This window comes from Patiria miniata, unplaced genomic scaffold (genome assembly GCF_015706575.1).
Source record: "Patiria miniata isolate m_02_andy unplaced genomic scaffold, ASM1570657v1 HiC_scaffold_6, whole genome shotgun sequence".
In the NCBI taxonomy this organism is placed as follows: domain Eukaryota; kingdom Metazoa; phylum Echinodermata; class Asteroidea; order Valvatida; family Asterinidae; genus Patiria; species Patiria miniata.
The window spans coordinates 15,622,004-15,694,092 of record NW_024037073.1 but is presented as its reverse complement, the minus strand read 5'-3'; the positions used below and the strand labels follow the sequence as shown (position 1 = coordinate 15,694,092).

The 72,089-nt window shown below is 38.5% G+C and overlaps 5 long non-coding RNA genes across 5 annotated transcripts; 1 reads left to right on the top strand and 4 right to left on the bottom strand.

The window, feature by feature from the left end:
- Positions 1–24,323: 24,323 nt before the first annotated feature.
- LOC119743413 lies at positions 24,324–28,552 on the bottom strand. Its single transcript, XR_005273023.1, has 4 exons — positions 28,483–28,552; positions 28,018–28,080; positions 25,208–25,338; positions 24,324–25,025 (listed from the first exon to the last, which is right to left on the bottom strand). It is a non-coding gene; the product is annotated as an uncharacterized LOC119743413 (long non-coding RNA).
- A 931-nt stretch (positions 28,553–29,483) lies between these two features.
- On the top strand, positions 29,484–30,090 carry LOC119743407. Its single transcript, XR_005273020.1, has 2 exons — positions 29,484–29,596; positions 29,979–30,090. It is a non-coding gene; the product is annotated as an uncharacterized LOC119743407 (long non-coding RNA).
- A 6,983-nt stretch (positions 30,091–37,073) lies between these two features.
- On the bottom strand, positions 37,074–41,912 carry LOC119743390. Its single transcript, XR_005273017.1, has 5 exons — positions 41,796–41,912; positions 41,410–41,483; positions 40,907–40,969; positions 38,494–38,633; positions 37,074–38,319 (listed from the first exon to the last, which is right to left on the bottom strand). It is a non-coding gene; the product is annotated as an uncharacterized LOC119743390 (long non-coding RNA).
- An 8,897-nt stretch (positions 41,913–50,809) lies between these two features.
- On the bottom strand, positions 50,810–54,739 carry LOC119743428. Its single transcript, XR_005273027.1, has 4 exons — positions 54,670–54,739; positions 54,167–54,229; positions 51,537–51,667; positions 50,810–51,356 (listed from the first exon to the last, which is right to left on the bottom strand). It is a non-coding gene; the product is annotated as an uncharacterized LOC119743428 (long non-coding RNA).
- Positions 54,740–64,459: 9,720 nt separating this feature from the next.
- Positions 64,460–69,575, bottom strand: LOC119742576. Its single transcript, XR_005272874.1, has 5 exons — positions 69,459–69,575; positions 69,064–69,143; positions 68,456–68,512; positions 66,911–67,011; positions 64,460–65,212 (listed from the first exon to the last, which is right to left on the bottom strand). It is a non-coding gene; the product is annotated as an uncharacterized LOC119742576 (long non-coding RNA).
- Positions 69,576–72,089: the final 2,514 nt, after the last annotated feature.

The window sequence follows — 72,089 nt, the reverse complement described above, 5'->3', positions numbered from 1 at the left end:
CGCCCCCTTTGATCTCAGACTTGACCTTCTTCGTGGCATAGCGTATGCACAGAATTGGGTCCAAGCAACATTTTGGATTTTTTTTTTTTAATTTAACAAGTGCGACTGCACAATAAGCTTAATTAGGCCGTCTAGCTTGCACGAAAGTCTTGCATGAAATCGATCAAAACGATCCCTGCCAGAGCTGAAAAGTGCAACGCCAAACAAATGCGACGCCGATGGCACACATGCACATTCTTTAAACTTGCACCTAAAAACTAGAACTTAAACTTACAGCTAAAAACTAGATTTATAGCGATTTGTGGTACACGTGACTTTAATAACAATGCACATATTTTGCCTCCAATTACCAACTTTTCATAATATCTTACTACAAACAATTTTGGTTACTATACATTTTATTAGTTTGCTTTTTTTTTAACAATACAAATTTGGTCCTTATATTTTGTGGGAAACTTATGGGCCTTATTTTGGTCAATTTTCCGGGGACAGACAGACCGACCACAAAGTGACATGAAGAAGCTCATGTAAGAGCTTAAACATGAATCCTCTCTTGGGTATTGCTAGGGGTGCCCTTTCGAATGTATGACGTCATCATGACTTGTTTTGTGTTAAGCGTCCCCCACTGAAAGTCTTATTATTATTGTTTTTATTATAGTAAAAATGCTTCAGTTGGTAGGTTATAATTATTCATTAGTACTCTTTGGAAATCCTGCAAGTATGTCAAAGGCAATATTAGCAGGTAGCCCCATAAATGTGGCCAATTTACTGGACTACCTCCGTAAACATAGGCCACACGTCCACCATGTACAAAAAATGTGGAACTTTGTCAAATTTTGATTTTCACTTTTAGGCTTAATTTGTAGTTTCACGAAAATTAGACATCTGAAAAAAGGCAGCACTTTATGATTAGCCTATAAAGAGGGTGAGTATGCTTCTAAAGCAAACATGACAACAAACTAAGCCTAACTTGTGAAAATCAAAATTTGACAAAGTTCAACATGTTTTTGTACATGGTGGAAGTGTGGCTTTTATTTACGGAGGTAGTCCAGTAAATTGGCCACATTTATGGGGCTAATAAGCAGGGTACTCTATTCAGCTCAAAAGTCGTTGATTACCGTAGCCTGTCAATTTTTGTCCTTCAATCTCTTGAAATTTAGTACATGTAGATGATGACGCACAACAATGTCCACATTTTGGACAAGGGTAACTGTTCGGAGGAAATTCCGTTTGTTCTAATTGTAAAGAGTGTTGGACTGTATTCCTAAGAATAAATGGTTGAACACTACACGGTTTCGGACTCGACTCCTGTGTTTTATTCTGACATGATATACACCGTCTCTTTTCGAGAAGCGAAATGCTAGGTTATAGTTATGGAGGGCGCCATCTGTTGGCGGAACATGTGTACATATTCAATGAGGATATGTTACGCTAATATTGACGCTTCTTTCCATATTTAATTCGCCTAACTTTGACCTTCCGGTAACACCGCGCCGGAAGTGATAGGTCAAAGTAGCACGAACATGTTAAACAAAGGTTTGAATCACAAAAGTGTGAACATGATTCATCTTTTAGTACATGAACTATAATTGAAACAACTCAAATTGTTTGTGTTGAAATCTTATGATACATGGTGACTTTATTATAATACAATACACATTGTATGTGCATTGTTGTATCAAGTGTGTGCGATTAAACTAACGAACACTGTGAACGGGCGACACATCTTGCTTATCTCGTCTACATTAGGGCGACACGTACGCCTTATCGGGGCGACATATTGGTGTCGCCCTATTGTTGAAATATCCCCAAGGAGAAGGAATTTTATAACCGCTAACCATCTAGATCGGTCCAAAACATAATTAAACGGAAGGGTTACGTGTGACCCAGTTTGACCGAGTTAATGGCGGACACGCCTATAGCAACAGTTGTTTAGTCACCTGACCATGGGCGTCAGCAGGCCTTTTTCTAGAGGGGGGCATTTGCCCGCTCCCAACCCATTAAATTAACAAAAATATGACTTCGCACCTCTTTTTCCCCCCTTTTTTCCCTTCTCTTTTATCTATTTGTTTTGCTTGTCCGGGGGGGGGGGGGTCCCCTCGTGATGCCCATGCACCTGACCCAAAGTCGTTATCTCATTGGTCAGTACTCACCTTTGGATTGACAGGCCGGTTCGCAGTTCGTTTGACTCTTGCCACTGCAGACTAGTCTGCCACAGACCTCAGTGATTATTACGCGCACTTCCCAAAATTAGGAAAAAAACTCACAACTCTCCAAGGTGTTTGAGACACACAAAAAATTATAGCCTATTTCATCATCTTTCATTTTCTGTTCAATTTTTTTGGAGGTTAAGCGACTTTTCGGAGAGAATTTCATCAAAAGTTGATTATCGTTTAAAGCAACCCTCAAGCCCATCGCCATTTTGGAAATGGACGCTTATATGTTCCATGGCACAATAGAGCCATTTTTAGGGCCTAATTCCTCCGAATTTCACAGAAATACGAGCTCGCAGTCCTTTACACGGCTTCCTCCAAGTTCTTCTATTATTTTTGTTAAACAAATTATCAAGTTCATGGCCCTCCTAATGCTCTTATACCGGAGAAATATGAGGACATTAAAATTGTGGTTGGGCCGGCGAAGGCAGTTCCGGGCCTTTTTACAGGCCGGCATCCCTAATGGCTTTGGAGTTTATGCAACATGCTCATCTAAACATGGCTTTTTTGTCTTTCCATGGGCAAAAAAAAAGGTCTCCTCTGAGGTTACAAACAAAAATTATCAAGATGTGAGCTTTTAATGTTCGTGTTATTTTTTAGTTTCCCACCGAAACAAAATATAGGCCTATACATTATTTGCTATTTTTCTTGCCATGCAAGGGGCATTGCTCTTATACCCGTGGCCGTGTCGGTGGCGTCACTTTCACCTCTGGAAGCCTCCTGGGGGCAGGCGGCGCGATTCACGGCTGGGAAGGGCCCACATCCCGCTCTTCGTACTTTGAGATTCTTGGAGTCCGACCCACCGTCCAACTCATCGCTACATCACCGTCCTCTGACCTCCGACCCCGCAGCCTCATCCTATCTTTGGCATTCGCTACCGTATCGTCTCACATTGGGCCAGTGTAAAACCAAAGTGCACTTTCATGCGATTCTCTTAGTTTCAATTTCTTATACAATGTTCATGTTGCCAATACCATGTGCGACTATGTTATTAATAAATCCGGAGAAAATCGCGATAAAAGATGATGATAAGCTGTGTAGCGCAAGCGCGCCTTAATTGCTAGTGTGAAAGTTACTATAAGCTTTCAGCTGGCGGAAATTATTTCGAATGCAATTTATATCAATTTTATGATCATAACTACGCAGACAAGAGGCAATAATTCATAGTATACGTTGTAAAATCTTGCGCAACAGACGGGCATGGTATGTATTTACCAAATGTGTGTGTGGGTATGTATTTTTGTATTCGATAGGGGACGTTGAACGTCCACAATTCCTGAAGGTCCACAATTGACGATCGTGCACAAAACATACGGGAAGTCTTCCTAAAAAGAAAGGTACAGACACACTTGGGCCAAGTCCTCTGGAGTTTTTGTGTACAAACCTTACGGGACGTGTTGAGAAAAAGTACAAACAATAGGAACAAAAGAAGGGAACAAAAGCAGGTCCTGAGGATAAAACATGGGTGTACAAGCATTACATTCCCTTCCGAACAAAAGAGGTCCACATAAACCACGTAGCAGCGATGGTTTCCCTCTGTCTGCAAAACAGGCTTAGCGGCATTTGTGGGCTAGGTTTATCAGTGGCAAAATGAAGAGAAACACTGAAAGGAATCAAGGCAAAAAAATGAGTTGAAATAGTGTTCACAGTGTGAGTAAAATGAGGTTTTTTTGCACAAGGGTTTTTCATACACGGAAACAAAGGAATCCCCACACTTCGTATATAACGTAATTAAACATGTGTGCTGTGCGTGTGAGTTTGTATCTGCATTCAGTAGGAACAATAGGTTGAACAATAGAGGACAATAGGGTCCACAATTGACGATCGTGTACTAAACCTATATGGGGTGTCTTCCTAAAAAGTACAAACAAAAGAGTCACAATTAATAGGGGGTCTTATTGCAGGTAAATGCAGACCTGATAGAGTGAAAGTTTGTTCCTACATTCAATAGGGGACGTTGAACAAAAGAGGACTATAGGGTCCCGAATTTCCAAGAGGTCCCCAATTTGGATTCGTGTACAAAACATATGGGTGGTCTTCCTAAAAAGTTTGAAGTACAAACAAAAGAGATATATACAGGGGGTCCCCGTTGCAGGCAAATACTTATATCCTTATGGAGACATTTCTTTGTTCTCGTGTACTAAAGATTTCGAGTTTGAAAGTTCAGTTTCAAAATGCTCTTATTTTAACCAGAATTAATTTCCTTGGCTGAAATTTGGAATTAATATCCCTGTACTAAAACTCAGTACCATTTGCGACGGAGCAACGTACCTTGGAAATTTATTTTTGAGTAAATCCATATACAGTCGAGTCTTGTTAATACAAACTCGTTCGGACCTAGCCAAATTGTTTGTTATATCAGTATTTTGTATTAAGAGGAACATCAGTCCCATTCATTGTGCACATAAATGCACAGTCGGGACTAAGGCTTGTTTGTTATAACCAGAATGTTGTATTAAGAGAGTTTGTACTAACGAGATTCGACTGGTATCTGTTTCGTGAAAACCGTATGGAGACGTATTCATCTATAGAAATGGCCCCGTGGAGACGTATACAATATTTTGTTCCCTATTGTGTGCATGTCTCCAGAGGGCACGGTGTATCAGATCAGACTTGTGTGTGCGTGTGTTTGTAACCTGGGGGGGGGGGTTAAAATCCTTAATTTGAAAGCATATCCTGTCCAGTCTGACAATCAGTCCTGGGTTATAAATTATGATGTGGCCCCGGACGATTTGTACGGAGGACAAAAAATCCGGTCACACCAGCCAGCTCCTGCATGGGCCGTATTCGACTGCTTGCCCTCATGCTCAGAACAAGAGCCCGAGTTTGGTTCGGCCTCGCTTTTTCCGCAAGGCCTCGGTGGTGTCGGTTCGCGATTCCCCTGACAATTATTTTGCTAGATATAGCAGGGAAAGTAGAAGTCTCTTAAATCAGCTCTTGTCCGTTACCATGACTGTGGTTTAGCACGTTGCAAGTAAAGTTTTAACATCGCTTCCATAAACGTGATATTTTCTTTTGTTTGTAGGGAATGTGTTCTCATTATCTCAAAGCATGGCTTGTTATTCTCTAGAGCAGACACACGGTACTGATCAAGAATTCACTCTTTGAGGCTTCATTACAGCTTCCCATTGCTTTCATAGCCCAAGGGAACACCAAAATATTATATCTAGGATGTGAACCGGTATAATGACGGCAAAGGTTTGCATATCCTCAAATCCAGACGGACTTCTACTGTACTTGGTGGGGTCCACTGTGCCCCCCCCCCCCCGAAAAAAAGAAATCCCATTCCCAGTGCCCCCATGTCCCCCCCCCCCCACATAAAACAAATCAGCCATATCCCGCTTGCCGAGGAAGCGTCGTTTTAAAGTATTTGTTTGAGCTATTTTGACTTTCCTGAATCTCACGGCTGTATGAAATGTGAATACATTGATACGAAGACAGAGCGCCCTTTAGCGTCACCCCGCTTTTCGAATTAGAAGCTCTTGCGGTGGCCTGAAAGTTTGGGGGAAATGTTGTTGTTGGGTCCACCCTTGGTGCCCCTCATGACATGCTGGTGCCCCCCCCCCCCAGCCCTCCGATGAAAAAAAACCTGGCTAATCCGCTGGGGGCGAATGATAAAAGGAAAATAACGCCAAGAGGGTAGTCGTGATGACGAAATACCGACTTATACAGACGGGCTTCACTACTGGCCTATCAGTATCACAGAACCGTTTGCAAGTTTTGTTGAAACACGTACATCTATAAATTATATACAGACGCTTTAATTAAAGACTACGTGGCTCTAGGGGCGTTGTTTATGTTTGTACCAATTACGCACATCGTAATTGCACCCCCCCCCCTTCCAAGTTCGCCCGTGGACCATAACTTATAAATTAGAATTAATACACGCATGCGCATATGCGATTATCAGATGCAGGCAATTTGAAGGATGTCAAAGCGGATGAAAAAAAGTGACAAATTAGAAGTAATTTCCTATGTTCCTATGTTCCTCAGTACCGATGTTCCCCGAACAAACATGAAAACAGCACATTGGTTAGCTGCAGAAATGCTAATTATAAAAAAGGAGTGATTTATCATCCTTTGCAAAGGGGCTTCAAACAGTGAAACTTGTTACTGTAAGTCTACTGTGCAATTGTCTTTGTCACAAAGTGTGATTTATATTTTTAAATAATGTTTCAATTTTTGTATTTATCATTGTGTTTATTCAAGTAATTAATTATGGGATTTTCACTTATACATTTATTTTAGCACAAGTTAATTTAATTCTCCTCCATCCAGAATTGAGGCTACCCAGAGTGTACAGCAGAGCTAAATCTTTCTTATGCAAATGACAGTATGCAAATTAATGCTTTGGTTGAGTAATTTTGTTAGGTCTTGGATACCATGTGCATTCCCCAGGGCACTGCCATTCTAGACTTCACTGTGTACAGTCCTGTGGGAGTACATGTACATGTACCTGTACATACAGTGGTACTGTGTGTACCAGGGCGTGGCCCATGATTTAAAATCCAGTTTATCCTGCAAACTGGCTTTTTCCCTGTGGGGAACTTCATGAGGTCAAGGTCAGAGGTCCTTAGTGGACAACTGAGTTCACGAATCCTGTGTGGATTGAACTCACGATTGCCGAATTGATTCCTGTGTGGGGCGAGTCGGCTAGAGTCGACTAACCGATTCCTGTGTGGACTGTCGGTGCACGACGCTTACCTACCTACCTGCTGACAAGGTGATCTGAACCTATAGCAGCCAGGCTGACCGGATCCCATCGACTTCCAAGTACATGTGGGATTGGGGAGACACGGAGCCAAGAACAGACCAACTGTTGGAACTGATCTTCTGTGGACAATTGCACGCGACCACAGCTAAGTATTCAATGCATTGACACGGACCTTTTGAACACCTGGTGTGGTACTTCTGAGGTACTTCAAAAGCAGTCACCTTAATACCGGTATTTGGAGGGTTAAAAAGATCAGTCTCGTGATCTCAAGATTAAGTATATTTTTTTTTTGTAAATATTTTTTCTTTTTTATTAAGTAGGTAGTTATTAACTTATTGGTGTAACTGTTGGCTTAAAATAAATCAAATATTAATTATTATTTTGATCATACAAATTCTGCCTTCCTGCGTTTGATTTTCTGTCCTGCTAATTTGTCAAGTACATCCACTTCTGTCCTCCATGGGAAAAACAGACTCATGGTGTGACAGTCTTTCATTTGAGTATCTCTCATTTTAACAATTTGTGATGCTCATAAAGGTTTACAATAGAACTAACATGGATAAAATACCTGTTCATGTTGAATATAAAAGGTATTTCCATCCAATTCATTTGTACTCTTGTATATCTAGTACAGTGCTTTCGCGATTGAAAGGGTGGGACCTAAGTGAGAGAATTCTTAGCTCGCCCGGATTTGCCTCTCTGTGGCCCGCCAAAAAATGTCGGGGTTTAATAAATATGCGAAGATTCCACTTTTGATAACTGTGGTATTCATGGCCATCAATTTTGTATGTTATATATCATGGAAGATTATTTTTTGTGTTAGGTTGTGTGACAAGGCGATCCATACATAATGCAAGGTCATTTGTAATGAAAAATAAGGCATGCTTTGCACTATGCATCACATGCGTGTATTGTCTAGCTTTCTAGTTATCAAAGTTATTCGCTTCCAATCTTAAAATAACGTTTCGTCATGCACGCATCCCGCCATGAATGAGAAACCTTGAGCCCGTTAAAATGGCAGTAATGCATACAAGTGCATCTGCCTGAATAAACCACAATTTAAGAGCGTTTACATTTCTTAAAATGTAAATTTGGCATCATGCCATATCGTCAATACACGGGAATATGCAGGGAGATACGCGTGTTTGTGGGAGCATGTGCCACAGCTTTATACGAAACAACGGGGTCTCCTCGATGTTCCCCAATACCTATTTTCCCTAGTACCGATGTTCCCCGAAATTCTTAGGATTAAGGTTATGGTTAGTGTCGGGGTTAGGGTAAGGGTTAGGGTTAGGGTTTCGGGTAAGGATTGCAGGTAAGGATTTTGGGGAACATCGGTATTGGGGAACATAGGTATGCACCCGGAAACACCAAGTACTGAGAATGTATCCTGATAATCCTGGACCGCCGGCTGCAGCGATTGAAAGGGTGGGACCTCCGTGAGAGAATTCTTAGCTCGCCCGGAATTGCCTCTCTGTGGCCCGCCAAAAAAAGCTTCAGGCAGGGACTTAATAAATATGCCAAGATTCCACTTTTCATAATTATAGTATTCATGGCCATCAATTTTGTATCCATAGGGTTATGTATCATGCAAGATTATTTTTGTGTTATGTTGTGCGACAAGGCGATCCATACATATGCAAGGTCATTTATAATGAAAAATAAAGCATGCTTTGCACTATATGCATCACATGCGTGTTCATTTGTCTAGCTTTCTAACTATCAAAGTGATTCACTTCAAATCTTACAATAACGTTTCGTCATGCACGCATCCCGCCACGAATGAGCAACCTGGGAAGGTAACAAACTCGCTGTGGAGGAGGTGTGGCGTCCCCCCCCCCCCCCCCCCCCCACAGCAGCATACGAGTCTGGCCCAATCGCTGAAGAAAGAGAACAGGCACTCTGTTCCTGTTAACACAGGTTCGTCCCTTTACTTTGAAGGTGCAGTGAAACTAATTTGAAACATTCTAATTCGTCCTAATTTCGATAAATTCGCCTCATATTGTGGCGATCGGCTTTTAATTGCCGGACTAAAGCAATTTCGTTTATTGTCAATCATTCTTTTAATGTTTTGGTCTTTCAATTCAGACAGTACCCTCTTTGCATTTTCCAGCCCACTTAAGGCCTGTACATTTTTGGGTATTTCAGAGTTCTCTTGTCGCTCGTCTGTGAGACTTGATCCTGGGAAATATGGCTGTCAACACTTGAGTTCAGAGTGGCCGAGACATTAAGGTATCAAACTCGACGGATGCCATTATCATTGTGGCCTTTGAAGGAGAACAATTCGATTATCTGGCTGTTGCCGACATCCGCGCGTCGAAGCGCCCTACTGCTAGTGGCATCATACTTACATTCATGAGAACAGAAGAAATTCTGCATTGCCGAGAGGATAGAGAAGATATTCAAAAACTATAAAGAAATGATGCAAACCAATCTATATTCTAAGGATCAAACATTCTTGTGTACAGAGCCACGGTCGAACGTCTGATATTGTCCTTAAATGGAAATTGTATGCAACCCCGCGCGGCAGCCAATCGGAGTCGACTTTCAAAACTGGGACGTCACTTCGGTCAGATGTGTGGACTAAGATGTTGATTGGTAAATTTGGATGCCAGAATTTTGTAACACAAGAACGAGTTACCGATCGAAGACCCGATATTTACTAATATTTCTTTTCTATTTATAACAAAATATTGATGCTAGATGAAAAGATCAGCAAAAGCTGTTTTACATCATCCACACAAGGTTTTCTCCTCTCTGTAAAAACCGGTTTAGAGGCATTTTCGGGTTAGGTTTATCCTTCGCAAAATGAAGAGAAACACTCAAGGGATTCATTGTTAAAATATGGGTTTAAAGAGGTCAAAGTGTGAGTATGATGAGTATTTCTTCTTAGGTTTTTCTTAACTACACGAAAACAAAGGAATGTCTTCACTAGCTATTTAACGTAAACACGTAAGCGTTTGCCTAATTTTGATTCATACTCATGCGAGTACTTGGTAGTAAATGCAAATGCCAGTTTTTATTCATGCAAACTATGGTATCATTTGTACTTTCTGAACTTCGTTAATATTAATTTCCGCGATTAACATTTATAAATGCAGTCATTTTTGCGCATAATGTGCTTGTATATTTTCAAGGTAGCCCCAACCAAGCCTTGTAATATGACAAGTAAATATTTGAAATCTGAAGCATTTGCTCCTTTTTATTCATATGAAAAAAGTAAACGCTAATAGTGAGGCAACAGCTAAAATGTAAAAAGTAATTATTTTCAGCTTTCAGCAAATGCTTTTTAGTAAAAGCGTTTGCCTAATTTTCATGCATACAGATGCGAGTAATTTATGCTTAAAACTTGGTAGTACCAGCAAATGCCGTGATATATTCATACGAACATGGTATCATTTGTACTATATGAACTTTGTTAATATCAATTTTTGAAAATTAACATAAATAAATGCAATACTTTTTTTTGCGCAGATTTATTTGCTTTTTAATTTCAAGGTTGCCCCAACCCAGCCTTGACAGCAAAGTGCATATTTGAAATCTGAAGCATTTATCCTGTTCTTATATTCATACGAAATGAAGTAAATGATTGTTAAAATTATTTCTTTCTTTCTGGTAAGGAAACCAAGGATTCCTCAAAGTGCATGTCCCAGGCACTGAAGCTTGCAAGCCTGCAGAAACTTGTAGAGAGGAGACAATGAGAAAAAATAACAGTTTTAACTTGTCAGACCCAGAGGGATAGGCCAGGGAAACGGAATCAAGTAGGGACAATGGGTGGCACGTTTCTTGGTGGAACAATAATATTGCCATCGTACGCAAAATTAAGGGCACACAATGACAAAACATACACTCGTTACAAAAAGGGCACTCGTTACAAAATATCAAGGCGGGGGAAATACCACCTTACCCCCCCACCCCCCCCCCCCCCCAGCCGCTTGCTATGCCACTGTATAGCCCATCAGATTCAAAAGCATAATCAGAATAGATGAACATCAAAATATAGTCCAATATTACGTCGTTGGAATCCGGGCATTTTAACAATATAAAGTGCGCCACCAAGAGTTTGCCACAGAGAGTCCATTTGTTAGTGTACGGTCGACAAAACAAGGCTCATTTGAACGAGTGTCACAACTTGAGCTAATTTGTTATAGATTGGGGCATAGTGCGCTGCTGCGTTAAAAAAAATACCAAATTGATAATAAGAAAAGAAAACAAAAGGACAAACAGATACTCGAATCATATACGTTAACGAACTGAACTGCTGACTGGATAAACTTATAATGTCAAATATCCCGCACTGCAACCTCGTCCCCAGAGCTTACTTTATTCCAACCATGGGATGAGACCTTGATTCCTGTATTCTAATTCTATAGCCACATTAGCAGCAATATTTCTATCGTGTACATGGTGTTGTTAATTCCATCGTTTATTACGTGTTTTAACCTTCAATTGTGACATTTTAACTTGAGAAACAACAAATGCTGATTTAACGCACAGCCAGGCACCAGACTATTCCTAATTACCATATGTGTGCACGATTTTGGAACATGCAAATGATCCAGTGATAGGTAATGGTAGGGGCGTACTGCTCGACTCCCTTGGCAGCCTGCGCTGCCAATTTGTCGAGCATAATTCTCCCCAAATTAGTGCACTGGGAAAAATGAATTATCCGTGGCAAACTCTAGGCGGCGCACTGCATTGTGAATCGCCCGAATTCATGCAACATATGTTTTTCTAAAAATACATGTTTTATTGCTTTTCTGTATTTGCATCATTGCATGCATGGGGAAAATAAAATGTTTTACTGCGCCATAGAACGATGGCTACACTGTTCGGAGCATTACTTTTCGGGCATTAAAATATGAGAGGAAAACTGAATGGACTGGGACATGGCTTCACGTGAATTGTTATGATAAACGCGATATATATTTTTTTCTGTAAGAAACGTGTTCTCATTCTCTCAAAGCATGGCCTGCTATTGGTTGAGCTTCCCATTGCTTTCATAGCCCAAGGGAACATCATAATATTATATCTAGGATTTTAACCGGTATAATGGCGGCAAAGGCTCGCACATCCTCAAAATCAGACGCACTTCTTTACTAGGTGGGAGTCATGATACAATGACAAATAATGCACACAGGCCTCCACACACGGATTGTGTACAAAGAGGGCGTCCCTTTTACTTGTTCATGACCAATTTTGTTTCTACTTTGTTTCAAGTATGGAAGAAATGAGGCAGGGGTTTGAAAACACAATCAAATAACATGGATGACTATGACAGACAGACGTCTAGAGAATTCATTCATGGACACTGATAAATTATTTTGCGTGCAAGAGTCAATTTATTTTGCCAAGAAGCTGTATCATTCACAGTACGTTTACGAAAGAGAAAGCATCGAAGGATGAAAAAGGATAAGAGATAACATACGTTCAATTAATAACGAATGATTTCAAAGTCCTGTTTGAAGAATTGGATCTTCTTTTACAGTGAACAAACACCTGTTATGAGAATAAATTCCATCAAGGACAGCCTATCTGCGTTTTGTAACAAAGATGTACATAATTAATGGCTGAGTATTTTACACAACAAAATGGCAGGTTTTAATAGATAAGGCAACAATCATTTTTAAAGGAATAGTATAACTTTATATTAGTCAACAGCGAGAAAAATAAGATCGCGTGTGAACATCTTCCTGTATTATAGAACCAGTATAGCTTTTGTGCACCCTTGAACTTTACGGTAATGGCCCCATCTAGAGTTGTGACAGTTGGGGCGTAAAATAAAAGTGGATTTTACCCATTATCACGGATAATGATAACCATGCACCAATGAAATACCCAAAATACCAAGCAGACCAAAAACATTACAAAAACAAGTATTCCAATCTAACCTTAAAGCTGAAACATTTGTGGCTAACCCTCAATGTCTTTTTGATTTGAAATCACGACGAAAAAGTGTGCCAATTTAGAAAGTAGCCTTCTCATGTTTTGTCGGGTCTTGTGTTCCGCCCTTTCAAAAAAAATGTACCCATCACCACAGATAATGACAACCACGCACCCAAAAAGAACAAAAACATTACAGACATGAACAAATTAAGATTACAAACATATATTTTTTTTTAACACATCACATGGAGATAATTATTAAGTCCGTGCTCGAGCTCATAATTTGTGTCATTTAAATGACGAGAAGAATTTAGATTTTTATAAGTTCTGTGAACAATTCAAATGTGCCGATCGGTTAACATATGTCTTTAATGACTGATCGAATATAGATACTTTTTGTTTCATTTTGATTTCAGTATCACTCTTTAAATTCACATTGAGCAGACTTCAGACGTGAACACCACTGTCACGAAATCGATGGGGGAAAACTGGCTTGAACACGGACCCAGTATTGTTAACAAAAATGAGACAATCTTACCAGGAAAGACGAAAAATGAATTAATGTCAAATCTTTTTTATTGAAATCTAAAAATTAATGTGGCCTGACGTTGCGAACTTAGCAAGTTCTTTTTTATTGAATCAGAATAAAGCCTTGCTGTCGGTTAACCACTGACAATCTGCATGGAGATAATAAAAGAAAGAACACCATGATTTCTTCAAGGACTGACGATGGACTAACGAGGATCAAACGTTTAGACACTAGCATTTAAATGTCGTAAAGAGAGAGGTTTTGCAACGCTAGACCTACTTTAGAGAAAAGATGGGAAAAGTTCATCAATTGATAATTATGGGCTTACCATGGTATATTTCATTCATGTTGATTGTCAGAATTCCTAGCGTCCTAATCCCGCCCTCCAGCAATAGCCAAGAGTGTAACCCTCAGGTAGATTACAATACCTTGAATGACATTCGGCATCAGTTGTGCAAGCTGAAACAGAAACCAACATGGAAGTGAATGACTCGTAGAGAAATATTTGTGTAGATGATCTGTTGAAGGAAGCTTTAAAGAGACTGTCCATGTTTAACGTTTACAGGCATCCAGGATAAATTACCATAAAGTAAAAGACTGAAACCATTTCTTTTTATACCACAAAGAAGTGGGAGGTGCCATTCAAGATATTGAGATGCTGTGATAACCTTTCACGGAAAGAGGACATCCTACACGTATTTTTTTGTCAACGTCCTGAGATGTTTTATCACGAGATGATGACAACGTAAAAATAGGATGTCGACATCCTCAGATAATGTATCTAGGGATAAAGACATCCCAAAAAGAATAGGATGTCGAGAACCTAGGAATATTTATCACGAGATGACGACATCCTGAAAGTAGGATTGCTTCCCATTACTCCACTAAACAGCATCGGAAGGTATCTGGAGAGGTCGACAACCTATACTTTCAGGATGTCGTCATCCTGTGATATTATTGTCTCACGATGTCGGGATCCTACTTTCAGGATTGTGCTACCCGTAAGAGATCTATCCGACGATGTTGACATCTCTCTTAAAACATGTCGTCATAGACGTCATCCCGTGATCCCGATCTCAGGATGTCGACGTTTTACGTGTACGATGTTGTCATCCCGTGATAAATTATGACAGGATCTCAACATCTAGGATGGCACCTCTGGAGTTCGGTAGGGACTAGTTCCGAATTACATATATCGCTATTTCTCAGAATTATGATCTTGGAAAGATATAACTATGCAATATCGGATTTCGTCAAATTTTAACCCCCCTTCCCCCCCCCTCCAAAAAAAGAGGTCGTTCAATTTAAAGCCCGTCTTTTTTAACCAGTTTTATTTGAAAATAAATGCATTTAGTCTCCAACAACCCCCCCCCAAAAAAAAGATCGTTCAGTTTAAAACCCGACTTTTTTAACCAGTTTTATTTGAAAATTAATACATTTAGTCCCCAACAAACTCTTCCTTAAGTTTCGCAACAGCGTTGGCATGACAAATAATTTGGTTCAACTTCAAATGGTATTCATTTATTCAAATTCGTCGAATGCAGCTTTAATATCACAAGGTTTACCACGAATTTAATTTCCTCAATGGACACACATGATTGATTCACATATTTGCATTCTTTTTTTCCTGTGCTATTTGCTTTCAGATTTCAACATGTTCCGAGTGAACAGAAATTAACCAAAACTAGGCTGAATTAAACATGTACAAAGGCTATGGGATTGGGGGAAAACTAAAAGTTTTTTTTCAGCGGAAAAGCCAATAATAAACGGGCCCGTTTTAAGATTAACAACGCAAATAAACAACAAAACGTCTTGTTTTCATTTCCATTGAAGATTCATTAGATTCACTTTTCGATTTTCAGATTTTTTGTTTTATTACTATCTTCCGATTCAAAACAATGCAAACGATTGTTTATTTTTTAAATTAAGGCAAACAACAAAATAAAACTGATCTAACAAGCAGCAAACGCCAAGAACAACACCAAGAACAACGCACAGTGAAAGGAGAATTGTACATTCAGTGTGTGAATAATCAATATTGATATTTATAAATGAACCATTTGACGGTAACATTTGATTGCCTATAAACGAAGTAGAACCACGGATCCTACACACAAGGATAAACGACTGTTCTGAGCTCTAGTACAAAATGCACAGAGCGGACTTGCCTTAATTGGTTAGACGCGTGATAACAGGCATTAACAGGCATTGGCTTGTAATCGCGAAATGCCCAGGTGTGCCATTTTGTCGGTTATTTTGCATGACATCTAAAATGTTAATAGCCATAAAACTGTAAGCAAAACTACTCCTTAAGATATATTTGTGGCAAAATTGTTAAAAAATAAATACTTCAGGATATAACAGATGGTATTGTGCAGTTTTTGTCGTCATAGATGAAGTATTAACCCGGAAAAAACCCGTCAAATTTTGAGGAGAATACCGTTTACCCAAATTCCGTTTTTAATGAGGCTTTCATTTAAAACGTTTTTTAAGGGATATGGTCCCAACCCGATGAAATAAAAGCGATATTTCATAGTTCATTTTAAAGCTAAAGATATTGTTGCTCGGCGTTAACATGGTTATGTTATCACTTATCAGAATTCAATAATAAAGACCAAAAACGTATGAATATTCAAAAATATAATGAGCTGGCTTGACAGACTTCGACACCAAATCGGGCGCAGAGCCCTGCAAATCTGAGAGCCGCCGCGCGCAGGGGTCTTTGTTGACAAGTATTCATGGTATTTTCCACCTGTACGGGCCGTTATCACGCGTCTAACCAGGCGTTTGGCAGAGTCGTTTATCGTTGTGTGTAGGGTCCGTGATAGAACAAACACAAAATGTTCGTGTTCTTAATTCGATGATTGTCAGATATTTCATTGGAAGTAGACGGTACAGAGTGGAAATGTCGCCTTGAATGCATTTTGGAATTTTTTTTTGAATACTGTGTGCACTGTGCACAAAACGACATTTAATGTTTCAATGCAATTAGAGAACCCTTTTGATTTAGCAGGGAAATTGTCGTGAATATGAGAGCTTCTGACAAAAACAACGGCATTCTCCGGGACAGCATGCAATTGCAACCCAAACGCGTGTGAGCAATAATATTGTGCCTATGTTTTGATTCATGTCGTATAGTGCCAACCTGCGTCAAGTTATTATTACAAACTTATTATGAAAGACCACAGAACTTACGCTTCTTCTTCACTATCCCGCGAGATTCTTGCATCAATTTCTCGGCAAGAAAGTCTGCATGACATAAAAAAGGTTTGAAGTGTCATATAGCAGTTGAAGTGTCATATAGCGTTGAACATTTGTAAAAGAAATTGAACATTTTTTTACACTAATAAGTAAGCCTTGGAACATGCAAGTTTCGTGCGTTTAGGGGAAAAATCCACAACAGTCAAACGTGTTTTCTCCTCTACCATGGAAACTCAAACGTTCATTTTAATGTGCGTATAGACTATACAAATTATCAAATCTCGAATCAAAATATATTTACTCCAAGCATGACATATGTACGACAGGCCCAAAGGGCTGTGCGAACGTGGATATAGCTTATAAGAATACTTCTATGTCGGAACGGTAGGGATAATGGAACATTGAACAAATTTACCGGGATATTCTCGAACATGGAACAAATTTACGGCACTTACTCTCTGCAAAACACAAGGCACATCCAACGACCATCAGGAGAAGCAGGCACATGTAAACCTTCATTCTGGCTGATCTACAAAGTGAGGGAGAAAATGAATGACAGTAAGATACTTGCAATGATATGGTTGTACCCCCCCCCCCCCCCCCCCACCCACACACACACACACACACACACACGCAGATTAATTCGGCTGTTGCGCGATTTGTACTTTTCATGAAATTAACACATTGTCATATCAACGTGTATATTCGTGAAAAATGATCGTTAACAATGAAAACATTCAATTACCAGGACGTTTTTACTTTCAAAGCAACTGACATATCAAATCTGGCCCCGTTTATCCAAAGCTTACATTTTAGGTTGAAACAAAACTTGAAACCAAAGCAAAGTCAGGAGGCGGAAATGCACTGGATGCTTTCAACTTGATGTCTACTGAACGAATGCGCCACAACAACGCCGAGAACACTTCTTTGTATATAGTAGCTGGGTTCAACTGTCAGAGAAGAGTCATCTACAGCTATGCTGAAACACGTACATCTATACAGACGTTTAAATTAAAGACCATGTAACTCTAGTGGCGTTTCTCATGTTTGAACACATCATGCACATCATAAACGCAAAGAAGGGGAAAACAAACACCCCCCCCCCCCTCAGAAAAAGAAGTTCGCTCGTGGAGCCATAAAATAGAACTAACACACGCATGCGCACAGGCGATTATGGGATGTAAGAAATAAATATCATTGGTAAAACATGACAGAACGGGGGGAAAGGGGGGTGCGTGAGGTCCTATTTTTAAATTCGGTCTTTTTTCTGGCAGTTTGAAGGATGTAAACCTTGCAACAGGTGTCGATAAACTGTCAAAATGGATGAAAAAAATGTGAAGCAAATAATAGAAGTAAATGGTGGACGCTTTCGGTCAGGAGTTTATGTTTATGCCAGGTTTTATCTACATCTCAGCCTTGACCCGTTTCGGATAAAATGGGGTTTGTTTTAATTTGAAGGGTTCTGTCTGCATTTTGAATACACCCTACTATAGCTTAACATTCTGATATCAACCCGGAATTTCAAGGAAAGCTCACGCAACTTGATCTTATCAAGGTATGGTCTATCAGACATAATGTACGAAGGTGATTGCTAATTGTGTTCAAAGTTGAAACATGGCCATTTTTTAACTAAAATTACTTGTAACTTGATACTGTTCATGTCGTCGTGTATTTTGTTAATATGCACACTACTGTAAAGTCTGTTATCAGGGTTGATGCTTCAAGTTCAAGCAACTGTGAATATTTTGAAGAGAATTATTTTAAGGAAAAGGAAAGAAAGAAATTAAAACTCGAACAATTCTAAAACGGTGAGCAGGTGGTGACCAGTCACGCAGCTGAAAAATGTCCTACTTTTGATCCTAAATAACTATGTTGTTTACCAATGAAAATAAACCAAAATTTTGGAATATTAAAAAAAAGTATGACAAATGTAGTTATGCGAATTTCATCAGCTCTGTGCAAGAGGATGAGATTTAAACGCCATACGAAAACATATACTCATTTTCAGAATCTGCCACTTTCGACTTGGCCACCTCCTATGTCGACACAGCGCTTGGGACGGTGGCCGAAGACGCGTGCTGCGGCCGGAAGCTTTTGAAGGAAAGCAGGATCATTCCTGATGTCATTGAAAACCTCCTCGATTGTTGGCGCAACACACGATCGAGGAGATGTGCAATGACATTAGGGTTGACCCTGCATTCCTCCATAAGCTTCCGGCCGCTTCACGCGCTCTCCCGAATCAGCCACCGTCTCCAGCACTGTATCGTCATTCTGAAAGTGAGGGGTTTTTTTTAGTACGGCGTTTAAATCTCACCCTCTTGCACAAACCTGATGAAACTCGCTTCATAATTTGTCATGCCATAATCTGGAATTGTGGTTTAAATCCATTGGTAAACAACAGAGTTATTCAGGATCAAATTTATGAAATTTTGTTGACACGTAGGTAGCTGTTTGCTCTATTTGAACTTTGTTACTGCCTTAACCAATGGAGGTTTATACGTGGCAGACATGGTCCAACGTTTCGAAGCGCATTCTTGTGCTGCAAATAGCTATATAAAAATAAAATCGGTATCGATAGACTTCAATATGGAAATTGACGGAGCCTCTAACGTCCTTTGAGTTTATGAAACATATGCTTGTCTAAGAATAAATGTTTTACGAATTTTTGTCTCTGCAGGGGCATAATAAAATTCTGCTCTCAGCTAACTAAAGAATGGTTCTTGGTTCTTGGCCAGACTGTACAAAATATGGTTTTTGTTTTTGCATTATGATGTCAGAGGCAGAAAGGCAGAAGTAAAATATTTTATTTCGAATAATTCTTGTATCTAAAGTAACGATGACTGAACCTATCCCTTTAGACACGAACAGTTTGATGATGTTGCATTGTGTACCTTGCGGCATGGATAAGCTAAATATCTGCTCTGCTTGAGGTCCAAGCCTCAGTATCGAAATATTGGAATAACCATAGACGACAAAATCTCCGTCACAGACACAGCCGGATCTGAACAACTGTGTTCCGAAATGGAAAAAAAAATGACGCATAGCTTTTTTGTCAATGCATGGGCATAATAAATTCTGTTCCTAACTAACGAAAGAATGGTTCTTGGTTAGCCTGTATAATTAGAAAACTAGATATTCTGCTTATTTTCTAGAGAAAGCTGATTAATAAAACAAAATAGACATTCAGATATCCCAGTTCAGGCATATATTTTCATATGAGCAAAGGCAGTAGAACAAGGGGGAAAGGGGAAAAAATATTACACCAACATTTTGTTTATATTTTGACATTTATCTTCACAATTGATGATGTGATAGCATTGTGAAAAGCATTGCAGTTGCACCAGTTTAGATGACTAAATTAAATGGTGCCAAGTGCGTTTTGTCTATTTCGTTGATTGCAATGAGAATATCGTGAGCTCCTCCTGAAACCGTCTTTGGCAAAATATATAGCTCTGTATATATTAACTTGCATATCAGCAGCATGCAGCTCACTGACGTTTTGGCTGTTGCATAACACAAAAGGTAAACTATAGATGCCTGATATGAGACACAACACCCTCGCATCTTCTTCTGGGATTACATTGATTGCTGCACGCCGTGTTTCTAGTCGAATTCGGATAATTATATCAATCTTCCATGGATTTCGAATAACAGAGAACTTGGTTGTCTGAATGTTATGTCCAGTTTTTTTTTCTTTAATTTTTTTTTTTGTAAGTGGGGTTCCAGACAGCGCTCGTAGGCGGTAATAAACCAAAATGCGGGTTTTTTTCCTCAAGTCGCGAGCCCAAAATAGGGTCTTTCAGAAATGAGAACAAAAGAATAGAAAAGAAAAGAATCCTCTATCAGGCGAACGAAAAAAAGATGATCTTTTTCGAATTCCAAAAAAGTTACTTCCGTTCTGAGGAACTCTTCATCTAGAACATTTTAATGTTTTGTGTGTATGTGCAAAAAATGTTTCTGGGCAATCAGAACGAAATTTTGGGAAATGCGGCTTTTCAAATTCAAAAAGCACGTTTCTTTTGCTTGTCACTAGGGGCGTCATAACGAATGATGACGTCATCATGATTTCGTTTGTGTAAAAGCGGCCAAATTGTTTTTTATTATAGAACATGCTCCCCTTCCCTAGTTCAATTCATTTATCCTAGCAGTTCCAAAAACCCCGAAAGTAAAGGTCGCACTTGTAGTATGTTCATTTTGGAATCAGGGTTCATGTTCACACCGAGTTTCAGTTCATGTGTTTTCCTATTGAAAAAACAGTTGCGGATAATTATTATCTAGAACGAAAACGATAGACAAAGATCGCAGAAAGAAGAACTGGCACCAAATCTTGCTGATATCTAAGGAGCCAAGAGGTTCCGTCCGAGGGTTGGTCAACCGTGTAAGAATCACAAACGGCGCAGTTTAATTGCTCTTCGCAAATGTAAGTAGGCCTACACAATAGTAAAAGAACGTAGTCATTCTTTAACTAAAATCGCTTGTAATTTGATACTGATGATGTCATCGCAGGCATCATTGTAATATGCATATAAACCTCAGTATATGAAGAAGATTGACGGTGAATTTAATACTGTCCAGATAAGAATCAAAGAGAGAAAACTCGAACAATTCTTAATGGTGAGCAGGTGGTGACCGGTTAAGCGAAAACACGTATTTGGTAGCTTTTAACTTTATTTGAACCTTGTTGCAGCCTCTACCAATGGAGGTTTACACGTGGCAGACATGGTCTAACGTGTTGAAGCGCAATTCAGGCGCTGCACATGCCTACTCGAAAATAGAATCAGTATCGGTAGACTTCAATATGGCTTTTGACGGAGCCTCTGACGTGCCTGGAGTTTATGCAACATATGCTTAGATACTATCTAAAAATAAATGATTTGATGGCTCTTTTGTTTTTGCCTGGGAATTATAAAATTCTGCTCTTTAGCTATAACGAAAGAGTAGTTCATGGCTGGACTGTAGAAAATACGATTTTTGTTCTTGCATCGGATGTGAAAGGAAAATTGGTGAGGTATGATTTCAATCAATTAAGACAGGAAAAGAAATATAGAAAGAAGATAATGGATTTGGAATGTCAGAGAATATTTTGTGTGATTTCATACGAAACGAGGTGATCCCATTATGATTGGGCTTCTATTTCGGAAAATTGAACGCACCCTGAAAAGGAGTACCCCATGTCGAAACAGTATGCTTTTTTTATAACGCCTCACCGGATATTCTGCCTATTTTCTAGAGATATCTGATTAATAAAAACAAATCAAAGTTAGATGTCCCATGGCCCACTTCCGGCATTTATTTTCATATGAGCCAAGGCAGTAAAAGTAAAAAAAAAAAAAAAAAAAAAATGAAATATATATATATTTAAAACAAAAGGTAATTTGATACTGATGATGTCACCGTGTATCAGTGTAATATGCACACCTCGGTATATCAGGGTTGAAGTTTCACGTTCAAGCAGCTGTGACAACTTTTGAAGAATCTTCGCATTGAATTATTGTCCAGAAAAGGAAAGAAAGAAAGAAAGAAATTAAAATTCGAACAATTCTAGAACGGTGAGCTGGTGGTGACCAGTCACGTGAAAACATGTGTTTGGTAGCTGTTTACTGTATTTGAACTTGTTGCTGCGTCGGCCATAGCGCCGATGGAATTTTATACGTGACTAACATGGTCTAACTTTTTGAAGCGCATTTCTGGTGTTGCACTATAGCTTCTCACAAAAACAATTAATCAGTAGTTACATGTATAGACTTCAGTATGGAGTTTGACGGAGCCTCTAACGTCCATACAGTCTATGCAACATATGCTAAACATTCTAACATAATACACACAGCACTAGTACGCAAATATTGTTTGGACGCCATCTCCTTTCGCGGGCGCTGTTCAAAGCGGACGATCATGGGCGCAATTGGACAATAGGTGGCGCTTTTCGTGATGGAACAATTGCCGTCTTTCAAAAAATTATAGGCACTCACTGAAAAAAAAGGCGCTCGTGAAAGAAAACCCGGCACTCGTGAAAAAGAGGCACCCGTTACAAAATATTGGGGGCGTGGGATACCCCCTTACCCTCCCCCTATCGCTTGCTATGCCACTATATAGCTCAGACTCAAAAACGTTATCATGAGAATCGATGGACATCAGAAGAGACATCAACATGTGTTTATAAATCGAAAAATAAATGTTTGATTGCTTTTCTGTCTTAACATGGGGAAAATAAAATGCTGCACTGAGCTAAGGAAAGAATGATGGCTACACTGTTCGGAGCATTACTTTTCTGCATTAAAATATGAGAGGACAAACTGAGGTACGATTACCATCAATCAGAAAATGGACTGGGACGTTGCTTCACGTGAATTTGTTATGATAAACGTGATATATATTTTTTTTCTGTAGGAAACGTGTTCTCATTCTCTCAAAGCATGGCCTGCTATTGGTTGAGCTTCCCATTGCTTTCCCAACCCAATGGAACACCATACTATTATATCCAGGCTTTGAACCGGTATAATGACGGCAAAGGCTTGCACATCCTCACAATCAGACGCACTTCTTTACTAGGTGAAAGTCATGATACAATGACAAATAATGCACACATTCCTCCACACACGGATTGTGTACAAAGAGGGCGTCCCTTTTACTTGTTCATGACCAATTTTGTTTCTATTTGTTTTCAAGTATGGAAGAAACGAGGCAGGATTTTGAAAACACAATCAAATAACATGGATGACTATGACAGACAGACGTCTAGAGAATTCATTCATGGACACTGATAAATTATTTTGCGTGCAAGAGTCAATTTATTTTGCCAAGAAGTTGTATCATTCACAGTACGTTTACGAAAGAGAAAGCATCGAAGGATGAAAAAGGATGAGAGATAGCCTACGTTCAATTAATAACGAATGATTTCAAAGTCCTGTTTGAAGAATTGGATCTTCTTTTACAGTGAACAAACACCTGTTATGAGAATAAATTCCATCAAGGACAGCCTATCTGTGTTTTGTAACAAAGATGTACATAATTTATGGCTGAGTATTTTACACAACAAAATGGCAGGTTTTAAAAGATAAGGCAACAATCATTTTTAAAGGAATAGTATGACTTTATATTAGTCAACAGCGAGAAAAATAAGATCGCATGTGAACATCTTCCTGTATTATAGAACCAGTTTAGCTTGTGTGCACCCTTGAACTTTACGGTAATGGCCCCATCTAGAGTTGTGACAGTTGGGGCGTAAAATAAAATTGGATTTTACCCATTATCACGGATAATGATAACCATGCACCAATGTAATACCCAAAATACCAAGAAGACCAAAAACATTACATAAACGAGTATTCCAATCTAACCTTAAAGCTGAAACATTTGTGGCTAACCCTCAGTGTCTTTTTGATTTGAAATCACGACAAAGAAGTGTGCCAATTTAGAAAGTAACCTTCTCATGTTTTTTCTCGGCTTGTGTTCCGCCCTTTCCACAAAAAAAAAAATCCTTGGATGCAAACGTTTCCATATCCCAGCGCTGCTTACACGATACAAGCAGGAAGAATATTAATGGATATTTTAAAAGTGGATTTTACCCATCATCACGGATAATGATAACCACGCAACACCGATACCCCAAAAGCCCAAGAACAAAAACATTACAGACAGGAACAAACGTATATTGTTTTAAGACACAAAACAGTGGAAATAATAATTAAGTCCGTATTCGAGCTCACTTTTCGTGCCATTTACAGAACGCATACAAATCTCAAAGAATGTATCTTTAAGATTTGTATGCGTTCTGTAAAAAAAAATCAAATGTGCCGATCGTTTAATATATGTCGGTATTCACGGATCGATTATATATATTTTCGTTTCATTTTGATATCAAAAGTGCTCTTTAAATTCAGAGTGAGCAGCCTTTACACACAAACAAAATATCCTAGGATGCATAAAATGTTCCCATATCCAAGCGCTGCTTCAACGATACATGCAGGATTAATATTCATGGATATTTTAAAAGTGGATTTTACCTATCATCACAGATAATGACAACCACGCACCCCAAAAGAACAAAAACATTACAGACATGAACAAACTAAGATAACGAACATAGATTTTTTTTAAAACACATCACATGAAAATAATTATTAAGTCCGTGCTCGAGCTCATAATTTGTGTCATTTAAATGACGAGAAGAGTGTAGACTTTTATAAGTTCTGTAAACAATTCAAATGTGCCGATCGGTTAATATATGTCTGTATTGACGGATCGAATAAAGATATTTTTTGTTTCATTTTGATTTCAGTATCACTCTTTAAATTCACATTGAGCAGACTTCAGACGTGAACAGCACTGTCACGGAATCAATGGAAAAAAACTGGCTGGAACACGGACCCAGTATTGTTAACAAAAATGAGACAATCTTACCAGGAAAGAAGAAAAATGAATTAATGTCAAATCTTTTTATTGAATCAGAATAAAGCCTTGCTGTCGGTTAACCACTGACGATCTGCATGGAGATAATAAAAGAAAAAAAACACCATGATTTCTTCAAGGACTAACGATGGACTTACGAGGACCAAACGTTTAGACACTAGCATTTAAATGTCGTAAAGAGAGAGGTTTTGCAACGCTAGACCTACTTTAGAGAAAAGATGGGAAAAGTTCATCAATTGATAACGATGGGCTTACCATGGTTTAATTCATTCATGTTGATTGTCAGAATTCCTAGCGTCCTTTTCCCACCCACCAGCAAAAGCCCTGATCGTGACCGGGAGGTTTAGAACAATACATTGGATCACATTCGGCATCAGTTGTGCAAGCTGAAACAGAAACCAACATGGAAGTGAATGACTCGTAGAGAAATATTTGTGTGGATAATCTGTTGAAGGAAGCTTTAAAGAGACTGTCCATGTTTAACGTTTACAGGCATCCAGGATAAATTACCATAAAGTAAAAGCCTGCAACTATTTCGTTTTATACCACAAAGAAAAGGGACTTACATGGCTCAGGAGGTGCCATTCAAGATATTGAGATGCTGTGATAACCTTTCACGGGATGACAACATCCTACACGTATTTTTTTGTCAACGTCCTGGGATGTTTTATCACGAGATGATGACATCGTAAAAATAGGATGTTGACATCCTCAGATAATGTATCTAGGGATAAAGACATCCCAAAAGAATAGGATGTCGAGAACCTGAGAACATTTATCACGAGATGACAACATCCTGAAAGTAGGATTGCTTCCCATAACTCCACTAAACAGCATTGGAAGGTATCTGGGGATGTCGACACCCTACTTTCAGGATGTCGTCATCCCGTGATATTATTGTCTCACGATGTCGGGATCCTACTTTCAGGATTGTGCTACCCGTGATAGATCTATCCGAGGATGTTGGCATCCCTCTTAAAACATGTCGTTATAGACGTCATCCCGTGATAAACTATCTCAGGATGTCGACGTTTTACGTGTACGATGTTGTCATCCCGTGATAAATTATGACAGGATCTCAACATCTAGGATGGCACCTCTGGAGTTCGGTAGGGACTAGTTCCGAATTTCAGATATCGCTATTTCTCAGAAATATGATCTTGGAAAGATATAACTATGGAATATCGGATTTCGGCAAATTTCAAACCCCCCTCCCCCCTAAAAGGTCGTTCAATTTAAAACCCATCTTTTTCAACCAGTTTTATTTGAAAATTAATACATTTAGTCCCCAACAACTCTTCCATAAGTTTAGCAATAGCGTTGGCATGACAAATAATTTGGTTCAACTTCAAATGGTATTCATTTATTCAAAATCGTCGAAGACAGCTTTAATATCACAAGGTTTACCACGAATTTAATTTCCTCAATGGACTCACATGATTGATTCACATATTTGCATTCTTTTTTCTGTGCTATTTGCTTTCAGATTTCAACATATTCCGAGTGAACAGAAATTAACCAAAACTAGGCTGAATTAAACATGTGCAAAGTCTATGGGATTGGGGGAAATCTAAAAGCTTTTTTTAAGCGGAAAAGCCAATAATAAACGGGCCCATTCCAAGTTTAACAACGCAAATAAACAACAAAACATCTTGTTTTCATTTCCAATGAAGATTTATTTAGATTCACTTTTCGATTTTCAGATTTTTTGTTTTACTGTCTTCCGATTCAAAACAATGCAAACGATTGTTTAGTTTTTAAATTAAGGCAAACAACAGAATAAAACTGATCTAACAAGCAGCAAACGCCAAGAACAACGCCCAGTGAAAGGAGAATTGTACACTCAGTGTGTGAATAATCAATGTTGATATTTATAAATGAACCATTTGACGGTAACAATTGATTGCCTATAAACGAAGTAGAACCACGGATCCTACACACAAGGATAAACGACTGTTCTGAGCTCTAGTACAAAATGCACTGAGCGGACATGCCTTATTGGTTAGACGCGTGATAACAGGCATTAACAGTCATTGGCTTGTAATCGCGAAATGCCCAGGTGTGCCATTTTGTCGGTTATTTTGCATGACATCTAAAACGGAAATATTCATACAACTGTAAGCAAAACTACTCCTTAAGATATATTTGTTGCAAAATTGTTAAAAAATAAATACTTCAGGATATAACAGATGGTATTGTGCAGTTTTTGTCGTCATAGATGAAGTATTTACCCGGAAAAAAAAACCCGTCAAATTTCGAGGAGAACACCGTTTATCCAAATTCTGTTTTTAATGAGGCTTTCATTTAAATTTTTTTTTTAAGGGATGTGGTCCCGACCCGATGAAATAAAAGCGACATTTCATAGTTCATTTTAAAGCTAAAGATATTGTTGCTCGGCGTAAACATGGTTACGTTATCACTTATCAGAATTCAATAATAAAGACCAAAAACGCAGACTCATGAATATTCAAAAATATATAATTAGCTGGCTTGACAGACTTCGACACCAAATCGGGCGCAGAGCCCTGCAAATCTGAAAGCCGCCGCGCGCAGGGGTCTTTGTTGACAAGTATTCATGGTATTTTCCACCTGTACGGGCCGTTATCAGACAACCAGGCGTTTGGCAGAGTCGTTAATCCTTGTGTGTAGGGTCCGTGGTAGAACAAACACAAAATGTTCTTAATGTTGTGTTCTTAATTTGATGATTGTCAGATATTTCATTGCAAGTAGACGGTACAGAGTGGAAATGTCGCCTTGAATGCATTAAAAAAAAATAGAATACTGTGTGCACTGTGCACAAACGACATTTAATGTTTCAATGCAATTAGAGAACCTTTTTGATTTAGCAAGGAAATTGTCGTGAATATGAGAGCTTCTACATGAAAATGAACAAAACTTCGTTGACATTTGCAACAAAAACAACGGCATTCTCCGGGACAGCATGCATTTGCAACCCAAACGCGTGTGAGCAATAATATTGTGCCTAAGTTTTGTTTCATGTCGTATAGTGCCAACCTGCGTCAAGTTTTTATTACAAACTTATTTTGAAAGACAACAGAACTTACAAATCTTGAAGGTCAGTATCCCGCGAGATTCCAGTTCTTGCATCAACTTCTCGGCAAGAAAGTCTGCATGACATTAAAAAGGTTTGAATTGTCATATAGCAGTTGAAGTGTCATATAGCGTTGAACATTTGTAAAGAAATTGAACATTTTGTTTAACACTAATAAATAAGGCTTGGAACATGCAAGTTTCGTACGTTTAGGGGAAAAATCAGTCAAACGTGTTTTCTCCTCTATCCTGGAAACTTAAACGTTCATTTTAATGTGCGTATAGACTATCATAATTATCAAAACTCGAATCAAACTATATTTACTCCAAGCATGACATATGTACGACATGCCCAAAGGGCTGTGCGAATGTGGTAAAAACTTATAAGAATACTTCTATGTCGGAACAGTAGGGATAATGGAACATTGAACAAATATATCGGGATATTCTGGAACATGAAACAAATATACGGTACTTACTCTCTGCAAAACACAAGGCACATCCAACGACCATCAGGAGAAGCAGGCACATGTAAACCTTCATTCTGGCTGATCTACAAAGTGAGGGAGAAAATGAATGACAGTAAGAAACTGGCAATGATATGGTTGTAACCCCCCCCCCCCCACACACACACACACACACACCCACACATGTATTCTGGAATTTGTATTCCTGTGGAGACATTTCTTTGTGCTGGAATTTACTACCTTACGGAGACATGAACACAATAGGGAACAAAAGATTGTATACGTCTCCAGAAGAACATTTCTATAGATGAATACGTCTCCACAAGAATTTCACGAAATAGATATATGGATTTTACTCAAAGACTAGGAATTTCCAAGGTAGGTTGATTTGTCGCAAATGGAAGAGTTTTAGAAAAGGGATATTTAGTCCAAATTTCAGCCCAGGAAATTAATTCTGGTTAAAATAAGAGCATTTTGAAACTTCAATTTCAAACTCGAAAACTTTACTACACGAGAACACACCCACCCACCCACACACACACGCACACACCCCTACTTGTTTCACATGACTAGTGTGGACTTTCCATTGCTTTCGTGTAGTTAAGAAAAACCAGTGAAAAAACTCATTTTTCTCAAACTGTGAAAACTCTTTCAACCCAATTTTTTTTCTACACTCTAAAAAAAGAAGTGTAAATTTATGTTGTGTAAAACTGTTGTGTAAAAAAATTGTGTCATTTCTGCCCAATATTGAGCAAAATGAAAATTTCGCTTGTACCTCCTACTTGTGTCAAATGTGTTACACATGAAAAGGGTAAAATAGTACCCAACATTGACTACAAGTCCCAGCAGCACAGGCAAACAGTTAAAATCATGGTATTATTACCCAAGCGATGGGTTAAAGAACTGGATTTACCCCACCACTGTGTAACAATTCTTTCATTGTACACGTCGAAGAGTAGAATTTACCACGACATTAGTAAAAGTTACCACTGTGTGGGGTAAACCTACGCACGTGACAACGTTTACCCAATATTGTGCACGCGTCATCACTCATGTACAAGATGGCAGCCGCTTGTGAGACCTTCAACAATTTGGGGATTTTTAAGACGTGATTTCTTTGTTCCAGGTAAGTCAGTGAAATGAATTTCAGTGTTATTTCCTCCAAATGCGATGCTGATGTATGAGGATTAATATCGGGGAGATTGGAGAAGTGACATGCTTACTATTTAGACATGTATTTGCAACATGGACGTCACGGCTCTACCAACCACGTTTCCATGCACATGATGCATGCGTTTCATGTACCGTATAGTGAGTGTTCTCAGATCTAGAAACACGGAGTAAAGTGACCGACATTTGGGGAATTGTTTTTGAATGAGTTGATTGAGGGAAATTCTAACACCCCTGCCCATCATTTAGCCCACGTTCCTCGTAATAGTCCTCATGCATCAGCACCATATTTGGGGAAATATCATCTTATTCATTTTACTGACTTTCCAACCCTGCAGGACTCAGTTATTGAAATCCCTCGCGATTGCTGTCTCTAGCATGCAATTCACATTGCAGAGTTCAAAGTTGAATAAAACCGCAAGGATCAATAACAAAGGTACACAACAACTAATTTAAAAACAACCCAAGTGATGGGTAAATTTAGAACCCAACAGTGCAGGGTAAAAATTAGAACCCAATATCTGGGTAAGAAACTGACACAACACTTGGGTAAAAGGAGGGTTGGGTAAAGTTTACCCAATAATTGAGTAAAAAGGGAACATGGTCGTCACATGGGTAAACTTTCTTACCCAACTTTGTTGTGCAAACACGTAACACAATTATGGGTAAAAGTTACACTGAAATGGGTACTTTTCTACACTTTAGCTGTTGTGTAAAAAAAAGTACACAAGTTGACGACCATGTTCCCTTTTTACTCTCGAAAAGGTAGTAATTTTACCCAATATTGAGCAACTATTTTTTAGAGTGTATGATTCCCTTTAGTGTTTCTCTTCATTCTGCTACAGATAAACCTAACCCAAAAATGCCTCTAAACCTGTTTTCCAGAAATGGGGAAACACTGTGTGGACGTGGGGCAAGTCCACACAACGTCGGTGCTACCTACATTATGTGGACGTCTTTTGTTCGGAAGTCCACACTGCGTATGTAAGACAAACTCACCCAGACAGACACACCCAGATTAATTCGGCTGTTGCGCGATTTGTACTTTTCATGAAATTGTCGCATTGTCATATCAACGTGTATATTCGTGACAAATCATCGTTAACAATGAAAACATTCAATTACCAGGACGTTTTTACTTTCAAAGCAACTGACATATCAAATCTGGCCCCGTTTATCTAAAGCTTACATTTTAGGTTGAAACGAAACTTGAAACAAAGCAAAGTCAGGAGGCGGAAAATGCACTGGATGCTTTCAACTTGATGTCTACTGAACGAATGCGCCACAACAACGCCGAGAACACTTCTATGTAGTAGCTGGGTTCAAGTGTCGGAGGAGAGTCATCTACAGTTATGTTGAAACACGTACATCTATACAGATGTTTACATTAAAGACCATGTAACTCTTGTAGCGTTGCTCATGTTTGAACACATCATGCACATCATAAACGCAAAAAAGGGGGAAACAAACAACCCCCCCCCCCCTCAGAAAAAGAAGTTCGCTCGTGGATCCATAAAACACACGCATGCGCACAGGCGATTATCGGATGTAAGAAATAAATATCATTGGTAAAACATGACAGAACGGGGGGAAAGGGGGGTGCGTGAGGTCCTATTTTTAAATCCGGTCGTTCTTTCTGGCAGTTTGAAGGATGTAAACCTTGCAACAGGTGTCGATAAACTGTCAAAATGGATGAAAAAAAGTGAAACAAATAACAGAAGTAAATGGTAAACGCTTTCGGTCAGGAGTTTATGGTTATACCAGGCTTTATCTACATCCTGGCCTTGACCCGTTTCGGAGAAAATGGTGTTTCCTTTATTTTAAAGGGTTCTGTCTTCATTTTAAATTCACCCTATAGCTTAACATTCTGGTATCAACCTGGAATTTCAATGAAAGCTCACGCAACTTGATCTTATCAAGGTATGGTCTATCAGACATAATGTACGAAGGTGATTGCTAATTGTGTTCATAGTTGAAGCATGGCCATTTTTGAACTAAAATTACTTGTAACTTGATACTGTAGATGTCGTCGTGTATTTTGTTAATATGCACACCACTGTAAAGTCTGTATATCAGGGTTGATGCTTCATGTTCAAGCAGCTGTGAATATTTTGAAGAGAGTTATTTTAAGGAAAAATAAAGAAAGAATTTAAAAATAGAACAATTCTAACACTGTGAGCAGGTGGTGACCAGCCACTCAACAAAAAAATTTCCTACTTTTGATCCTAAATAACTATGTTGTTTACCAATGAAAATAAACCAAAATTTTGGAATATTTTAAAAAAGCATGACCAATTTAGTTATGCGAATTTCATCAGCTCTGTGCAAGAGGATGAGATTTAAACGCCATACGAAAACATATACTCATTTTCAGAATCTGCCACTTTCAACTTGGCCACCTCCTATGTCGACACAGCGCTTGGGACGGTGGCCGAAGACGCGTGCTGCGGCCGGAAGCTTTTGAAGGAAAGCAGGATAATTCCTGATGTCATTGAAAACCTCCTCGATCGTTGGCGCAACACACGATCGAGGAAATGAGCAATGACATTAGGCTTGACCCTGCATTCCTCCAGAAGCCTTCAGCCGCAGCACGCGCGCTCCCGAATCCACCACCGTCTCCAGCGCTGTTTCGTCATTCTGAAAGTGAGGTGTTTTTTTTTAGTACGGCGTTTAAATCTCACCCTCTTGCACAAAGCTGATGAAACTCGCTTCATAATTTGTCATGCCATAATCTGAAATTGTGGTTTAAATCCATTGGTAAACAACAGAGTTATTCAGGATCAAATTTATGAAATTTTGTTGACGCGTAGGTAGCTGTCTACTTTATTTGAACTTTGTTACTGCCTAAACCAATGGAAGGCTTATGCGAACATGGTCTAATGTTTTGAAGCGCATTCTTGTGCTGCAAATAGCTACTCAAAAATAAAATCGGTATCGATAGACTTTAATGTGGAGTTTGACGGAGCCTCTGACGTTCTTGGAGTTTATGAAACATATGCCTGTCTACAAAAAATGTTTTACTGGTTTTTTTGTCTCTCTAAGGGCATAATAAAATTTGCTATCAGCTAACCAAAGAATGGTTCTTGGTTCTTGGCTAGACTGTACAAAATATGGTTTTTGTTTTTGCACTATGATGTCAGAGGAAAATTGGTGAGGTATGATTTCAATCAGTAAGACGGGAATAGAAATAAGATAATAGATTAGAACGTTGGTTAATGTTTTGTGCGATATAATACAAGCACTAGCATTCCGAGGTAATCACAAAGAGATTGCGGTTCTATTTTGGAAATTGAACGCACCCTGAAAAAAACTTACTCTGTACCCCAAGACTGTTTATATTCTGCCTATTTTAGATTTCCGATTAATTAAACAAAATCAAGTCCAAATGTCTCCGTTGGGGAATACATTTTCATATGAGCAAAGGCAGAAGTAAAATATTTTGTTTCGAATAATTCTTGTATCTAAAGTAACGATGACTAAACCTATCCCTTTAGACACGAACAGTTTGATGATGTTGGAGTGTGTACCTTGCGGCATGGATAAGCTAAATATCTGCTCTGCTTGAGGTCCAAGCCTCAGTATCGAAATATTGGAATAACCATAGACGACAAAATCTCCGTCACAGACACAGCCGGATCTGAACAACTGTGTTCCGAAATGGAAAAAAAATGATGTATGGCTTTTTTGTCTTTGCATGGGCATAATAAATTCTGTTCCTATCTAACGAAAGAATGGTTCATGGTTAGCCTGTATAATTAGAAAACTAGATATTCTGCCTATTTTCTAGAGATATCTGATTAATAAAACAAAATAAACATTTAGATGTCCCAGTTCAGGCATTTATTTTCACATGAGCAAAGGCAGTAGAACAAGGGGGGAAAGGGGAAAAATATTACACCAACATTTTTTTTATATTTTGATTGACATTTATCTTCCCAATTGATGATGTGATAGCATTGTGAAAAGCATTGCAGTTGCACCAGTTTAGATGACTAAATTAAATGGTGCCAAGTGCGTATTGTCTACTTCGTTGATTGCAATGAGAATATCATGAACTCCTCAGGCCTATATATATTAACTTGCATTATATCAGCAGCATGCAGCTCACTGACGTTTTGGCTGTTGCTTAACAAAAAAGGTAAACTATAGATGCCTGATATGAGACACAACACCCTCGCATCTTCTTCTGGGATTACATTGATTGCTGCACGCCGTGTTTCTAGTCGAATTCGGATAATTTATTATCTTGCATAGATTTCAAATAACACAGAACCTGATTGTCTGAAAGTTATGTCCAGTTTTTGTTCTTTAATTTAATTTTTGTTTGTAAGTGGGGTTCCAGACAGGGCTCGTAGGCGGTAATAAAACAAAATGCGGTTTTTTTTCCTCAAGTCGCGAGCCCAAAATAGGGTCTTTCAGAAATGAGGACAAAAGAATGAAAAAGAAAAGAATCTTCTATCAGGCGAACGAGAAAAAGATGATCTTTTTCGAATTCTTAAAAAGTTACTTCCGTTCTGAAGAAATCTTCATCTAGAACATTCTAATGTTTTGTGTGTATGTGCAAAAAATGTTTCTGGGCAATCAGAGCGAAATTTTGGAAAATGCGGCTTTTCAAATTCAAAACCACGTTTCATTTGCTTTTCACTAGGGGCGTCCTTTCGAATGATGACGTCATCATGATTTCGTTTGTGTAAAAGCGGCCACATTTTTTTTTATTGTAGTAACATGCTCCCCTACCCAAGTTCAATTCATTTATCATAGCAGTTCCACAAACCCCGAAAGTAAAGGTCGCACTTGTAGTATGTTCATTTTGGAATCAGGGTTCATGTTCACACCGAGTTTCAGTTCATGTGTTTTCCTATTAAAAGAACAGTTGTGGATAATTATTATCTAGAACGGAAACGACAGACAAAGATCGCAGAAAGAAGAACTGGCACCAAATCTTGCTGATATCTAAGGAGCCAAGAGGTTCCGTCCGAGGGTTGGTCAACCGTGTAAGAATCACAAACGTCGCAGTTTATATGCTCTTAGCAAATGTAGGTAGGCCTACATAATAGTAAAAGAACGTGGTCATTCTTTATCTAAAATCGCTTGTAATTTGATACTGATGATGTCATCGCAGACATCATTGTAATATGCATATACACCTCAGTATATGAAGAAGATTGGCGGTGAATTTAATACTGTCCGGATCAGAAAACAAAGAGAGAAAACTTGAACAATTCTTAAATGGTGAGCAGGTGGTGACCGGCTAAGCAAAAACAAGTATTTGGTAGCTTTTAACTTTATTTGACCTTGTTGCAGCCTCTACCAATGGAGGTTTACACGTGGCAGACAATGTCATGGTCTAATGTGTTGAAGCGCAATTCAGGCGCTGCACATGCCTACTCGAAAATAGAATCAGTATCGGTAGACTTCAATATGGCTTTTGACGGAGCCTCTGACGTCCCTGGAGTTTATGCAACATATGCTTAGATAATATCTAAAAATAAATGGTTTATGGCTCTTTTGTTTTTGCCTGGGAATAATAAAATTCTGCTCTTTAGCTATAACGAAAGAGTAGTTCATGGCTGGACTGTAGAAAATATAATTTTTAATTTTGCATCGGATGTGAAAGGAAAATTGGTAAGGTATGATTTCAATCAATTAAGACGGGAAAAGAGATATAGAAATAAGATAATGGATTTGGGATGTCAGTGAATGTTTTGTGTGATTTCATACAAAACTATTCTTTGGAGGTGATCCCATTAAGATTGGGCTTCTATTTCGGAAAATTGAACGCACCCTGAAAATGAGTACCCCAAGTCGAAACAGTATTTCTTTTTTATAACGCCTCACCGGATATTCTGCCTATTTTCTAAAGATATCTGATTAATAAAAACAAATCAAAGTTAGATGTCCCATGGCCCACTTCCGGCATTTATTTTCATATGAGCCAAGGCAGTAAAAGTTAAAAAAAAAAAAAAATGAAATATATATATATTTAAAACAAAAGGTAATTTGATACTGATGATGTCACCGTGTATCAGTGTAATATGCACACCTCGGTATATCAGGGTTGAAGTTTCACGTTCAAGCAGCTGTGACAACTTTTGAAGAATCTTCGCATTGAATTATTGTCCGGAAAAGGAAAGAAAGAAAGACAGAAATTAAAATTCGAACAATTCTAGAACGGAGAGCTAGTGGTGACCAGTCACGTGAAAACAAGTGTTTGGTAGCTGTTTACTGTGTTTGAACTTGTTGCTGCGTCGGCTATGCGCCGATGAATTTTATACGTGACAAACATGGTCTAACTTTTTTAAGCGCATTTCTGGTGTTGCACTATATAGCTTCTCACACAAAAAATTAATCAGTAGTTACATGTATAGACTTCAATATGGAGTTTGACGGAGCCTCTAACGTCCATACAGTCTATGCAACATATGCTAAACATTCTAACATGTGTATTAACACACAGCACTAGTACGCAAATATTGTTTGGACGCCATCTCCTTTCGCGGGCGCTGTTCAAAGAGGACGATCATGGGCGCCATTGGACAATAGGTTGGGCTTTTCGTGATTGAACAATTGCCGTCGTTCGAAAAATTATAGGCACTCACTGAAAAAAAGGCGCTCGTGAAAGAAAACCCGGCACTCGTGAAAAAGGGGCACCCGTTACAAAATATTGGGGGCGGGGGATACCCCCTTACCCTCCCCCTACCGCTTGCTATGCCACTTTATAGCTCAGACTCAAAAACGTTATCATGAGAATCGATGGACATCAGAAGAGACATCAACATGTGTTTATAAATCGAAAAATAAATGTTTGATTGCTTTTCTGTCTTAACATGGGGAAAATAAAATGCTGCACTGAGCTAAGGAAAGAATGATGGCTACACCGTTCGGAGCATTACTTTTCTGCATTAAAATATGAGAGGAAAACTGAGGTACGATTACCATCAATCAGAAAATGGACTGGGACGTTGCTTCACGTGAATTTGTTATGATAAACGTGATATATATTTTTTTTTTCTGTAGGAAACGTGTTCTCATTCTCTCAAAGCATGGCCTGCTATTGTTTGAGCTTCCCATTGCTTTCCCAACCCAAGGGAACACCATACTATTATATCTAGGCTTTGAACCGGTATAATGACGGCAAAGGCTCGCACATCCTCAAAATCAGACGCACTTCTTTACTAGGTGAAAGTCATGATACAATGACAAATATTGCACACAGGACTCCACACACGGATTGTGTACAAAGAGGGCGTCCCTTTTACTTGTTCATGACCAATTTTGTTTCTACTTGTTTTCAAGTATGGAAGAAACGAGGCCGGGGTTTTGAAAACGCAATCAAATAACATGGATGAGTATGACAGACAGACGTCTAGAGAATTCATTCATGGACACTGATAAATTATTTTGCGTGCAAGAGTCAATTTATTTTGCCAAGAAGCTGTATCATTCACAGTACGTTTACAAAAGAGAAAGCATCGAAGGATGAAAAGGGATAAGAGATAGCATACGTTCAATTAATAACGAATGATTTCAAAGTCCTGTTTGAAGAATTGGATCTTCTTTTACAGTGAACAAACACCTGTTATGAGAATAAATTCCATCAAGGACAGCCTATCTGTGTTTTGTAACAAAGATGTACATAATTTATGGCTGAGTATTTTACACAACAAAATGGCAGGTTTTAAAAGATAAGGCAACAATCATTTTTAAAGGAATAGTATGACTTTATTAGTCAACAGCGAGAAAAATAAGATCGCATGTGAACATCTTCCTGTATTATAGAACCAGTTTAGCTTGTGTGCACCCTTGAACTTTACGGTAATGGCCCCATCTAGAGTTGTGACAGTTGGCGCGTAAAATAAAATTGGATTTTACCCATTATCACGGATAATGATAACCATGCACCAATGTAATACCCAAAATACCAAGAAGACCAAAAACATTACATAAACGAGTATTCCAATCTAACCTTAAAGCTGAAACATTTGTGGCTAACCCTCAGTGTCTTTTGGATTTGAAATCACGACAAAGAAGTGTGCCAATTTAGAAAGTAACCTTCTTATGTTTTTTCTGGGCTTGTGTTCCGCCCTTTCCACAAAAAAAAATCCTTGGATGCAAACGTTTCCATATCCCAGTCCTGCTTACACGATACAAGCAGGAAGAATATTAATGGATATTTTAAAAGTGGATTTTACCCATCATCACGGATAATGATAACCACGCAACACCGATACCCCAAAAGCACAAGAACAAAATTATTACAGACAGAAACAAACGTATATTGTTTTAATACACCAAACAGAGGAAATAATAATTAAGTCCGTATTCGAGCTCACTTTTCGTGCCATTTACATGATGAGAAGAATTTATCTTTAAGATTTGTATGCGTTCTGTAAAAAAAAAATCAAATGTGCCGATCGTTTAATATATGTCAGTATTCACGGATCGATTACCTATATTTTTTGTTTCATTTTGATTTCAAAAGTGCTTTTTAAATTCAGAGTGAGCAGCCTTTACAAGTGCACAGCACTGTCACGGAATCAATGGAAAAAACTGGCTGGAACACCGACCCAGTATTGTTAACAAAAATGAGACAATCTTACCAGGAAAGAAGAAAAATGAATTAATGTCAAATCTTATTGAATCAGAATAAAGCCTTGCTGTCGGTTAACCACTGACGATCTGCATGGAGATAATAAAAGAAAAAACACCATGATTTCTTCAAGGACTGATGATGGACTTACGAGGACCAAACGTTTAGACACTAGCATTTCGTAAAGAGAGAGGTTTTGCAACGCTAGACCTACTTTAGAGAAAAGATGGGAAAAGTTCATCAATTGATAACGATGGGCTTACCATGGTTTAATTCATTCATGTTGATTTTCAGAATTCCTAGCGTCTTTTACCAATGAGCTCTCTGCAAACGCCCGGAGAGAAACGGACACGTTTAGCACAATAATACTGTGGAAAACCACATTCGGCCTGAGTTGTGCAAGCTGAAACAGAAACCAACATGAAAGTGAATGACTAGTAGAGAAATATTTGTGTGGATGATCTGTTGAAGGAGGCTTTAAAGAGACTGTCCATGTTTAATGTTTACAGGCATCCAGGATAAATTACCATAAAGTAAAAGCCTGCAACTATTTCTTTTTATACCACAAAGAAAAGGGACTTACATGGCTCTGGAGGTGCCATTCAAGATATTGAGATGATGTGATAACCTTTCACGGGATGACGACATCCTACGCGTATTTTTTTGTCAACGTCCTGAGATGTTTTATCACGAGATGACGACATCGTAAAAATAGGATGTCGACATCCTCAGATAATGTATCTAGGGATGAAGACATCCCAAAAGAATAGGATGTCGAGAACCTGAGAACATTTATCACGAGATGACGACATCCTGAAAGAAGGATTGCTTTCCCATAACTCCACTAAAAAGCATTGGAAGGTATCTGGGGATGTCGACACCCTACTTTCAGGATGTCGTCATCCCGTGATATTATTGTCAAACGATGTCGGGATTCTACTTTCAGGATTGTGCTACCCGTGATAGATCTATCCGAGGATGTTGGCATCCCTCTTAAAATTTTACGTGTACGATGTTGTCATCCCGTGATAAATTATGACAGGATCTCAACATCTAGGATGGCACCTCTGGAGTTCCGTAGGGACTAGTTCCAAATTTCAGATATCGCTATTTCTCAGAATTATGATCTTGGAAAGATATAACTATGGAATATCGGATTTCGGCAAATTTTAACCCCCCCCCCCCCAAAAAAAAAAGGTCGTTCAATTTAAAACCCGTCTTATTCAACCAGTTTTATTTGAAAATTAATACATTTAGTCTAATTTAGCTATTTGCTTTCAGATTTCAACATGTTCGGAGTGAACAGAAATTAACCAAAACTAGGCTGAATTAAATATGTACAAAGTCTATTGCATTGGGGGAGAAAACGCTTTTCAAGCGGAAAAGCCAATAATAAACGGGCCCGTTCAAAGATTAACAACGCAAATTAACAACAAAACATCTTGTTTTCATTTCCATTGAAGTTTCATTAGATTCACTTTTTGATTTTCAGATTTTTTGTTTTACTGTCTTCCGATTCAAAACAATGCAAACGATTGTTTATTTTTTTTTAAATTAAGGCAAACAGAATAAAACTGATCTAACAAGCAGCAAACGCCAAGAACAACGCTCATTGAAAGGAGAATTGTACACTCAGTGTGTGAATAATCAATGTTGATATTTATAAATGAACCATTTGACGGTAACAATTGATTGCCTATAAACGAAGTAGAACCACGGATCCTACACACAAGGATAAACGACTATTCTGAGCTCTAGTACAAAATGCACTGAGCGGACTTGCCTTAATTGGTTAGACGCATGATAATAGGCATTAATACCCTTTGGCTTGTAATCGCAAATTGCAAAGGTGTGCCATTTTGTCGGTTATTTTGCATGACATCTAAAACGGAAATATTCATGAAACTGTAAGCAAAACTACTCCTTAAGATATATTTGTTGCAAAATTGTTAAAAATAAATGCTTCAGGATATAACAGATGGTATTGTGCAGTTTTTGTCGCCATAGATGAAGTATTTACCCGGAAAAAAAAACCCCGTCAAATTTCGAGGAGAACACCGTTTACCCGAATTCCGTTTTTTAAAGAGGCTTTCATTTAAAAAATTATTTAAGGATGTGGTCCCGACCCGATGAAATAAAAGCGACATTTCATAGTTCATTTTAAAGCTAAAGATATTGTTGCTCGGCGTTAACATGGTTACGTTATCACTTATCAGAATTCAATAATAAAGACAAAAAACGCAGAATCATGAATATTCAAAAATATGATTAGCTGGCTTGACAGACTACGACACCAAATCGGGCGCAGAGCCCTGCAAATCTGAGAGCCGCCGCGCGCAGGGGTCTTTGTTGACAAGTATTCATGGTATTTTCCACCTGTATGGGCCGTTATCACGCGTCTAACCAGGCGTTTGGCAGAGTCGTTAATCCTTGTGTGTAGGGTCCGTGGTAGAACAAACGCAAAATGTTCTTGATGAAAAAATGTTCTGCATGAACATGAACAAAACTTCGTTGACATTTCCAACAAAAACAACGGCATTCTCCGGGACAGCATGCAATTGCAACCCAAACGCATGTGAGCAATAATATTGTGCCTAAGTTTTGATTCATGTCGTTAAGTGCCAACCTTTGTCAAGTTATTATTACAAACTTATTATGAAAGACCACAGAACTTACACTTCCCCTTCTTCACTATTCCGCGAGATTCCAGGTCTTGCATCAACTTCTCGGCAAGAAATTCTGCAAGACATTAACAATGTTATTGGTGCTGAATTCATGAATTGCATCTGCACAGATATTGAATAAAAAGAAATTAAGAGTTGAAGTTTCATAGCGTTGAACATTTGTAGAGACACCGAACATTTTTTTAACACTAATAAATAAGGCTTGGAACATGCAAGTTTCGTACGTTTAGGGGGAGAATCAGTCAAACGTGTTTTCTCCTCTATTATGGAAACTTAAACGTTCATTTTAATGTGCGTATAGACTATCATAATTATCAAAACTCGAATCAAACTATATTTACTCCAAGCATGACATATGTACGACATGCCCAAAGGGCTGTGCGAATGTGGTAAAAACTTATAAGAATACTTCTATGTCGGAACGGTAGGGATAATGGAACATTGAACAAATATATCGGGATATTCTGGAACATGAAACAAATATACGGTACTTACTCTCTGCAAAACACAAGGCACATCCAACGACCATCAGGAGAAGCAGGCACATGTAAACCTTCATTCTGGCTGATCTACAAAGTGAGGGAGAAAACGAATGACAGTAAGATACTTGCAATGATATGGTTGTAACCCCCCCCCCCCCCTCCACACACACACACCCACACCCACCCACCCACCCACCCACACACACACGCACACAGACACACGTAGATTAATTCGGCTGTTGCGCGATTTGTACTTTTCATGAAATTGTCGCATTGTCATATCAACGTGTATATTCGTGACAAATCATCGTTAAAAATGAAAACATTCAATTACCAGGACTTTTTTACTTTCAAAGGCAACTGACATATCAAATCTGGCCACGTTTATCCCAAGCTTACATTTTAGGTTGAAACGAAACTTGAAACCAAAGCAAAGTCAGGAGGCGGAAATGCACTGGATGCTTTCAACTTGATGTCTACTGAACGAATGCGCCACAACAGCGCCGAGAACACTTCTTTGTATAAAGTGGCTGGGTTCAAGTGTCAGAGAAGAGTCATCTACAGCTATGCTGAAACACGTACATCTATACAGACGTTTAAATTAAAGACCATGTAACTCTAGTGGCGTTTCTCATGTTTGAACACATCATGCACATCATAAACGCAAAGAAGGGGAAAACAACCCCCCCCCCCCCTCAGAAAAAGAAGTTCGCTCGTGGAGCCATACAATAGAACTAACACACGCATGCGCACAGGCGATTATCGGATGTAAGAAATAAATATCATTGGTAAAACATGACAGAACGGGGGAAAGGGGGGTGCGTGAGGTCCTATTTTTAAATTCGGTCTTTATTCTGGCAGTTTGAAGGATGTAAACCTTGCAACAGGTGTCGATAAACTGTCAAAATGGATGAAAAAAAGGTGAAGCAAATAATAAAAGTAAATTGTGGACGCTTTCGGTCAGGAGTTTATGTTTATGCCAGGTTTTATCTACATCTCAGCCTTGACCCGTTTCGGAGAAAATGGGGTTTGTTTTAATTTGAAGTGTTCTGTCTGCATTTTGAATACACCCTACTATAGCTTAACATTCTGATATCAACCCGGAATTTCAAGGAAAGCTCACGCAACTTGATCTTATCAAGGTATGGTCTATCAGACATAATGTACGAAGGTGATTGCTAATTGTGTTCATAGTTGAAACTTGGCCATTTTTTAACTAAAATTACTTGTAACTTGATACTGTTCATGTCGTCGTGTATTTTGTTAATATGCACACTACTGTAAAGTCTGTTATCAGGGTTGATGCTTCAAGTTCAAGCAGCTGTGAATATTTTGAAGAGAATTATTTTAAGGAAAAGGAAAGAAAGAAATTAAAACTCGAACAATTCTAAAACGGTGAGCAGGTGGTGACCAGCCACGCAGCTGAAAAATGTCCTACTTTTGATCCTAAATAACTATGTTGTTTACCAATGAAATAAACCAAAATTTTGGAATATTAAAAAAAAGTATGACAAATGTAGTTATGCGAATTTCATCAGCTCTGTGCAAGAGGATGAGATTTAAACGCCATACGAAAACATATACACATTTTCAGAATCTGCCACTTTCGACTTGGCCACCTCCTATGTCGACACAGCGCTTGGGACGGTGGCCGAAGGCGCGTGCTGCGGCCGGAAGCTTTTGAAGGAAAGCAGAATCATTCCTGATGTCATTGAAAACCTCCTCGATTGTTGGCGCAACACACGATCGAGGAGATGTGCAATGACATTAGGGTTGACCCTGCATTCCTTCAGAAGCTTCCGGCCGCTTCACGCGCTCTCCCGAATCCAACACCGCCTCCAGCGCTGTATCGTCATTCTGAAAGTGAGGGTTTTTTTTAGTACGGCGTTTAAATCTCACCCTCTTGCACAAACCTGATGAAACTCGCTTCATAATTTGTCATGCCATAATCTGGAATTGTGGTTTAAATCCATTGGTAAACAACAGAGTTATTCAGGATCAAATTTATGAAATTTGGTGACACGTAGGTAGCTGTTTTCTTTATTTGAACTTTGTTACTGCCTTAACCAATGGAGGTTTATACGTGGCAGACATGGTCCAACGTTTCGAAGCGCATTCTTGTGCTGCAAATAGCTATTTAAAAATAAAATCGGTATCGATAGACTTCAATATGGAAATTGACGGAGCCTCTAACGTCCTTTGAGTTTATGAAACATATGCTTGTCTAAAAATAAATGTTTTACGAATTTTTGTCTCTGCAGGGGCATAATAAAATTCTGCTCTCAGCTAACTAAAGAATGGTTCTTGGTTCTTGGCCAGACTGTACAAAATATGGTTTTTGTTTTTGCATTATGATGTCAGAGGCAGAAAGGCAGAAGTAAAATATTTTATTTCGAATAATTCTTGTATCTAAAGTAACGATGACTGAACCTATCCCTTTAGACACGAACAGTTTGATGATGTTGCATTGTGTACCTTGCGGCATGGATAAGCTAAATATCTGCTCTGCTTGAGGTCCAAGCCTCAGTATCGAAATATTGGAATAACCATAGACGACAAAATCTCCGTCACAGACACAGCTGGATCTTAACAACTGTGTTCCGAAATGGAAAAAAAAATGACGCATGGCTTTTTTGTCTTTGCATGGGCATAATAAATTCTGTTCCTAACTAACGAAAGAATGGTTCATGGTTAGCCTGTATAATTAGAAAACTAGATATTCTGCCTATTTTCTAGAGATATCTGTTTAATAAAACAAAACGAACATTCAGATATCCCAGTTCAGGCATTTATTTTCATATGAGCAAAGGCAGTAGAACAAGGGGGGAAAGGGGAAAAATATTACACCAACATTTTGTTTATAGTTTGATTGACATTTATCTTCCCAATTGATGATGTGATAGCATTGTGAAAAGCATTGCAGTTGCACCAGTTTAGATGACTAAATTAAATGGTGTCAAGTGCGTATTGTCTATTTCGTTGATTGCAGTGAGAATATTGTGAGCTCCTCATCAAACCGTCTTTGGCAAAATATATAGATCTGTATATATTAACTTGCATTATATCAGCAGCATGCAGCTCACTGACGTTTTGGCTGTTTCTTAACACAAAAGGTAAACTATAGATGCCTGATATGAGACACAACACCCTCGCATCTTCTTCTGGGATTACATTGATTGCTGCACGCCGTGTTTCTAGTCGAATTGGGATAATTGATTATCTTCCATGGATTTCAAATAACACAGAACCTGGTTGTCTGAATGTTATGTCCAGTTTTTGTTCTTTAATTTAATTTTTTTTGTAAGTGGAGTTCCAGACAGGGCTCGTAGGCGGAAATAAAACAAAATGCGGGTTTTTTCCCTCAAGTCGCGAGCCCAAAATAGGGTCTTTCAGAAATGAGAACAAAAGAATAGAAAAGAAAAGAATCCTCTATCAGGCGAACGAGAAAAAGATGATCTTTTTCGAATTCTAAAAAACTTACTTCCGTTCTGAGCAACTCTTCATCTAGAACATTCTAATGTTTTGTGTGTATGTGCAAAGAATGTTTCTGGGCAATCAGAGCGGAATTTTAGGAAATGCGGCTTTTCAAATTCAAAAAGCACGTTTCTTTTGCTTGTCACTAGGGGCATCCTTTCGAATGATGACGTCATCATGATTTCGGTTGTGTAAAAGCGGCCAATTTTGTTTTATTATAGTAACATACTCCCCTCCCCAGTTCAATTAATTGATCATAGCAGTTCCAGAAACCCCGAAAGTAAAGGTCGCACTTGTAGTATGTTCATTTTGGAATCAGGGTTCATGTTCACCCCGAGTTTCAGTTCATGTGTTTTCCTATTGAAAAAAAACAGTTTCGGATAATAATTATCTAGAACGAAAACGACAGACAAAGATCGCAGAAAGAAGAACTGGCACCAAATCTTGCTGATATCTAAGGAGCCAAGAGGTTCCGTCCGAGGGTTTGTCAACCGTGTAAGAATCACAAACGGCGCAGTTTATATGCTCTTAGCAAATGTAGGTAGGCCTACATAATAGTAAAAGAACGTGGTCATTCTTTAACTAAAATCGCTTGTAATTTGATACTGATGATGTAATCGCAGGCATCATTGTAATATGCATATAAACCTCAGTATATGAAGAAGATTGACGGTGAATTAAATACTGTCCAGATAAGAAAACAAAGAGAGAAAACTTGAACAATTCTTAAATGGTGAGCAGGTGGTGACCGGTTAAGCGAAAACAAGTATTTGGTAGCCTTTAACTTTATTTGAACCTTGTTGCAGCCTCTACCAAGGGAGGTTTACACGTGTCAGGCATGGTCTAGCGTGTTGAAGCGCAATTCAGGCGCTGCACATGCCCACTCGAAAATAGAATCAGTATCGGTAGACTTCAATATGGCTTTTGACGGAGCCTCTGACGTCCCTGGAGTTTATGCAACATATGCTTAGATAATATCTAAAAATAAATGGTTGATGGCTTTTTTGTCTATGCATGGGCATAATAAATTCTGTTCCTATTTAACGAAAGAATGGTTCATGGTTAGCTTGTATAATTAGAAAACTAGATATTCTGCCTATTTTCTAGAGATATCTGATTAATAAAACAAAATGAACATTTAGATGTCCCAGTTCAGGCATTTATTTTCATATGAGCAAAGGCAGTAGAACAAGGGGGGAAAGGGAAAAAATATTACACCAACATTTTGTTTATATTTTGACATTTATGTTCCGAATTGATGATGTGATAGCATTGTGAAAAGCATTGCAGTTGCACCAGTTTAGATGACTAAATTAAATGGTGCCAAGTGCGTATTGTCTTTTCGTTGATTGTAATGAGAATATCGTGAGCTCCTCATGAAACCATCTTTGGCAAAATATATAGGCCTGTATATATTAACTTGCATATCAGCAGCATGCAGCTCACTGACGTTTTGGCTGTTGCATAACACAAAAGGTAAACTATAGATGCCTGATATGAGACACAACACCCTCGCATCTTCTTCTGGGATTACATTGATTGCTGCACGCCGTGTTTCTAGTCGAATTCGGATAATTTATTATCTTGCATAGATTTCAAATAACACAGAACCTGATTGTCTGAATGTTATGTCCAGTTTTTGTTCTTTAATTTTTTTTTTTTTGTAAGTGGGGTTCCAGACAGGGCTAGTAGGCGGTAATAAAACAAAATGCGGGTTTTTTTTTCCTCAAATCGCGAGCCCAAAATAGGGTCTTTCAGAAATGAGAACCAAAGAATAAAAAAGAAAAGAATCCTCTATCAGGCGAACGAGAAAAAGATGATCTTTTTCGAATTCCAAAAAAAGTTACTTCCGTTCTGAGGAACTCTTCCCAAAGAACATTCCAATGTTTTGTGTGTATGTGCAAAGAATGTTTCTGGGCAATCAGAGCGAAATTTAGGGAAAAGCGGCTTTTCAAATTCAAAAAGCACGTTTCTTTTGCCTGTCACTAGGGGCGTCCTTTCGAATGATGACGTCATCATGATTTCGGTTGTGTAGAAGCGGCCAATTTCTTTTATATTAGTAACTCGCTCCCCTTCCCCAGTTCAATTAATTTATCATAGCAGTTCCAGAAACCCCGAAAGTAAAGGTCGCACTTGTAGTATGTTCATTTTGGAATCAGTTTCATGTTCACACCGAGTTTCAGTTCATGTGTTTTCCTGTTGAAAGAACAGTTGCGGATAATTATTATCTAGAACGAAAACGACAGACAAAGATCGCAGAAAGAAGAACTGGCACCAAATCTTGCTGATATCTAAGGAGCCAAGAGGTTCCGTCCGAGGGTTTGTCAACCGTGTAAGAATCACAAACGGCGCAGTTTATGCTCTTAGCAAATGTAAGTAGGCCTACATAATAGTAAAACAACGTGGTCATTCTTTAACTAAAATCGCTTGTAATTTGATACTGATGATGTCATCGCAGGTATCATTGTAATATGCATATAAACCTCAGTATATGAAGAAGATTGGCGGTGAATTTAATAATGTCCGGATAAGAAAACAAAGAGAGAAAACTCGAACAATTCTAAAATGGTGAGCAGGTGGTGACCGGTTAAGCGAAAACACGTATTTGGTAGCTTTTAACTTTATTTGAACCTTGTTGCAGCCTCTACCAATGGAGGTTTACACGTGGCAGACATGGTCTAACGTGTTGAAGCGCAATTCAGGCGCTGCACATGCCTACTCGAAAATAGAATCAGTATCGGTAGACTTCAATATGGCTTTTGACGGAGCCTCTGACGTGCCTGGAGTTTATGCAACATATGCTTAGATACTATCTAAAAATAAATGATTTGATGGCTCTTTTTTTTTTGCCTGGGAATAATAAAATTCTGCTCTTTAGCTATAACGAAAGAGTAGTTCATGGCTGGACTGTAGAAAATACGATTTTTGTTCTTGCATCGGATGTGAAAGGAAAATTGGTGAGGTATGATTTCAATCAATTAAGACGGGAAAAGAAATATAGAAAGAAGATAATGGATTTGGAATGTCAGAGAATATTTTGTGTGATTTCATACGAAACGAAGTGATCCCATTATGATTGGGCTTCTATTTCGGAAAATTGAACGCACCCTGAAAAGGAGTACCCCAAGTCGAAACAGTATGCTTTTTTTATAACGCCTCACCGGATATTCTGCCTATTTTCTAGAGATATCTGATTAATAAAAACAAATCAAAGTTAGATGTCCCATGGCCCACTTCCGGCATTTATTTTCATATGAGCCAAGGCAGTAAAAGTAAAAAAAAAAAAAAAAAAAAATGAAAATATATATATTTAAAACAAAAGGTAATTTGATACTGATGATGTCACCGTGTATCAGTGTAATATGCACACCTCGGTATATCAGGGTTGAAGTTTCACGTTCAAGCAGCTGTGACAACTTTTGAAGAATCTTCGCATTGAATTATTGTCCAGAAAAGGAAAGAAAGAAAGAAAGAAATTAAAATTCGAACAATTCTAGAACGGTGAGCTGGTGGTGACCAGTCACGTGAAAACAAGTGTTTGGTAGCTGTTTACTGTATTTGAACTTGTTGCTGCGTCGGCCATAGCGCCGATGGAATTTTATACGTGACTAACATGGTCTAACTTTTTGAAGCGCATTTCTGGTGTTGCACTATAGCTTCTCACAAAAACAATTAATCAGTAGTTACATGTATAGACTTCAGTATGGAGTTTGACGGAGCCTCTAACGTCCATACAGTCTATGCAACATATGCTAAACATTCTAACATAATACACACAGCACTAGTACGCAAATATTGTTTGGACGCCATCTCCTTTCGCGGGCGCTGTTCAAAGCGGACGATCATGGGCGCCATTGGACAATAGGTGGCGCTTTTCGTGATGGAACAATTGCCGTCGTTCGAAAAATTTATAGGCACTCACTGGAAAAAAAGGCGCTCGTGAAAGAAAACCCGGCACTCGTGAAAAAGGGGCACCCGTTACAAAATATTGGGGGCGGGGGATACCCCCTTACCCTCCTTCCACCGCTTGCTATGCCACTATATAGCTCAGACTCAAAAACGTTATCATGAGAATCGATGGACATCAGAATAGACGTCAACATATGTTTATAATTCTAAAACATAAATGTTTTATTGCTTTTCTGTCTTAACATGGGGAAAATAAAATGATGCACTGAGCTAAGGAAAGAATGATGGCTACATGGATTTTCCCCATCATCACGGATAATGATAACCACGCAACACTGTTCGGAGCATTACTTTTCTGCATTAAAATATGAGAGGAAAACTGAGGTACGATTACCAACAATCAGAAAATGGACTGGGACGTTGCTTCACGTGAATTTGTTATGATAAACGTGATACATTTATTTGTTTTGTTTTTCTGAAGGAAACGTGTTCTCATTCTCTCAAAGGATGGCCTGCTATTGGTTGAGCTTCCCATTGCTTTCATAGCCCAATGGAACACCATAATATTACACCTAGGCTTTGAACCGGTATAATGACGGCAAAGGCTCGCACATCCTCAAAAACAGATGCACTTCTTTACTAGGTGAAAGTCATGATACAATGACAAATAATGCACACAGGCCTCCACACACGGATTGTGTACAAAGAGGGCGTCCCTTTTACTTGTTCATGACCAATTTTGTTTCTACTTTTTTTCAAGTATGGAAGAAATGAGGCAGGGGTTTGAAAACACAATCAAATAACATGGATGACTATGACAGACAGACGTCTAGAGAATTAATTCATGGACACTGATAAATTAGTTTGCGTGCAAGAGTCAATTTATTTTGCCAAGAAGCTGTATCATTCACAGTACGTTTACGAAAGAGAAAGCATCGAAGGATGGAAAAGAATGAGAGATAGCATACGTTCAATTAATAACGAATGATTTCAAAGTCCTGTTTGAAGAATTGGATCTTCTTTTACAGTGAACAAACACCTGTTATGAGAATAAATTCCATCAAGGACAGCCTATCTGCGTTTTGTATAACAAAGATGTACATAATTTATGGCTGAGTATTTTACACAACAAAATGGCAGGTTTTAAAAGATAAGGCAACAATCATTTTTAAAGGAATAGTATGACTTTATATTAGTCAACAGCGAGAAAAATAAGATCGCATGTGAACATCTTCCTGTATTATAGAACCAGTTTAGCTTGTGTGCACCCTTGAACTTTACGGTAATGGCCCCATCTAGAGTTGTGACAGTTGGGGCGTAAAATAAAATTGGATTTTACCCATTATCACGGATAATGATAACCATGCACCAATGTAATACCCAAAATACCAAGAAGACCAAAAACATTACAAAAAACGAGTATTCCAATCTAACCTAAAAGCTGAAACATTTGTGGTTAACCCTCAGTGTCTTTTTGATTTGAAATCACGGCAAAGAAGTGTGCCAATTTAGAAAGTAACCTTCTCATGTTTTTTCTGGGCTTGTGTTCCGCCCTTTCCACAAAAAAAAATCCTTGGATGCAAACGTTTCCATATCCCAGTCCTGCTTACACGATACAAGCAAGAAGAATATTAATGGATATTTTAAAAGTGGATTTTACCCATCATCACGGATAATGATAACCACGCAACACCGATACCCCAAAAGCCCAAGAACAAAAATATTACAGACAGGAACAAACGTATATTGTTTTAAGACACAAAACAGTGGAAATAATAATTAAGTCCGTATTCGAGCTCACTTTTCGTGCCATTTACAGAACGCATACAAATCTTAAAGAATGTATCTTTAAGATTTGTATGCGTTATGTAAAAAAAAATCAAATGTGCCGATCGTTTAATATATGTCGGTATTCACGGATCGATTATATATATTTTCGTTTCATTTTGATATCAAAAGTGCTCTTTAAATTCAGAGTGAGCAGCCTTTACACACAAACAAAATATCCTAGGATGCATAAAATGTTCCCATATCCAAGCGCTGTTTCAACGATACATGCAGGATTAATATTCATGGATATTTTAAAAGTGGATTTTACCTATCATCACAGATAATGACAACCACGCACCCCAAAAGAACAAAAACATTACAGACATGAACAAACTAAGATAACGAACATAGATTTTTTTTAAAAAACATCACATGGAGATAATTATTAAGTCCGTGCTCGAGCTCATAATTTGTGTCATTTAAATGACGAGAAGAGTGTAGACTTTTATAAGTTCTGTAAACAATTCAAATGTGCCGATCGGTTAATATATGTCTGTATTGACGGATCGAATAAAGATATTTTTTGTTTCATTTTGATTTCAGTATCACTCTTTAAATTCACATTGAGCAGACTTCAGACGTGAACAGCACTGTCACGGAATCAATGGAAAAAAACTGGCTGGAACACGGACCCAGTATTGTTAACAAAAATGAGACAATCTTACCAGGAAAGAAGAAAAATGAATTAATGTCAAATCTTTTTATTGAATCAGAATAAAGCCTTGCTGTCGGTTAACCACTGACGATCTGCATGGAGATAATAAAAGAAAAAAACACCATGATTTCTTCAAGGACTAACGATGGACTTACGAGGACCAATCGTTTAGACACTAGCATTTAAATGTCGTAAAGAGAGAGGTTTTGCAACGCTAGACCTACTTTATAGAAAAGATTGGAAAGTTCATCAATTGATAACGATGGGCTTACCATGGTTTAATTCATTCATGTTGATTGTCAGAATTCCTAGCGTCCTTTTCCCACCCACCAGCAAAAGCCCTGATCGTGACCGGGAGGTTTAGAACAATACATTGGATCACATTCGGCATCAGTTGTGCAAGCTGAAACAGAAACCAACATGGAAGTGAATGACTCGTAGAGAAATATTTGTGTGGATAATCTGTTGAAGGAAGCTTTAAAGAGACTGTCCATGTTTAACGTTTACAGGCATCCAGGATAAATTACCATAAAGTAAAAGCCTGCAACTATTTCGTTTTATACCACAAAGAAAAGGGACTTACATGGCTCAGGAGGTGCCATTCAAGATATTGAGATGCTCTGATAACCTTTCACGGGATGACGACATCCTACACGTATTTTTTTGTCAACGTCCTGGGATGATTTATCACGAGATGATGACATCGTAAAAATAGGATGTCGACATCCTCAGATAATGTATCTAGGGATAAAGACATCCCAAAAGAATAGGATGTCGAGAACCTAGGAAAATTTATCACGAGATGACGACATCCTGAAAGTAGGATTGCTTTCCCATAACTCCACTAAACAGCATTGGAAGGTATCTAGGGATGTCGACAACCTATACTTTCAGGATGTCGTAATCCCGTGATATTATTGTCTCACGATGTCGGGATCCTACTTTCAGGATTGTGCTACCCGTGATAGATCTATCCGAGGATGTTGGCATCCCTCTTAAAACATGTCGTTATAGACGTCATCCCGTGATAAACTATCTCAGGATGTCGACGTTTTACGTGTACGATGTTGTCATCCCGTGATAAATTATGACAGTATCTCAACATCTAGGATGGCACTTTTGGAGTTCGGTAGGGACTAGTTCCGAATTTCAGATATCGCTATTTCTCAGAATTATGATCTTGGAAAGATATAACTTTGGAATATCGGATTTCGGCAAATTTCAACCCCCACCCCCCAAAAAAAGTCGTTCAATTTAAAACCCGTCTTTTTCAACCAGTTTTATTTGAAAATTAATACATTTAGTCCCCAACAAACTCTTCCCTAAGTTTAGCAATAGTGTTGGCATGACAAATAATTTGGTTCAACTTCAAATGGTATTCATTTATTCAAATTCGTCGAAGACAGCTTTAATATCACAAGGTTTACCACGAATTTAATTTCTACAATGGACACACATGATTGATTCACATATTTGCATTCTTTTTTTTCTGTGCTATTTGCTTTCAGATTTCAACATGTTCTGAGTGAACAAAAATTAACCAAAACTAGGCTGAATTAAACATGTACAAAGGCTATGGGATTGGGGGAAAACTAAAAGCTTTTTTTAAGCGGAAAAGCCAATAATAAACGGGCCCATTCCAAGATTAACAACGCAAATAAACAACAAAACATCTTGTTTTCATTTCCAATGAAGATTTATTTAGATTCACTTTTCGATTTTCAGATTTTTTTTGTTTTTACTGTCTTCCGATTCAAAACAATGCAAACGATTGTTTATTTTTTTAAATTAAGGCAAACAACAGAATAAAACTGATCTAACATGCAGCAAACGCCAAGAACAACGCTCATTGAAAGGAGAATTGTACACTCAGTGTGTGAATAATCAATGTTGATATTTATAAATGAACCATTTGACGGTAACAATTGATTGCCTATAAACGAAGTAGAACCACGGATCCTACACACAAGGATAAACGACTATTCTGAGCTCTAGTACAAAATGCACTGAGCGGACTTGCCTTAATTGGTTAGACGCATGATAATAGGCATTAATACCCTTTGGCTTGTAATCGCGAATTGCCCAGGCGTGCCATTTTGTCGGTTATTTTGCATGACATCTAAAACGGAAATATTCATGAAACTGTAAGCAAAACTACTCCTTAAGATATATTTGTTGCAAAATTGTTAAAAAATAAATACTTCAGGATATAACAGATGGTATTGTGCAGTTTTTGTCGCCATAGATGAAGTATTTACCCGGGAAAAAAACCCGTCAAATTTCGAGGAGAACACCGTTTACCCGAATTCCGTTTTTTAAAGAGGCTTTCATTTAAAAAATTATTTAAGGATGTGGTCCCGACCCGATGAAATAAAAGCGACATTTCATAGTTCATTTTAAAGCTAAAGATATTGTTGCTCGGCGTTAACATGGTTACGTTATCACTTATCAGAATTCAATAATAAAGACCAAAACGCAGACTCATGAATATTCAAAAATATAATGAGCTGGCTTGACAGACTTCGACACCAAATCGGGCGCAGAGCCCTGCAAATCTGAGAGCCGCCGCGAGCAGGGGTCTTTGTTGACAAGTATTCATGGTATTTACCACCAGTACGGGCCGTTATAACGCGTCTAACCAGGCGTTTGGCAGAGTCGTTAATCCTTGTGTGTAGGGTCCGTGGTAGAACAAACGCAAAATGTTCTTAATGAAAAAATGTTCTGCATGAAAATGAACAAAACTTCGTTGACATTTCCAACAAAAACAACGGCATATTCTCCGGGACAGCATGCAATTGCAACCCAAACGCGTGTGAGCAATAATATTGTGATTCATGTCGTTAAGTGCCAACCTGCGTCAAGTTATTATTACAAACTTATTATGAAAGACCACAGAACTTACTCTTCGCCTTCTTCACTATTCCGCGAGATTCCAGGTCTTGCATCAACTTCTCGGCAAGAAAGTCTGCAAGACATTAACAATGTTATTGGTACTGAATTCATGAATTGCATCTGCACAGATATTGAATAAAAAGAAATTAAGAGTTGAAGTTTCATAGCGTTGAACATTTGCAAAGACACCGAACATTTTTGTTAACACTAATAAATAAGGCTTGGAACATGCAAGTTTCGTACGTTTAGGGGAAAAATCAGTCAAACGTGTTTTCTCTTCTATCATGGAAACTTAAACGTTCATTTTAATGTGCGTATAGACTATCATAATTATCAAAACTCGAATCAAGCTATATTTACTCCAAGCATGACATAATACGACAGGCCCAAAGGGCTGTGCGAATGTGGTAAAAACTTATAAGAATACTTCTATGTCGGAACGGTAGGGATAATGGAACATTGAACAAATATATCGGGATATTCTGGAACATGAAACAAATATACGGTACTTACTCTCTGCAAAACACAAGGCACATCCAACGACCATCAGGAGAAGCAGGCACATGTAAACCTTCATTCTGGCTGATCTAGAAAGTGAGGTAGAAAATGAATGACAGTAAGATACTTGCAATGATATGGTTGTAACCCCCCCCCCCCCTCCCCTCACACACACACACACACACGCACCCACACACACGCAGATTAATTCGACTGTTGCGCGATTTGTACTTTTCATGCAATTGACACAGGAGCAGCAGTAAAAGTATATCACGGCCGTAAGTCATATCAACGTGTATATTCGTGACAAATTATCGTTAACAATGAAAACATTCAATTACCAGGACGTTTTTACTTTCAAAGCAACTGACATATCAAATCTGGCCACGTTTATCCAAAGCTTACATTTTAGGTTGAAACGAAACTTGAAACCAAACCAAAGGCAGGAGGCGGAAATCCACTGGATGCTTTCAACTTGATGTCTACTGAACGAATGCGCCACAACAACGCCGAGAACACTTCTTAGTAGTAGCTGGGTTCAAGTGTCAGAGAAGAGTCATCTACAGTTATGCTGAAACACGTACATCTATACAGACGTTTAATTTAAAGACCATGTAACTCTTGTAGCGTTGCTCATGTTTGAACACATCGTGCACATCGTAAACGCAAAAAAGGGGAAAACAAACACCCCCCCCCCCAGAAAAAGAAGTTCGCTCGTGGAGCCATAAAATAGAACTAACACACGCATGCGCACAGGCGATTATCGGATGTAAGAAATAAATATCATTGGTAAATAATAGAAGTAAATGGTGGACGCTTTCGGTCAGGAGTTTATGTTTATACCAGGTTTTATCTACATCCCGGCCTTGACCCGTTTCGGAGAAAATGGGGTTTCTTTTATTTTAAAGGGTTCTGTCTGCATTTTGAATACACCCTACTATAGCTTAACATTCTGGTATCAACCCGGAATTTCAAGGAAAGCTCACGCAACTTGATCTTATCAAGGTATGGTCTATCAGACATAATGTACGAAGGTGATTGCTAATTGTGTTCATAGTTGAAGCATGGCCATTTTGAACTAAAATTGCTTGTAACTTGATACTGTTGATGTCGTCGGGTATTTTGTTAATATGCACACCACTGTACAGTCTGTTATCAGGGTTGATGCTTCAAGTTCAAGCAGCTGTGAATATTTTGAAGAGAATTGTTTTAAGGAAAAGAAAAGAAAGAAATTAAAGCTCGAACAATTCTAAAACGGTGAGCAGGTGGTGACCAGCCACGCAGCAGAAAAATGTCCTACTTTTGATCATAAATAACTCTGTTGTTTACCAATGGAATTAAACCAAAATTTTAGAATATTAAAAAAAAAAACATGACATATTTTATTAGGCAAATTTCATTAGCTTTGTGCAAGAGGATGAGATTTTAACACCATACGAAAAAAAAAATACTCATTTTCAGAATCTGCCACTTTCGACTTGGCGACCTCCAATGTCGACACAGCGCTTACGGTGGCGGAAGACGCGAGCTGCGGCCGGAAGCTTTTGAAGGAAAGCAGGATCATTCCTGATGTCATTGAAAACCTCCTCGATCGTTGGCGCAACACACGATCGGGGAGATGAGCAATGACTTTGGCTTGACCCTGCATTCCTCCAGAAGCCTTCGGCCGCACCACGTGCGTTCCCGAATCCACCACTGTCTCCAGCGCCAGTCATTCTGAAAGTAAGGGGTTTTTTTTAGTCTGGCGATTAAATCTCACCCTCTTGCACAGAGCCGATGAAACTCGCTTCATAAAATTTGTCATGCCATAATCTGAAAGTGTGGTTGAATTCCATTGGTAAACAACAGCGTTATTTAGGATTAAATTTATGAAATTTTGTTGACACGCAGGTAGCTGTCTACTTTATTTGAACTGTGTTGCTGCCTAAACCAACGGAGATTATACGTGGCAGACATGGTTTAACGTTTTGATGCGCATTCTTGCAAATAGCTACTCAAAATGGAATCAGTATCAGTAGACTTCAATATGGAGATTGACGGAGCCTCTAACGTCCTTGGAGTTTATGAAACATATGCTTGTCTAAAAATAAATGTTTTACGATTTTTTGTCTCTGCAGGGGCATAATAAAATTCTGCTCTCAGCTAACAAAAGAATGGTTCTTGGTTCTTGTCTAGACTGTACAAAATATGGTTTTTGTTTTTGCATTATGATGTCAGAGGAAAATTGGTGAGGTGTGATTTCAATCAATGAGACGGGAAAAGAAATAAAATAATAGATTAGAATGTCAGTGAATGTTTTGTGTGATTTAATACAAACACTAGCCTCCCGAGGTAATCACAAGAAGATTGCGGTTCTATTTTGGAAAACTGAACGCACCCTGAAAAAACTTACTATGTACCCCAAGACTGTTTATATTCTGCCTATTTTATAGAAATTTTCGATTAATTAAACGAAATCAAATTCAAATGTCTCTGTTTGGGAATACATTTTCATATGAGCAAAGGCAGAGGTAAAATATTTTATTTCGAATAATTCTTGTATCTAAAGTTATGGTGCACCAATGATTCTGTTCTTTGCTAAGAACAGAATTGCATTATCAGCAAGCAAAGACAAAATAGCAATACACTATTTATTTTCGATGAACATATGCTGCATAAACTCCAGGAGAGGCCCGTCAATGAAGTCTATTATCCATACAGATTCTGCCTTTGTTGTATGTGCAGCACCCGCAATAGCTAGCTATTGAGAACAACGTATCAATGTTATCAGCATTCACGAGTATAAAGCTGTCAGGAGAATTCAATGAAATCATGTTCAGCAAAGATTTGTGGCCAATTTACCCTTTCATTTATAATAGGCCTTCCCGATGTTGCGGAAAGTATGCTGTCATGGTGACGAGAATGTAAATTAGTTTATGTAGTTGTACTGGAAGTGCAATGATAAAGAATGTAGCTTGAAAACGGAAGTCTTTTACCATCGTCAAAGAAATATTCAAATGTTTGGTGGGGGTAGCCTAAACCTGGTCATGATCACCACCCCCCCCCCCCCCCCCTCGCTGGCTATGTCACTGCATAGCTCAGAATCAAAATAGAGAATAATAGCTTCTGCGACATATGTTTGTCTAAAAATACATGTTTTATTGCTTTTTTTGTCTATGCATGGGCATAATAAAATTCTGTTATGAGCTAAGGAAGGAATGATGGCTACACTGTTGGGAACAGTACTTTTCTGCATTTAAATATGAGAGGAAAACTGAGGTACGATTGCAATCAGTTATGGCGCACGTAATCACAAAATGGACGAGGACGTAGTATTGAATGCCACATGTGATTTAGTCCAAACGAGCCTTCCGAGGCTCACTTGTTTTCTCGAGCGTCCCTGCTGCCAAGAAAAGCGCCACCTATTGTCTGATGGTGCCCATCGTCCGCTTTGAACAGCGCCCCCCCCCCCCACATTTTTGATTTTTCGGAAGCCGGCTGACCGTTTTATATAAAATCCATGTTTATCTTGTATTCTAAAATCCATGTTTATCTTGTATTGTATAGGCATTGGTCAGGCGAGTGCCAACACTGAAAAAATGCCTGGGTTAATTTTACCCAAGAAAGGGTGAAAACTGCAACTACCCATTGTTCTATAACCAATTGTTTGGGTTAGAATTTATGTTAAATTCAACCAAAAGTTGTAGTCATTCAAGACCAAATTAATTTAGCAGAAATTCTAACCGAAACAAGTTTGCAGTTTTCAGCCTTTCTTTAGTAAAATTAACCCAGGCAACTTTTCAGTGAACCTCCCCCCTCCACCTCTGCTTAACTTCCCATCAAAATGACCTCGCTACGCAACTGCTATACATGTATGTGCAGCACCAGAAATGCGTTGACTGGCTTTCTTTTGAGATCAATGTATCAATGTTATTAATATTCATGAGTATAAAGCAGGAAGAACTATACATTGAAATCATTTTCAGCAAAGATACGTGGACAATTCACCCTTTCATTTATAATATGCCTTCCTGGTGTTGCGGATAGTCTTTCGTCATGGTGACGAGAACGTAAAATAGTTGAAGAAGTTGTACAAGCAGTGCGAGGATGTAACCTGGAAGGGAAGTCCTTTACCATCGTCCAAAAATATTCCAATGTTCGGTGGGGGCGCTTGACTCAAGTCATGATGACGATGTCAGTCGAGAGGGTGCCCCAATGGGCCCTTTAAAGTTTGACAAATTGAAAACCATTTGCCAAAATTGCGATCACAATGCCCCTTAACCTTTTTTTGAACGGTAGCAAATTAATCTGCAAAGGTTTTAAATGATGACTTCGTAGAGACGGCACGTCCGTTTCTGGAGAGATTTGAAAAGGATCATATTTTACCTGTTGGATTCACATCCATTATTCAGTGCCCAGTACCGATGATTGTTGCACAATAATTCCTGATGTTACCGTTTGTTTTTGTTTTTTTGTTGATATACGCATCCGGATACTGTGATGACATTAAACCAAAAGTTAAATGTCAATTAATTCATACAAATAAACGTTCGTGTATAGTTGTTATTTTCAAACAAAATATTTTGCCTTTTACTGCCTTTGGTCAAATGATAAAATAATTCAATTGAGACATTTTAATTTCATTTTGTAATTGGAATCTCTAGAAATAAGCAGAATTTGTGGGTGAGGCGTTATGCAACGAATACAGACTGCTCTGACGCGGGGAAGAGTAAAATCTGTGATCAAGGGAGCGTTCTATTTTTCCAGATATACTCTTCAAGGGATCACCTCGGAAGGCTAGTTTTGTACTATATCACACTTAGCACTCAATACTAATATCCTAGTCCATTTTGTGATTACGTTGGCCATAATTTATCGCAATCTTGACACAGTTTTCCTCTCATATTTTCATGCAGAAAAGTAATGTTCCCAACAGTGTAGCCATCATTCTTTCCGTAGCCTAGAGCAGAATTGTATTATGCAAATACCAAAAAAGCAATAAAAGATTTATTTTTAGACAAACATATGTTGCATTGGCTCCAACGACGTTATTTTGTATTTGAATCTGAGCTATACAGTGGCATATCCAGCAAGTGGGGGAGGGAATCACGACCAGGTTTTGAATTTGAATAGTAGACCTAACACATAAAGACGTCATGCTTTGTTTACATGTGCGCTTTCTTATGGGAGCAAGCTGGGGACGATTGGCCGGCGTCCCCACCTGACTCCCATAGGAAAGCGCACAAAAGTCATGTAAACAAAGCATGAAGTTATTATGTCTATTGGATTTGTGATTAATCAGACATCCATAGAAAATAAGCAGAATGTGTGGGTGATGTGTTATATAACAAATACAGACTATATATGACTTGAAGCATGCATGGCGGATGAGATAAATTATAAAGTTTGCGAGTAACACCATGTGGAAAGAAATCTCTTCTTGGAAGAAGTGTGGTTCTGAAAAGAACCGGTTGGTTGAGTGTAGAATAGTGCAGAATACAGACTACTCGGACGTGGGGAAGACTGCAAACTGTGATCAAGGGGGCGTTCTATTTTCCCAAATAGAACTCTTCAAGGGATCACTGCCCCTGGCTGGGCGAGTTAATTTTGAACTAAATCATAATTAGCGTTCAATACTATTAACCCAGTCCATTTTCTGATTACGTTCGCCATAGTTGATTGCAATCGTACCTCATTTTGTCCTCTCGTATTTGAATTCAGAAAGTAATGTTGCAAACAGTGTAGCCATCATTCTGTCCTTAGCTCAGAGCAGAATTTCATTATTCCCATTCAAGACAATAAAGGAATACAATATTTATTTTAGATAAACATAATTATGTTGCATGAATTCCAACGACTTCAATGATGTCTGTACTGATATGGATTGACGCTGGTTCTGTTTTTCAATCTGAGCTATACACTGGCGTAGCCAGCGGGAAGGGGAGGGGTATTTAACACCCCCCCCCCCTTTTTATAACGAGAGCTCTCTTTTTTTCACGAGTGCCCTTTTCACGAGCGCCCATTTGTTCATGAGTGCCCTTTTTTTGAACGTCGGCAATTGTGCCGCCAAGAAAAGCGCAACCTGTTTGCCTGATGGTGCCCATGATCGTCCGCTTTGAACAGCGCCCCCATAAGAAGATGGTGTCCAGTCTCTCTCCGTCCCACTCCCTTTTTTTATTTTACGGAGGCCGAGTGATCGGTGAAATATGTCTAATTTTCAGCATTTAACCCCCTTTACAAATCCAGGATCCGCCATGCATGGTGGGCTTTATACACCATACAAACTGTATCTGTCAGAAAATATGACGTGAGAATTTGCCTATAAGTAGGCCTCAAGTAGGCCGAAGTAGGCATATAGGTTCAACTATTCGTACTCGTGCATTTTTTATCTCAAAAAACATTGGGTTTATTGAACAAAAACTATTGCGTTATTCCGCAAAACTATTGCGTTATTTCGCAAATAAGTATTGCGTTATTTCACAATAATTATTACAGTATTTCGCAATAACTATTGCGTTATTTCGCAAAAAGTATTGCGTTATTTCGCAATAAGTATTGCGTTATTTCGCAATACTATTGCGTTATTTCGCAATACATTTATTGCGTTATTTCGCAAAACATTTATTGCATTATTTCGCAAAACTGTTGCGTTATTTCGCAAATCTATTGCGTTATTTTGCAAAACTATTGCGTTATTTCGCAAAACTATTGCGTTATTTCGCAACTATTGCGTTATTTCGCAATACTATTGCGAAATAATGGAATACTATTGCGTTATTTCGCAAAACTATTGCGCTATTTCGCAATTCTATTGCGTTATTTCGCAAAACATTTATTGCGTTATTTCGCCAATAGTACTGCGTTGTTTCGCAATACTATTGCGTTATTTCGCAAAAGTATTGCGTTATTTCGCAATACTATTGCGTTATTTCGCAATACTATTGCGTTAATTCGCAAAAGTATTGCGTTATTTCGCAATAAAAATATTTTTTTACTTTCAAAAACTGGCACGAACGGGCTTCCGTATGGAGGTTCCAAACAGGGTAGGCGGTAATAAAATAAAATGCGGGTTTTTTTCCTCAAGTCGGGCGCCCAAAATAGGGTCTTTCGGAAATGAAAACCAAAGATTAAAAAAGATTCCCTATCGGGCGAACAAGTGAAAAAAAAGATCTTTAGCAAATTTCACTAAAGCTACTTCCGGTCTGATGAAGTCTCGATTCAAAACATCCCAAATCGTTTGTTTGTGTGCAAAGAACGTTTACGGGCAATCTGAGTGAAGTTTTGGTGAATGCGGCTTTTAAAATTTATAAAACACTTTTTTGTTGCTTGTCGCTAGGGGCGTCCTTTCGAATGATGACATCGTCATGCTTTTGTTTCTGTAAAAGCGGGCCCATTTTGTATTATAGTAAAATGCTTCCCTTAAAGGTTATAACACACTTGTAGCATGTACATTTTGGAATCAGAGTTCATGTTCACACCAAGTTTCAGTTCCTGCGTTTTCCTATTAAAAGCAAACTTGCGGATAATTATTAGCTGGAAAAATACGCCAGACAAAGAACGCAGAAAAAAGAGCTAGCACCAAATCTTGCTGATATCTAAAGAGCCACCAGGTTCTGTCTGATGGGTTGATCAGCCGTGTAAGAATCACAAACGGCGCAGTTGATTTGCTCTTTGCAAATGTAAGTAGGTACAAATAACTAAAATCGCTTGTAATTTGATACTGATGATGTCATCGTGCATTGTTGTGATATGCACACCTCATTATTATCAGGGTTGAAGTTTCAAGTTCAAACACCTGTAAAAAGTTTTTGAAAAAGATTCTTGGTGAATTATTTATTGTCCAAAAAAGAAAAGAAAGAGAGAAAACTCGAACAATTCTAAAACGGTGAGCAGCTGGTGACCGGTCATACGCAAACAAGACTGTTTGGTAGCTGTTTACTTTATTTGAACGTGTTGCTGCCTCGGCCATAGCGCCAATGGAGGTTAATAAGCGACAGACACAGTCTAAATTTTTGAAGCGCATTTCTGGTGCTGCACATGGCTTCTCACAATTTGAATCAGTATCTATAAACTTCAATATGGTGTTTGTCAGAGCCTCTATAACGTCCATAGAGTCTATATGCAACATATGCTACGACAGTATCTAAACAAAAATACATGCTTCAAGGCTTTACAAAAAAATCTAACATAATGCACGCCCTACACAAATATTGTTTGGACACCATCTTTTTCGGGGGCGCTGTTCAAAGCGTGGCGCTTTTCTTGATGGAACAGTTGCCGTCGCTCAAAAAATTAGGGGCACTCACGGAAAAAGGTGCTTGTGAAAAAAGGGCACTCGTTACAAAATATCGGGGGTACCCCCTTACCCTCCCCCTACCACTTCCTACGCCACTGTATAGCTCAGACTCAAAAACGTTATCATGAGAATCGATGGACATCAGAATAGACGTCAACATATGTTTATCTAAAAAATAAATGTTTTATTGCTTTTCTGTCTTTGCATGGGTATAATACAATTCTGCACTGAGCTAAGGAAAGAATGATGGCTACACTGTTGGGAGCTTTACTTTTCTGCATTAAAGTATGAAAGGAAAATGAGGTACGATTGCAATCAATTATGACGAACGTAATCAGAAAATAGACTGGGTCGTTGCTTTAATAAATGTGAATTTGTTTCAATAAACGTGATATTTTTTTCCTGTATAGAAGATGTGTTCTCATGCTCTCTATTTTTGCTTGAGCTTCCCATTGCTTTCCCAACCCAAGGGAACACTATAATATTATATCTAGGATTTAAACCGGTATAACGACGGCAAAGGTTCGCACACATCCTCAAAATCAGACGCACTAATTTACTAGGTGGGGGTCATGGTAAAAGGACAATAATGCACACAGGCCTTTACAGACAGATTGGGTATAAAGAGGGCGTCCCTTTTACCTTTTCATGACCAATTTTGTTTATACTTTTTCAAGTATGCAAGTAAAGATGAAAGGGTTTGAAAACACAATCAAATAACAAGGATGGCTATTACAGACATGCGTTATGAATGAATTCAAGGACACTAAAAAAAAATTTTGTATGCAAGAGTCAATTTATTTTGCTATATCATTCACACTACGTTGACGAAACAGGAAACATCTCAAGGGATTAGAAATAGCCTGCATTCAATTAATATCGAATAATTTCAAAGCCCTGTTTAACAAATAAGATATTCTTTTAAAGTGAACAAACACCTGTTATGAGAATAAATTCCATCAAGAACAGCCTATCTGAGATTTGTAACAAAGAGGTACAGTATGGCTGAGTATTTTACACAACCAAATTGCACTATTTACATTAATATAGCAATTATCATTTTCAAAGGAATAGTATTCTTTCAGATTTCGTCTTGAGCAACAAAGTAAAATCACACGTAAACCTCTTCCCTGTATTATAGAACCATTGCTTTTACGCCCCAACTTTGGTAATGGTACTATAGTTGACATATGGCTATTTATGATGGTATTGCTATACGTTTATACTGGAATGCATATATCGAACCCAAAATGTAGTGACTCAGCTTTCTTAACAAGCTTTTAATCTAACTTATAGGCTAAATGTATTGAAAAATTGAACAAAGGAATTAACTGGAGTGGGGCTTGGACCTGCGACCTCCGGATTACCGATAACTGTTGGTGCTCTACCAACTGAGCTATCCAGCCCTATGTTGGCGGCTCCCCAATTAGTCAATATCTTTGTTCGAGGGGCGCTAGTCAGAAGCCATAAACCAGTATGCCATACAGCCAGGGATCACACCCAAAGTTACGATACAGACCTGGGAAATGGCAAACGGGGATCACTCGGAGAGGATACGGCTTTTTTTATTACAAATTTTTAAATGAAGAAAGATTAAGGTGGCTAACCCTCAATGTCTTTTTTGATTTGAAATCAATACAAACAAGTTTGCCAACTCAGAAAGTGTTCCGCCTTTTCCGAAACAAAAATCCTCGGATGCAAACGTTTCTACATATCCCAGCGTTGCTTATGCGATACATGCAGGAAGAATATGAACGAATATTTTAAAAGTGGATTTAACCTATCATCACGGAAAATGATAACCACGCACCACTAATAGACCTATACCCAAAAACCCAAGAATAAAAACATTTCGGACAGAAACAAACTAGAAGTTAACGTGTTTTTTTTTTGACATAACATAGTTGACATAATTTTTAAGTCCGTGCTCGAGCTCATAATTCGTGTCACTTCAATGAGAGAAGAGAAGAATTTATCTTCAGGATTTGTATGCGTTCTGCGAAAAATTCAAATGTGCCGATAGTTAAATATATTCATGGATCGATAATATATATTTTTGTTTCATTTTGGTTTTAATATCACTCTTAAAATGTACGGTGAGCAGCTTTTACAAAAAAACAGTACTGTAACGGAATCAACGGGGGGAAAGCTGGAACACGCACCTAGTGTTGTTACAACAAAATTGAGACAATCTTGTTGTAACAAGAAGATCTGAGCCGAATGAATATCAAATATTTATATTTAATCAAAATAAAGACTTGCTGTCGGTCATTCACTGACGATCTGCATGGAGAAAATAAAAGGGAAAAAACAACAACATGATTTATACAAGGACTTACGATAGAGACGTTTCAGAGGACCAAACGTTTCAGAGGACCAAACGTTTAGACTTGTTACGATTGTTATGTATGCATTTAATGTCTTAAAGGGAATATACACCATTTGCTTTTGCTGTAATTTTCAGAAATTTATGGACTTTGGGGGTTATTACTTTATAGCAAATATTGTTAAACCGACTTGATTGACATTTTGGGTTCGTAGATGCTGAAAAATCAAGAAAAACAATAATTTTCGTGCAGTCTGTTTCCCTGACCCCACCTAACTTGAAACGGAGCAATTTATAGATGTCGGGTAATTGTAAGGTCTGGAAATCAGTCTAGCTGGCTTGCACCCGTTCACAGGTGTGCAATCGATTTCAAAGAAAATGCGAACGAACTAAACATGATAAATTGGGAGCAGTATTTGAAAAAGCCAGTTTTTTTCCAACGCTGGTCGGCCGACCAGCGTTGGAAATCAATACAGAAATAGCAATTTTCTTGAAAATGACCACACAACCGGTGCCATGATTTTACAGGATGCTTTAGACTGGCATTCACTTACACTCCATTAAGGTTTTTTCGTGATAATTTGGTAGTTTTTTTGTGGTTTTTTATGTTTTCAAATGTTGTATATTCCCTTTAAGGGTGCAAACCTGCAAATTGACTCTCATAGACCTCATTGATAACTACACGTACTTATGAAAAATATTGATAAAAACATACTCACATCTATCCAAGGTGTTTGCGACACCTATCAAATTAAAGCTCATTTCAGAGTCTTTCATTTTCCGCTCACATTTTTGTTAAGTTATCCCATGACATTAGGGAGACAATTCCATCCAAAGATGATCACCCCGAAAAGTTTGCCTGTGGCCCACGGCCATTTTTGAAAAATGCTGGCTGCGCCCCATTGCCAAATTGAGCAATTTTAAGGCCCAATTTCATGCGGATTTCACAGAAATATACGAGTTCATACTCCTGTGCACAGCTTCCACCCATCTTTTCTAAAAATCCTTCAAGTGCATGGCCGACACATGTATCTAATAGCAAAGAATTTGAGAGCACACTGCAAAAACTGCAGTGTTAAATTTACACCATTGGTAGCTATATAGGACCATATGGTGTTATATTTTACTGGTGTTGTCCTATATAGATACCGAATGGTGTTAAATTAACACTACAGTTTTTGCAGTGAATAAACATGTGATTTGGCCCGCGCAGGCAATTCTGGGCCTATTTACAGGCCAGGTCTGCATCCGCGCAAAGAAAGAGTTTTCGCAACACTAAACATATACTTGAAAAACAAGTGCGAGTGCAAAATAAGGTCTGGCCGTCTTGCATGAAAAGTCTTGCCGGCCACGCCGGCGCAATTTCACCGTGCAATGGACGGTAACGTGACCGGTGACCGCCGGTTGAGCGTACAAGCCCGGGCCGCCGACCAATGCCCTAAAATCGCGCTGTGCTATGATAGTGTGCCCCCCAAAAAAATTGGCCCGACCCCCTAAGCTTCCCATAAGACATAGGGTGCTGCAATATAGCGTGCAATAAACAACGTGACATACCACGTGACTATTACAGTACTGCAGATATTCCGCCTCTATTGAAACAATTTTCATAAACATCTTTACGAATTGTTACAAAATATCGTTAATGATGGGCTTACCATGGTTTAATTCATTCATGTTGATTGTCAGTAATCCCCCCACATGCACCAGCCACCAAAACATATCTTTAATGAAGGACAATCGGCATGAGATATGCAATCTGAAACAGAAAACCAACATGGTAGTGAGTGACTCGTAGAGAAGAATTTGCGTGGATAACCTGTTGAAGGAAGCTTCAAAGAACACTGTCCATGTTGCACTCGTCCAGGACAAATTACCATGTAGTAAAAGCCTCAAACTATTTCTTTTTATACCACAAAGAAAAGGGGACCAGTTCCAAATTTCAGATATCGTTGTTTCTCAGAAGAATGATGTTAAAGAAATGTAACTCTAGAATATCGGAGTCCGGCCAATTTCAACACCCCCCCCCCCCCTCACACTTAAAAAAAATGGTTCAATTTCAAACCAGGCCCTTTCAGTTAGTTTTATTTGAAAATTAATACATTTGGTCCCAGAAAAAAACATATTTGTTTCTCCAAGTTTAACAATAGATGGCACGCCAAATAATTTTGTTCAACTTCAAATGGCATTCTTTTATTCAAATTCGTCGAAGACAGTTGATCACGAGGTTTGCCAAGAATTAAATTTTTTCAATGGACACACATTATTCATATACATGTCGGCCTGCACTTTTTTTTGCCCTTTGCTTTGAAAAATTGAACAAAAATTAAGCAAAATAACAAAAGGACCAGTTCAAAGAATAACAAGGCAATAAAGAATAAAACATCTTGTTTTCATTTCCATTGAAGATTCAATACATTCACTTTTTGACTTTCAGATTTTTTTTTGACTGTCTTTAGGTTCAAAACAATGCAAAGTTTAAGTAAGGCAAACGACAGGATAGACTTGATTTAATTAGCGGCAAACGCCGAGAACAACACCCTGTGAATAGAGAATCGTACACTCAGTGTGTGAATAATCAATGTTGATCTTTGCGAATAAACTCTTGACAGTATACATTGATTGCCTATAAACGGAGAAGAAAAAATACTTAATCTTATGTTCTTAATTCGATGATTGTATTCGATGATTGTCAGATATTTCATTGAAAGTAGACGGTACAGAGTGGAAATGTCGCCTTGAATGCATTTTGAAAAAAAATGAATACTGTGTGCACTGTGCACAAAAACGACATTTTAATGTTTTCAATGCAATTAGAGAACCCTTTTGATTTAGCAGGGAAAGTATTGTGAATATGAGAGCTTCTGTATGAAAATGAACAAAAAAATTTGTTGATATTTGCAAGAAAAACAACAGTATTCTCCGGGACAGAATGCAATACGGTCGTTTCACAATAGTGCGCCTCCAAGGGTTTGCAACGCGTTGCCCAATTACAATGCGCAAAATCGGTCCACCCAATGCGCGTTTGGCGCGTTTGGAAAAGGTCGACTGATTTCGCACATTGTGATTGGCCAACGCGTTGCAAACTCTTGGAGGCGTACTATTGTGAATCGCCGCCTATATAAGCTTTGATTCATGTCGTTAAGTACCAACCTGCGTCAAGTTATCATGAAAAAAAAATTCCTCAAGACCACTGAACTTACACTTCTTCACTATCTCGCGAGATTCCAGTTCTTGCATCAACTCCTCAGCAAGAAAGTCTGCGTGACATCAAAAAGGGGATTTTGGTGCTGAATTCATGAAGTGCACTCAAATATAACATGAATTGCACACGACCTTATCTTCACATTATATTGTATTTAAAAAAACGGTTCAAGTGTCATAGTGTTAAAAAAAATAGGTTAAAAAAATGTATCAATTTTTTTGTTATTAAAAATCCTTGGAACATGCAGGTTTTATACGTTTAGGGGGAAATCCACAACAGCCGAAAGTGGTCATCCTACAGCCCTCGTTAAAGTCGGTGTGTAAGCTAAGTTTGTTTACTCTAAATTTTAATAAGATGGAACATCATCAGAAATTAAGCAAAGGGATTTGAGAAATGTTGACAGTGGGTGTTCTTTCCTCTACGAAGAAACTTAAACTTTCATTTTAATGTTGGTTAGGCCTACAGACTATAATAATTAATCCAAAATTGAATCAAAATATATTTACTCCAAGCATTATATCCACGGGGCTGTGCGAATGTGGCTATAAGGATACTGCTATATGTCGGAACCGTAGGAAACATGGAACATTGGACAAATTAACTTACCGTCCGTCTCTGCGAAACACAAGGCACATCCAACGACCATCAGGAGAAGCAGGCACATGTAAACCTTCATTCTGGCTAATCTAGAAAGTGAGGGAGAAAACGAATGACAGTAAGAAACTTGCAGTGATGGCCGTATCGCCATGTGAGACGTACAACAGTGCTAGCCTTTAACATAAAATTGTGTCATTTATCCCCCCCCCCCCACCGCCGATTAACTCGGCTGTTGCACGTTTGTACTTTCAATGAAGTTCGCACAGAAGCAGCAGTGTAAGTCGTATCAATGTACATCCGTGACAGATCATCGTTAATCACGAACAAATCTAATAATGCCAGGGCTTTTTTTTCTTTCCAAGCAACTGACATATCGAATCTGGCCACGTTTATCCAAAGCTTACATTTCAGGTTGAAACAGACTTGAAAACCAAAGCAAAGTCAGGAGGCGGAAATACACTGGATGCTTTCAACTTGATGTCTACTGAACGAATGCTCCACAACAGCGCCGAGTACACGTCTTTGTAGTAGCTGGGTTCAAATGTCACAGACCCGTCATCTATTGACAGTTTTGTTGAAACTCGTACATCTATACAGACGTTTAAAAGAAAAGACCACGTGACTCTAGTGGCGTTGTTCGTGTTTGTACACATCATGCACATCGTATACGCAAAAAGGTAAACACCCCGCCCCTCCCCCGGTGGAACATTAGTCATAAAATGGAATTATTACACGCATGCGCATAGGCGATTATCGGATGGAATTAGTAATGATCATTGGTTATACACGGTATAGAACGGACATTATATAGAACGAACATTATTAGTATGTGGGTATTTGGGGGTGCTATTTTTTAAATTTGGTCATTTTCTGGCAATTTGAAGGATGTAGACCTAAGCCATGGAATCAACAGTATCTTTAAACTGTCGAAAATTATGGATGAAAAGGGTGACAAAAAAGGAAGTTTTCGTTCATGATTTCAAGTGCATATCAGGTTTTATTCTACATCCCTTGACCCGTTTCGAGGAAAATTATTTTTCTTTTGTTTTAATATAATATATGATTGTTTTATTGGCATTGCTCACATGAAAATACATGCTTTAACTGGAACATTTGAATTGGGTTTTGTTTAATCAGATATCTGTTGAAAATAGTCAGAATATGTGCGGCTGAGGCGTTATAAAAGAAGAACACAGACTATACTTTGCCTCGGCCATAGCGCCAATGGAGGTTAATAAGCGACAGACACAGTCTAAATTTTTGAAGCGCATTTCTGGTGCTGCACATGGCTTCTCACAATTCGAGTCAGTATCTATAAACTTCAATATGGTGCTTGACAGAGCCTCTCACGTCCATGGAGTCTATGCAACATATGCTACGACAACATCTAAAAAAAAAATTAATATAATCCACGCCCTACGCAAATATTGTTTGGACACCATCTTTTGGGGGGGCGCTGTTTAAAGCGTGGCGCTTTTCTTGGTGGAACAGTTGCCGTCGCTCAAAAAATTAGGGGCACTCACTGAAAAAGGTGATTGTGAAAAAGGGGCACTCGTTACAAAATATTGGGGGGATACCCCCTTACCCTCCCCCACCACTTCCTACGCCACTGTATAGCTCAGACTCAAAAAAATTATCATGAGAATCGATGGACATCAGAGTAGACGTCAACATATGTTTATCTAAAAATAAATGTTTTATTGCTTTTCTGTCTTTGCATGGGTATAATAAAATTCTGCACTGCGCTAAGGAAAGAACGATGGCTACACTGTTGGGAGCTTTACTTTTCTGCATTAAAATATGAGAGGAAAACTGAGGTACGATTACCATTAATTATGGCGAACTTAATCAGAAAAATAGACTGGGTCGTTGCTTTAATAAATGTGAATTTGTTTTAATAAATGTGATATTTTTTTTCCTGTTTGTATAGAAGATGTGTTGCTTTCCCAACCCAAGGGAACACTATAATATTATGTCTAGGATTTAAACCGGTATAAAGACGGCAAAGGTTTGCACACATCCTCAAAATCAGACGCACTAATTTACTAGGTGTGGGTCATGGTAAAAGGACAACAATGCACACAGGCCTTTACAGACAGATTGGGTATAAAGAGGGCGTCCCTTTTACCTTTTCATGACCAATTTTGTTTACACTTTTTCAAGTTTGCAAGTAAAGAGGAAAGGGTTTGAAAACACAATCAAATAACAAGGATGGCTATTACAGACAGGCGTTATGAATGAATTCAAGGGCACTGACAATTTTTGTTTGTATGCAATAGTCAATTTATTGTGCTATATCATTCACACAACGTTGACAAAACAGGAAACATCGAAGAATGAAAAGGGATTAGAAATAGCCTACATTCAATTAATATCGAATAATTTCTTTGTTCGAGGAGCGCTAGTCAGCTGAAGCCATAAACCAGTATGCCATACAGCCAGGGATCACGCCCAAAGTTACGATACACACCTGGGAAATGGCAAACGGGGATCACTCGGAGAGGATACGGCTTTTTTATTACAAATTTTAAAATGAAGAAAGATTAAGGTGGCTAACACTTAATGTCTTTTTTTGATTTGAAATCAATACAAACAAGTTTGCCAACTCAGAAAGTGTTCCGCCTTTTCCAAAAAAAAAATCCTCGGATGCAAACGTTTCTACATATCCCAGCGTTGCTATACCCAAAAACCCCGGAACAAACTTAAAGTTAACGTAGATTTGTTTTGACAAAACAAATAGTTGACATCATTTTTATTAAGTCCGTGCTCGAGCTCATTATTCGTGTCACTTAAATGAGAGAAGAGAAGAATTTATCTTCAGGATTTGTATGCGTTCTGCGAAAAATTCAAATGTGCTGATAGTTAAATACATTCAAGGATCGATAATATATATTTTTGTTTCATTTTGGTTTTAATATCACTCTTAAAATTTACAGTGAGCGGCTTTTACAAGTGAACAGTACTGTTACGGAATCAACGGGGGGAAAGCTGGAACACGGACCTAGTGTTGTTACAACACAATTGAGACAATCTTG